At 39.4% G+C, this 71,822-nt stretch overlaps 5 protein-coding genes and 2 pseudogenes across 8 annotated transcripts in view; 2 read left to right on the top strand and 5 right to left on the bottom strand.

Annotated features, from left to right (window-relative positions):
* LOC128742592 (hepatoma-derived growth factor-related protein 2-like) overlaps positions 1–7,612 on the top strand; it is a 9,726-nt gene extending 2,114 nt beyond the window's left edge. Inside the window, exons 4-9 of one of the 2 annotated variants that reach the window (XM_053839003.1) lie at positions 5,547–5,615; positions 5,727–6,171; positions 6,244–6,381; positions 6,441–6,622; positions 6,722–6,848; positions 6,914–7,612. In XM_053839003.1, coding sequence (XP_053694978.1) covers positions 5,547–5,615; positions 5,727–6,171; positions 6,244–6,381; positions 6,441–6,622; positions 6,722–6,848; positions 6,914–7,041 — 1,089 coding nt within the window. In that variant the 3' untranslated portion in view covers positions 7,042–7,612. The remainder of the gene's footprint in view (positions 1–5,546; positions 5,616–5,726; positions 6,172–6,243; positions 6,382–6,440; positions 6,623–6,721; positions 6,849–6,913) is intronic. The other variant, XM_053839004.1, reaches the window with a different exon arrangement.
* Positions 7,613–11,183: 3,571 nt separating this feature from the next.
* LOC128740226 (uncharacterized) lies at positions 11,184–12,315 on the bottom strand. Its single transcript, XM_053835758.1, has 3 exons — positions 12,153–12,315; positions 11,755–12,085; positions 11,184–11,688 (listed from the first exon to the last, which is right to left on the bottom strand). The coding sequence occupies exons 1-3, from the start codon at positions 12,313–12,315 to the stop codon at positions 11,388–11,390; spliced, it is 795 nt and encodes a 264-aa protein (XP_053691733.1). The 3' UTR covers positions 11,184–11,387.
* LOC128744732 (transcription elongation factor SPT5) lies at positions 12,174–15,990 on the bottom strand. Its single transcript, XM_053841934.1, has 2 exons — positions 12,469–15,990; positions 12,174–12,284 (listed from the first exon to the last, which is right to left on the bottom strand). The coding sequence occupies exon 1, from the start codon at positions 15,884–15,886 to the stop codon at positions 12,617–12,619; it is 3,270 nt and encodes a 1,089-aa protein (XP_053697909.1). The 5' UTR covers positions 15,887–15,990; the 3' UTR covers positions 12,174–12,284; positions 12,469–12,616.
* A 16,852-nt stretch (positions 15,991–32,842) lies between these two features.
* LOC128741220 (WD repeat-containing protein 7) lies at positions 32,843–50,394 on the bottom strand. Of its 3 annotated transcripts, none has more exons than XM_053836863.1 (14): positions 50,033–50,394; positions 48,636–49,612; positions 48,333–48,578; positions 48,056–48,276; positions 47,772–47,991; positions 47,595–47,709; positions 47,375–47,535; positions 47,223–47,317; positions 47,097–47,163; positions 36,373–36,471; positions 35,843–35,997; positions 34,399–35,784; positions 34,081–34,207; positions 32,843–34,015 (listed from the first exon to the last, which is right to left on the bottom strand). In XM_053836863.1, exons 1-14 carry the CDS (start codon positions 50,167–50,169, stop codon positions 33,672–33,674), a joined length of 4,350 nt encoding a protein of 1,449 aa, XP_053692838.1. In that variant the 5' UTR covers positions 50,170–50,394; the 3' UTR covers positions 32,843–33,671. The 3 variants fall into 3 exon arrangements, with proteins under 3 accessions (XP_053692838.1, XP_053692839.1, XP_053692841.1); XM_053836864.1 differs by having other exon boundaries at positions 36,379–36,471; XM_053836866.1 differs by lacking the exon at positions 36,373–36,471.
* A 2,344-nt stretch (positions 50,395–52,738) lies between these two features.
* LOC128743151 (cyclin-K) lies at positions 52,739–54,043 on the bottom strand. Its single transcript, XM_053839675.1, has 2 exons — positions 53,136–54,043; positions 52,739–53,086 (listed from the first exon to the last, which is right to left on the bottom strand). Exons 1-2 carry the CDS (start codon positions 53,994–53,996, stop codon positions 52,775–52,777), a joined length of 1,173 nt encoding a protein of 390 aa, XP_053695650.1. The 5' UTR covers positions 53,997–54,043; the 3' UTR covers positions 52,739–52,774.
* Positions 54,044–54,162: 119 nt separating this feature from the next.
* Positions 54,163–56,309, top strand: LOC128740225 (probable ATP-dependent RNA helicase DHX35; annotated as a pseudogene).
* A 97-nt stretch (positions 56,310–56,406) lies between these two features.
* Positions 56,407–58,496, bottom strand: LOC128740224 (cytosolic Fe-S cluster assembly factor NUBP2 homolog; annotated as a pseudogene).
* Positions 58,497–71,822: the final 13,326 nt, after the last annotated feature.

Here is a 71,822-nt window from a genome sequence, read left to right as displayed (position 1 = left end):
TGTGTCTAAAACAGTTATCTTTAACAACTGCATCGCACCAGGAACAGGAGGGCTCAATGTGCAAGATGGCTCGACCTGGTCGAAAGTAATTTGCGACTTCTGAGACGACTAGAAAATGGACGATGATTGTCCCAAGATCGAGTTAAATGGAGACGACTGCTTGAAACAGCCTGGCCGGAGTGGCTACTACCCAAACCAAGACCCAAGACATTCCGTTGCTGCAACCTATGAAATATGAATAACTAAAATCAGTCAAGTAGGTTTTTGTAACTTAATATGGCTACGTGTACTACTCGGGTAGGCTGCTGACAGCTATTAACGACAACAACTACGCGTTTGCGATGCCTAATGAAAAAAATACATTTACGCAGTGGGAACATATACACTGAATTTTTTCCGGTTTTTAAATTCCAATGGGGAAAATTTCTAGAGGGGGTGCCAGATCAGACCTGGTCAATTTGAGGAGACCGGAAGGACCTAGTAAATTTTTGTGGATTGCATGTTTGTGGTGCACTTACTTCAGATGCCTTGTAGGTGCGATAGTGTATTCACAGTACAATTGAACCCCAATACGACAGTTGGCTATGACGACTTCGCTTTATCTGCCCATTTTTTATCCATTTGTCAGCATTTATGGCGAAGGGATAAAGTTGTTTCGCATCTTTCATAACCTCATCTTGCATTAATGGCAAAGCAAGCCAGCTGCAGTTGTTGGTATCATGGATGCACCTACCCAACCCTCAACGGCATTCGTGCCACTGCTGCCGGCGTTCTTAAGTCGCTCTGGTCTTACGTGTGGGTGTGGGGAACGGGGCTACCAAAACATTCTTCACGGCAAGTACATATTTGCTCCTTCATTTATTGGCCCGTACCATGCTTTTAATACTACGCAACTTGATGGTCCATTATCAGTCTCTATCGAGCGAAACCTTGCTAAAGATACACCGACTGTTGAACTTCGGATATACTACCAGAATGTTCGTGGACTTCAGACGACTTGTTTCAGATGGCCACCGAGTGTGACTACGACGTTGTTGTATTGACCGAAATCTGGGTGGACAGTTGTGTTAACTCCGTGCAGCCCTTTGGTAATCATTTTACCGTCTACCGTTGCGATGGAGATCATCGCAGCAGGACTATACTGATTCGACCCCAATTGCAATTTGTGATACACTTGAGCACTGCCGGTGGAAGCATAACTATTCTATGTTACATTTTGTCATTTTCGACATTTTGTTGTCTAACGTTATAATTATATATATTTTTTATAATATGAATAGAAAACATGGTGTTTATACTAGAAAAACTCCAAAAAATTTGAAGCCAATTTGTCCCACTGGAAAAATGGACGCATATTTGTTTCGCTGCATATAACTTTTCAAATAAAATGGTTTCAAGTTGTATATAAAATTTAGTGAAATTTTTCAACATTATCTCAAAGAGGGATGAATAATAACATGAAAACTAAGTAATTTTAGAAAAATCAGTTTTCCAACTTTGAGTGCGATTTTCTCATTTTCGTGTTTTTTAACATGGGACAGATATGCTTCCGGCGGAAGAGCAGCTATGGGATGAAATTTCAGCCGCTTCAGCAGCATTAGCTTAGGTGCCATCTACCTACCACCCGACCGTTCCGATTTTACCGCAATTGAAAATCATAATAATTTAATTGGCTCCATTGTTACACGCTTAGACCTAGACGGTAGTGACGGTAGAGTTCTGGAATCCAATATATCTGCAGTATGTTCCACGCTGCTGGATGAGTTCAGTTTACGCAACTTAATGCAAATTAATTATGTAACTAACCACAACGGTCTCCTGCTCGATTCGGCATTCGTTAATGACGCAGCTTTATGTTGAAGTATTTGAAGCGAGTGAACTACTGCTACCCATCGACTGTAACTACCCAGTGCTTGAGAGCATTTACGTCGGTCTAATAGGTACAATTCGTGGATATCTTAGACGTTCTGAGTTCGGCCATTTCTTAAACTGACTAGCATTTTCTGGAGTCCACCTCGCCTGGTAATGATGCCCTGGAATACTTCAACTCAGCTATTAACTCTGTAATCGCTCGTTTTGTTCCGTACCGACGACCAGCTAATAAGAAAGCGCTCCTCGGCTCTTCGAAAATACTAAAATATCCCATGACTCGCTACTTGCTATTGCCTCATTGCACCTTGAATACCACTGGAAGTAGTACATTGCCACGGTCATTCGTCTCCATCACTCGCAATGCCCTCAAACTCAAACGTCAACTGCAATGTCCAATTTCTAAAGAGCACTTCAATCGTAGAAGCAGTATCTACCGAAAATATAACCGACACATCTACAAGCAGTATATCTTCCAAATGCATTTTGGTTATTTTGGTCGTTCATAAATACCAAACGTACAAAAGCGGGGTTGCCATGTTCCTTGGTGATAGTCATGGCTAGTTCGCTAACTAAAAAGTGCACTCTGTTGAAAAGTTTTAACGTACATTCCATAACACTACTACCTCGAGTGCTGAATTTGATAGTGTTCTATGCAATTTAGCTAGTAATGTTATCAATTTCAACCTAGCTGAAATAACGAATCGTCATGTGGAAACTGCAATCAATAAACTAAAATCCTTTTCTGCTGGTCCCGATTTGATTCCATCGTGTGTGCTGAAAAGGTATGCTGCTGTATTCATCCGTCTGTTATGCCTATTATTTAATCTATCACTCCGGCAATACGTGTTTTCCATCAATTGGTAGCTTTCCGCTATGTTTCCAGTATCGATAAAAAGTTGATAAACGCGATGTGAGAAATACAGAGACATTACATAAACGTTATGCGCGTTCGAAATTTTTGATGAGGTATTAATAAGCTGCAAACACTACATCTCGTCAGAGCAACACGGGTTCTATCCTAAGCGTTCGACAAACACTAACTTGGAAGACTAAGTTCCTCAACGTGCTTGCTGAACATCAGTGCTGGTGCTCAAATTGATGTGGTATACACCGATCTGAAAGCGGCTTTTGACCGAATCGATCACGAAATAATTATTCTTTTAGCAAAACTTGAAAACCTATGAATCTCACCTGCTCTTGTCGAATGGTTCCGCCCTTCGTGTGAAAATCGAATTGCCACTTTCAGCACGGCTGACGAATATCTCAGGAGTACCGCATTAGGGGCACTTCTCTTTAAGTTGTTCATCAATGGTATATCGCTGCTACTTCCGGATTATTGCCGAAAGCTCTATACAGATGACGAAAAAATATTCAAAGTCGTTCGAAATAGCCTGGATTGCGGTGAGGTTCAGCAGCTCGATAATCGGCAAAGCAGGCGAATTGACTAGAAGTTCGTGCCCTGTGTGTTGATATCCGCTCGGTCCATAACACCTTGTAGCAATAACAGGCATGATAGACCATCACCTTGACGAAGCCCTCTGTGTGATTCGAATAAACTTGACAGTCCACACGAAATCCGAACACTGCACTGTTGCTGTGTGAAGATGTTCTCGTCCATGATTTTTCATAGCTCTTTTGGGAACTCTGTATTGGCGGCCCTTTTGGAAAATCTGCCGCAATGTAAATATTTGATCCGTTGTTGACCGTCCTTCAACGAAGCCGGCTTGATGAATTCCCATAAATCTGTTCGCAATTGGTGATAGATGGCGGAAAATGATTTGGGACAGCACTTTATAGGTGGGATTGAAAACGGTGATCGCCCGATAGTTCGCACAGTCCAATTTATCGTCTTTCTTGCACTCCTCCGGAAGCTGATACGGAGCATCCCAAATTCTAACAATTATCTGGTGCGTACAACTGGTCAGCTTTTCTGGTCCCATTTTAGTAAACTTCGTTTCGATGCCATCTTTCCCAGCCGATTTATTATTCTTTAGCTGCGTGCTGGCCTCCTTAACTTTGCCTATCGTTGGGGCTGGCACCTCTTCCCCGTTGGTTGCATCATCTAAATCGCTTTCCCCGGCGCAGTAGTTCTCCGCCTGTTCGCCATTCAGGTTTATTTGTTTATTTGTTAAAAAAAGTCGACAGATTTCTTGATCCTAATAACTAATGAAAACTACCAGCAAATGTTCTGAAGCGGGATTTCAGGGGCAGCACGTTGCAGCTGACGCCAAAATCAAAACAGGTTACGAAACGATCGGAGCGCAAAGCGAATGAACCTCCGCTATACTGTCTCAATCCGAGTGACGCCGTTTTGGTAATACAGGCTCCATATGGGTGCGCGTTATTCGAGATTGAAACGTACTAACGCACAGTAGAGCGATTTCAAGCAGTTTTTATCAGTGAAGTTTTTGACGATACGCACGATGAATCCCAAATTCCTGCAGGCCTTGTCGACAACGAAAGAAACGTAATGTTTGAAGGTCAGTTTGGATTTGAGTAGGTCCCCGAGATTTTTGACGCAATGTACACGTCGTAAAGGTATGCTTGATAGTCGGTATTCGAAGATTATCGGATTCAACTTTCTCGAGAACGTAATCACTTCGCATTTATCAGGGTTCAATATAAGACGATTGTTTTTTACACCATTCAGCAAATATCGACAGCTGCTCCTGGAGTGCGGGAGTATCTGGTGAGTCATTGACTTTTGGCTGGCGGGACTGACGGATTATCCTAAAAGGGCTGTAATGTGAGTAATTGAGGGATGCAAGGAAATTCTCAGGGCTGTCCGCAAGGTGCAGGTCAGACGTTGAAGTTGAACTCTTGATCGTCAACTGCGGTTGAGGGTCATTTAGAAAGTCAAGGCTGATCTAAGCATTACGGATTGTGCTTTTGCGGAAAAACTGAATGCTGACCACTGTACTGTACGGCGAATCCGTCTCGGTATGCATGTGTCTGACTGACGCGATGCATGAAATTTGATGAATAAGCTTCAGAAAAGGCCAATTTCAGCCAAATCCAGAGGTTGATTTCTTCACGCTCTAGTTCGCGGTAATCAGCGTTTCCCGGGTATGTGCCGGGAAAATCATCCAAATCCGGAACAGTTCCGCATAACCCGGGACGTCTGGTCAGCCTAAGCTATCCGCTACACTGCTAATGGTTGTTTTGATGATGTTCCATCAGTCCTCGAGAGGGGCTTCGTCCAGCTTGTCTTCTTCCGGAAGCTTAGGTTCGAATGAGTATACATAACTTGCGGCGACGTCTGGTTGCTTCAGCCGCGCGAGATTTAACCGAGGCTGGCGTCGGTATCGCATATTGTTCACAACGGAGCGGTTTGGACGTCTCCTTACCATCACTAGATAGTGGTTCGAGTCAACGTTAGCGCTACGACAGGATCTCACGTCAATGATGTCCGAGAAGTGCCGACAGTCGATCAAAACGTGGTCGATTTGTGATTCTGTTCAATTGCGCGTCCAAAAATCTATGCAATAATGCGAAGCGTCATTGCAGGGGGATTGATGAATCCGTACAATCCTTCGGGAAATTTAATGTGTGGTCGGGAAGAGCAATTAATCTAAATTTGGTTGAAGCCGTGGGCATGATGGATAAATGAGAATCTGAATGTTATTTTTGTTACAAGCAGAATGCAAAGTAAGCAGTTCTAAAACTATTTACAGCTCACTGGGCAACCTACGTCATCTTCAGTTAGTGAAATAAAAGCGGAAGATATCTTCAACGCGACCGAGGCAAGTAAAGCAAAAAGTGCCGTATAACCAATCTCAACTGATAGTTTTGCGGAATAGAAGCAGGACTAAACACGACAATTCAATAATTCCCAATTCCCTTGTTATTTTCAGACCACTTTTAATGCGTCTCGCATCTCAGCGAATTCGACCGTTGTTGATAATAAAACTGAAAAGGATGATAGTCCAAATGGCGAAGAATCCCTTAAAAATGCCAGCTCCGGTAGTAAGAAACAAATCAAGAAATCAGCATTAGCGGCATCCACCGCCACAGCTGATGATAGCGATCATTTCTGCGAAGCGTCTACCACACCTAAGAAAAGTGGTTCCGCACCAGTGGTTGAAGAGAAAGTTGGCAAAGAAATCCTTACTAGTCCTGCTAAAGATCAACCGGAAGTTGTGAGTCGTAGCGGTCGCAAAATTAAACCGAAGCGATTTTTAGATGGCGAAGATGAAGAAGCAGCTGCTGCACCACCGGCGAAGAAAAAAGCACTGCCATCAAGAGAGAAGCCGAACACTCCACCCGCTGCTGTTCCTTCGAAGAAGGCTAATCCATTCGGTAAGGATGTAAAAGAGTTTAATAGTACCTACCTGTAATATGTTTTGACACTTTGCGGATATTCTTTTTCAGATAAAATCGAAAGCGAACGTGTCTATTTTCTCAAACTTGAGCGCGAGTTGGTGGAATTAAACTTGGAAATTAAGTCCTGCGTTGGGTTGGCGAAAGCTGATCCTGAGAAGTGTGTCAGTTTAATGGAAAGATATCAGAGTATGTACTTAACTATTCTTATCTAACTTTGTTCACTGAAAGTACAACTTTTGTTACAGAATTGAAAGTTACTCCAACGATGCTGAAAAAGAATCCAAACTGCGTAGAAACAATGAAACGGCTTAGAAAATATGTTGGAAATGCTAAGGCATGGAATATGGCTGACGAAGAACGAATCAAGTTTGACTTTCAAGCTCAACAGATCCGATCCAAGGCAGAACAGATTTACAATCAATTTAAGGTACGATCCAGTCAAAAGTGGGGAATAATGAACCCAAATTCCGTTAGAAAATCGTTCAAACTATTTAAAATATCTGATGTAACTAATCTTTTATTACAGACAATGTTTCCGGTCCCCGAGGGTACTGTCCCGTTTTGGGAAGCTTTCTGTGAAGAAGTGAGCAAATTCGAAGAGGCTGCCAAGCATCTAAGCCAAGAGGAACTGTTCTTGCTCGTCGATGAAGCAGGTTTTTAGTCCCGTTAAATGATGATGGTCATTTGACTGGAAAATGAAGTTTTCCATTTTTTCCAGATCTTAAAAGCAACACCACAGATGAGGAGAAGAAGAATGGCAACAACACCGATGAAACGATGGACGATGAGGATCAGAACACGGACACCAGGAGTTTATCATTGAAAACATCCAATGATAGTACGTAAATCGCAACGGTTAAAGGCTAAATCAATGCGACACTATATAAACTACGTTCATATAGTTTAGTAGGTTCTAGGAAAATACTCGAAACGAGAGTATTGGATTAGTTTATGCAAACAAACAATTGTAAAAGTAGGTTTAAATTGCTTTTAAATCTGATGGAGATACATTGTTTTTTTTTCTTGTTTTACTTAAACATGAAGCCTGAAAGCTTTGCAATTAGCTCATTTTGCTTGAAATAGACCTCATTTTTTCAAAAGTTTCATCGTAATTAAAACAATACTTGATATTAATTTAAATATCAGTCAGAAATTTTTAGCCTTCAGAATTAGTTGCGACTGCAGTTCATATTGCGAACTACGAATGTGGATTCAAGATGCAACCGCAAATGAATTGATGATTAATACAGTATAACTTTTATTGTGTACATGAAAAAACAAGATAATTTAATAAAGCTAGCATTAGTTAATTTTGTCATTTTTAGTTGGCGCCTTCAGATAGCAAAGTAAAGTCTTGATGCTATGTTGCGACGAAATTTGGCCTGCCAATAAAATTGTCCGTGTCACTCGGCTCGCAGAATAAAGCCCACAAACTCCAGTTGAACCTGAGTTACTTATAGCGTTTTTGATTTTGCTTAGATCCAACCTAGGTTCGCCCTAGTTCCAATCGAACGGTTGTCAAAACGTTTGTTTTTTCACTCGGGTTGAACTTTTTAGACGTCAGGTTCGCTTTGGTTTTTTTTTCACAGTTTCAACCCCGCTGTAAGCAATACACTGACAACCCGAAAATATTTGTTTATTCAGTGGTCAAGTTGGAACTAACCCAGGTTCAAGAATCGCAAATTGTACTCTCACCTAAAACTTTTAGGTGAGGTGACAGTGAGAATAGGGCCCGAATTTCGACTTATGCATCTCTGGCCAAAATACCTGTACGACTCGGGTCAAAGTTAAAAATTTCAAAGCGCGCCAAACATCCCGGTAAACCTCTTGACGTTTTTACATCATCGACAGACTGGATCAACCATCAAAAGGGTAATCTTTTTCATCACCGTTCGCTGGTATCATCTCTTCTCTGTTATCAGTCAAATTTCGTCGGCTAACTAATCAGGGTAGCTCCCGTAGATTTCCAAATTTACCAAAGTCTTTGCTTACGAATTCTTCGACGGCAGAATTATTCTAGAATGTAACAAAATCCCCGTATTCCGTTTGTTTTCTTTGAGAGCTTTGAATAGTTTGATGTGATATCTGAACTATGAACTAATACGAATTGAAGCACAATCTATGTGCTACGTCTGGCTTATAAAATGAGCAAAATTAATAGCAAAGTTAGTGCAGAGTGCTTTAACAGGAAATTAGATCATTGACTTTTCGTCGGAGAGCCCAATTTCGGAAGCAGTTTTTGGGCCCAAAAGCGGGGTTCTGTTTGTAATAATGTAAAAACTTCTTGCATTCTTCTTGCCAATCTGACCACAGCGAATATATTTTTATAAACAGAATTTTTGTTTCAAACAAAAAAACTGCTTTTGAAATTGGCAGAATCGATGACGGCTAATTTCACCTTAAACAAGTTCAAAGGCTTCCATTATTTGATTGGCCGCTTCAATTGCAGGTTTTTGAACAGTTCTGTTAAATTAAAAAAATATCATTGGCGTTAATCCTTTCGTCTTTTTTTCTACCACATTCACACCACCGCGCATTCAAATTCACACCGTCTGTTTAATGGTGGAATACGAACGCTATGCATAACGCTACTAGCAGCTTGCTCAGTCATGCCTCCGTATTGAACGGTAGAACGAATGCATTTTAAACTTTTTTAACATCTTCGTTTCGATCAAGTTACCTTTACCGTTTGGAGCAGCGAATGACTGCAATCAAATGATTGGCAGTCACCAGGTCACCACGCTAACGAAAAGCAACCGCGCTATCGATATGATTCAATACTACAGAAAAACAACCACTACATGTGCATGGAAGTCGGTCGGACTTCGTCCAATACAAACGAACATTTTGCTTGCGTCGGATCGACTCCGGATGACAAACTATTACTGTGAGCAGCCGATTTGGAGACAAAAAGAGAAACGAAAAAATACGTCATCTTTTTGTAGAAGGGAAAATCAATCTTCATTGCTGGGTGGTTCAAATCGGAATGACAATATTATTTATTCCGTATTAGTTACAGGGAGTCAAGCATACCTATTACTATACAGTTTACTACGATCCTGCAATTCCTGCAACGTAATCACTGAACCGGGCCAGGAGGTAGATCGATCGAGAAAGGGCTTACCGAAGCAAGAGTATCGACTGAAGTTGACCTCTTCAACTTTAGTAATCGCAACCGCTCTACTACGCCCATGTAACCAATAAGCATTAGTATAAGCAGTAAATCAATCATTTATTAGCATCCCTGGCGTTTTATACTGCAGGTTGCTGTTTAAGAGCCTTTTGACTGCATAAATGTTGTAAACTAGCATCCACAATTCTATTTAAATTCTTCTTGTCAGTAACTAGCTGCAAATAAGCATTGTCAGCACTCTAATAGGGCTAGCAGTAAAGTAGACGCATATTTTGCCAAAATAGCATTTAAGTAGCATTTAAGGCAACTTAAATGCTTATTGGTTTGCATTTAAATTGCATTGGAAATGCTTATTGGTTACCTGGGCGACCATGGCTCATGAGATTTATTACTAAATCTCACTTTTCTTTAAGTCATTCGGCGTAGTCTCGCTATCTGCATTCCGGGTTCTAACGGATAGAGCAGGATTAGTTTGACCACTGACGAACTGACAGGACACATAGAAGAAAATCCATTAAAAACCTTTTTTGATTGGATGATGGAATTCACGCGAGTGTCTCGTCTGTTTGTCTCTGGTTTGACCGTCCATGAGGCCACAATCGCGGTGTTCGGTGAGGAAACCTCGAGCGCACGAAACGTTTGGTTTGAGGGGGATGCCAACAAGCGATGGAGAGGGAAAACTATCTAAGTATTGCTATGAGGAAGAATTCGGCCAAGAATCGACGAGCACGAAATGAGTCGACCACGATCCTGAGAAGGAAAAAGCGCCAGAAGGAGACCAGAGATCGTGGAGAACTAGAACAACTATTCCAGGTTAATGAGACGCGCAAGTTCTATGAGAAACCTGGTCACAAACGAGCGCGGGGTGGTCGACAGCTGGAAACAGTTCTTTGATGAGTAACTCAACGGCGATATAACAGAAGTGGACGGAGCGAAAGCTTACGGAGCGAACGACACAGCGTGCCGCCTCCTGATCTTGAAGAAATCCGGCGAGAAATCGGCCAACCGAAGAACAACAGACGGAAAGGACTGGCTGTCGGCAAAACTCTTCAAAAGCCTAGGACACTTAGCAACGGTATTTCATTGGATAATTTCAAGGAGTTGGGAGGTCGGAAGACTATCAGAGGAGTGGATGGAAGATGTGGTTTGTCCCATCTACAAAAAGTGCCATCGGCTAGGTTGCTGTAATTATCGCGGCATTGGTCAACGCCGGCTTCAAGGTGTTCTCCCAAATTTTGTTACGTAGTCTATCCCCAATAGCAAAAGAATTTGTAAGGCAGCACCAGACGAGCTTCATGAGAGCTCGTGCTACTACGAATCTAATCCTCCAGAAATGCCGGGAGTACAACGTGCCCACGTGTCATATTTTCGTGAATTTCAAAGCTACTCAGGAGTGTAAGTAATGTGTTACGTGCGTATTTTGAGGGCACTATCGGATCCCTTCGAATCACGCAGAGGGTTGTGGCAAGGGGATGAGCTGTCCCGTTGTTCGTCATCGCTATTGAAGGTGTGATCCGGCGAGCGGGCATCAAAACGCGAGGAACGATCAGCAGCAAGAGTAGCCAACTATTAGTCTTCGCAGGCGACCTCGAAATCAGTACTAGAAACCTTGGGACGATAAAGGCGGTCTGTTAGATGACTCGACTAAATTTAAGCCGATTTGCGTGTATCGAGACGCTCATCTAATTGGCGACGAGGACGATGATCGAGTAGAGTGAAGAGGAATTCTTGATGCGGCAAGAGTCACCCCGGCTCTATGCTATTAGAGGCAAGTAGCGACTGTAGAAAGTTCAGATAAGGTTAAGGAGAAATTTTGAATTTTTTAAGAAGTAAATAAGATATCTCTAACCGTGAGTTGTATGAACTATTTATTTAATCAGAAGAATAATCATGTTAATTATAAATGATATCACTAGCAGACCGTTCGTAACGATTAAGTGGCATCGCCCTAGAAGCTGAACATATCATTTATGTCAATAGTTGACCCAATGATATTGGATTAACTAATAATTTTAAAAGTTTATTAATTAATCGACCGGTGAAAATTAACATGTTGCTGCTATTCGATCTTGGAACTTTTACTTTCTTCACTTTTTTCAGTAGTCTTATCACTATCTTTGCTATCGCTCTGCTGTCCCGGCTTTAGTGTTTTGTTTACATCAAGTCCAAACCAGCTGGAAATCATGGCGATTCCTTCATCGGTCGATTCACTGACTGCTGCCAGAATATCGGCGGTTGAGAGTGTATCCAGAATTGAAAGAGGCGATGTTATGTTTAGTGTCGGCGCTGCCACTGGTTTTGGTTCCTCATCCTCTGCTTTCTTCTCACCGGTAGGAGGCTGTGGTGTAGTATCTGGTATGCTATTAAAACAGTTTTTGTAATATTTCAACCTAAATTTAAAAAAGATTTCGCGTATAATTGCCTACCTCTCTTGGGGGTGTTGTTCTTTGATTTCCTCTTCAGAGGATTTGATCAATTCTACGCCTTTGGGGCCCATTCGAAAACAACCAAGCGGCAGCTCGATTTGTACTTCTCCCAGCAGCATTGGTTCTAGTTGTAGACAACCACGAAGGCCATCATCTGTCGGTAGCAGCTCACTGAATCTAGCACACATCTGAGCTAGTCTGGCAAACATATTCAAACAGGTTGGTGCTGGATCTGGACCTTTAACTCGTTGACTATGCAGCACACTATCACCATACGAAACGTTCAGAGCGATTCCTTCTTCCACCGATAAATACTTCAATCGAACGCAGCCTATAGCGAAAAATTATGGGTCTGTTAGTACCGACATAGGTTTTAAATTTCAGTATTGTATGCATACCAGGACCACCGAGATCAATGTAGCTCATGTTAAATTCTATGCAGCAGATACAAGATGGGCCATTGCAAAGACAATTACTCGGTCCGATTTCCTCTTCTTTTGCTTCTACGTCAGTTGCGAGAGATAAATAATCTGCAAGTAAATCGTATGACACATTAAACATAGATATAGTACGAAATGCAACTTTTATTATTAGGATAGGATGGTTCTAATCAGTAACTATTTCTACCAATGATGAATAATAACAAGCATGATACCTGTAGTAAATTATTTATTTATTTATTTATGTTTAGAGGTTACAGAAAAAAGTAATTACCTTGTTTATATCGAAAAATTTGTCGATATGTTACGGCTTTCTAGGGATAATGCGGCAAAAATTTCACATATAATGATGTATGTACAAATCAAAATAATAAGAATGGTTTGCTAGTTTTCAAATAAAAATATTTCCACAAGTGGTCGTTTTAATCAACTTTTATTTTGCACAGATAGCTTAGCGGTAGCAACTTTTTCTTGCCGCTGATGGACACAACTGCTTCCTTGGCGCCTGACATGGATAAAAACTCGCCAATGGTTTCGCGCTCTTCGCCGAAAATAACCTTAAAGCGATCGCCGGGGCTTGGTACAACCGGTTCCAAATTATTACAGGGTACATTGACGACTCGATCCTCTTCTGGCAAGAATACGGAGCATGTACCACTGTTGACGGTTCGAATGAATCCAGTTTGGCCAGCCAAATCAGAGTCATCGTGATTACGGATTTCAACCTCGATTTCGGTAGTGCACCATTCACCGTACTGCGAATCGAGACTAGCGCCCGGTGTCTGTGGATTATAGGGCGACTGCGGAGCGCCTGGTGTGGCCGGGGAGTATGCGCTTGGTGAAGGAGTGCCCATGTAGTTTACTTGATAAGATGATGGACTGGGGCTTGGACTTGGTTGGTATGGACTGTACGATTCTGTGTTAAACATATTGCCAGGAGTATGTGGCGCGAATGGCGTGTTTATCTGATAACCAGGAGTACTCGGATTATAACCTGGACTTGGAGACGGTTCTTCCATATTGAAATCAAAATCATTCGAACGAGCTGGAGTGTTTGTCACTGCTGGATCCCAAGCTCCATGTCGGGGAGTCATGCTGCCATCGTGGGATGGGGTCATTGATCCATAAGGAGTACGATTTCCAATATCGTAAGAAGGAGTTTGTGATCCATGAAGCGGAGTTTTCGAACCCGAATAGACTGGTGTTTGAGCTCCATAGCTGCTGCCCGGAGTGCGGCTTGGTGTACGAATATAACTTGAAACGGACCCCTCTTTTGGAGTAGGTCCAACAACGGCAATATGATTTCTATCAACAGAAATTGTCTGGCAAGCGGAATGTAGCTCAACGCGAGCTGTACTTTCAGTCGCATCTTTAACAATTCCAACTGAACCCTTATATGGGCCTCCAGTAATTTTGATACTTTTGCCAAGAATTTCTCGATCTCGAGTAACACGATTAGCTCCACCGCGGCCGCCCATTCTTCCTCCACGGCCACCTCGGCCTCCTGACGGGTGCATCGGAGAATGTATGCGCGGTGACATAAAACCAAATTGGCCAAGAGGCATTAGTGCGTTGCCTTGAGATTTGTTTCCTCCAGCTAGCTGAAGATGTCGGGTTTTACACACAAATATACCTCCATTTTCGGTATACATTCGCGAATGCAAAAAGGCCAAGTTTCTATACAAATGCTTAATTTCTCCATCCCTACCAGCATGAGGACCTTCCATGACTTTAACTATATCTCGACGGCGTATCGGATTTTGCTCGGAATCCAGAGCGAGAGTATTACGATTTTCTCTGCGCTTTTGCAGGGCAGCTGGTTTGCACTCCATTACCTTACCGTGCATTCCCAAAACGTGGAAGTTTTCTCTCTCTAATCTGACGATTACACCGACTGTTTGGGCATCTAATTGTACCAAATCCCCCCACTGATACTGACCAAGTGAATCAACTCCAGTTGCCATATCGCTGCAAAGCTGCAAGTCTCGTGGCAGTACTTCCAACTCGTGCATGGTTAAATCAGATACCATCACGATTCTTTGCGGTTCAACACGCACTATTAAACCAGTTTCGCCTTCATATCGACCAGCCAGCACCTTAGCATGATCACCGGTTTTAAAATATTTACGCAATTCGGAAGCTTTGAAAATAAGCGGATCTTTGAGATCTTCGTGTTTTGGCATAACAGTAATAAGGGCCCCATCAATGGCAATAATTTTTGCTTGTAAATTCTCCAAATCACCCACGCATACTTCAACATTGTCTCCCATCGAAAACGAATGCGACGAGACTGGATCTTCCTTAGTCGAAACTGCCAGTTCAATATTAATTTCCTCTGGTTGCTCTTCGAAACGTTCCAGCTCAGCTAGAGTAGGCTTAACACCGTCGGCTAAAATCGCTGACATGGTAAAATTTTTATACAAAAAACCTTTTCGGGAATAACGATTGCCTTCAAAAATCAGAAAATCACCGTCGGATGTTACTTCTCCTCCAATCGCGCGAATGGCTTCCGGGTCAAATGGCTTTGCAGCAGGACGTCGCTTCTTTTTTCGTTTGTTTTCGTCATTATCAGCAGAGGTTGTACGCAATGCTCCTCTCAAACGTGTGTAATCGATGCGAGGAAGCAGTTTTAAATGTACTTGATTCTGTGCGAGATCTACGTAATCCACCTGGGCAATGTCATCTTTATAGATTCCTCGCTTCAACCGAACCCACTGCTTCGGCTTTAGACCTGTTTGTTCTTTAACAACTTTTAGAATATCAGTCATTTCTTTAATCGGAACCATCTCCTGCTTCCAAATACCCATTCGCAAATTGCCTACATTTGTAATAGCAGCCTTCACATGAGTTTGCTTGTAAGCTTCGATGTATACATACCCTTTGACTCCCTCCGGAGCAACAATTGTTTTGATCTGCAAGGGCTCGTCCGTATTTGAGTATGTGAGGAATTTCCTCATCAACAATAACACTGTAGCCTTTTCCTCGCCGATTCGGCATTTAACCATCCAAAGATTTGGATCTTTAATTCCGGGAAGTAATGTTTGCTGTGTGATTTCATCGGACATTTCCTCACCACCATCGCCAAAATGTCTTCGGGCAATCGATTCGTCGGCATATTTTTTACGCAAATATTCCTCAATCTCGTCCTCCTTTTGATTATCCCACAGATTCGTGCCACGACGTCTGTTTTCAATTTCTCTAGCCGTTTGTCCGAATTCCTCCACCTCATTCCCAACTATGCCAATTTCTTGTGCACCCTCCTCCCATTCTTCATCCTCGTCCACCTCATCATCCACTTCGGCTTCGTCGATAATAAATCCTCCGAAACGTTCCTTCTTTTTCTTTTTTCTGCTTCCGCGCCGGTCATCCTCATCATCATCCTCATATTCTTCCGAGTCCAAATCTTCTCCTTCGGGCTCTTGTTCATCCTCCACTTCTTCTTCATCGTCCGAGCCGCGATCATTAGAAATTTTACGTTTTTTCTTCAATCGTGGTTCCGCATCTGATCCAGATTGAGAACCAGCTGACGCTGACCGAGAACGAGACCGTGAAACTGAACGGGATCGAGATCTTGATCTTGAAACTGATCTAGAAGCTGATCGCGACATAGAACGGCTTCGGTTCGATACACCGCTTTTACGGGATCGGTTTGATACAACACTGTCGTTGTCAGAACCGCTGCTATCCGACATTGATACGTTGATAATTTTCACTAGTACAATATAGAAAATCTAAATCCGAAAGTCTTTCTTTTTTCTACTGTTGGACACGCAGATAAAATACCACTAAACTGAAGTGAACTAACAGCAACTGTCTGAGAACTGACTGACTGAGATTGAACACTGACGTTTTATAGACAGCCCCAATAAAAAATATATCACACAGCAATGCTTACCTACACACTACCAGAAAACTACCTACCGCTGCATAAAAAATAGGTAAAGTTGAATGTTTACATTGGGTGCTGTTCAAATATTACATAACGCAGCAGGGGGATGGGGGTATGATGAGTTTCTGTTACAAAATGTTACGCAATTTTTTGGGGGAGGGGGCTTTGAGCGATAATGTTACGCGTAACTTCATCAAAAAAGCTAACTAGAAAAAATATATAAAAATACCTAAAAACTAATTACCCGACATTTGTGAGCTAAATTGCAATAAACCATTCGCGACATTCGCTGCTTGTTTTCCTGATAGTTTATGACAACCTTTATTCAACATCAACTATAGTCCGCCGCTTGGCGAAAGCTTTTGACATTTTTTGGCTGTGAACCATTTCGCGAAATTTTTAACTTTTTGGTTAAAATTTGAAAAACATTTGAAAAGGGCGGATAAGCCAACTGTCAAACAGACCGAGCGAGAGTTATTCTTTTGCTGGAGCAGCATAGGAAAATGAACTCTCACTCGTTCTGTTTGACAGTTGGCTTATCCGCCCCTTTCAAATGTTGGTCGACAAATATGAAATGGTTCACATTCTGAACTGATTTTAACCACTCAAGGAGAAATAACCATCGAACTGTCAAATTTTAACCAAAAAGTTAAAAATTTCGCGAAATGGTTCACAGCCTTTGTTGTCACTGTGATGAAATAACGACCCTGTTGAAATCATCTTACGTGTCTTGTGCCTATTTCTTAACGTAACTTACGAACGTCATTATATAAACGCAAGTCTTTTAATAAAAAATTAAAACAATGCTTTTTAAAAAAACGAAGTCGTGGGCAATTTAAATGCAAAAATAAATTTTGTTATGTGTTCCTGGGAGTGTTCTTCATGGATAAATGTGTCTAAATGTGAAATTTCTCGTGCATTAAACAACCCAATTGGACCAATCTTCCTATAATCAGCAGTAAATTGCGTGAATCGCGAGGTATGTTCCGTGGAACTTCGCGAATTACGACGCATATTTTGCAAATTGAACAAGCCAATTGAATTTTTCAAAGCATTATTTGATATATCGAGGATAACTAATCCATATGTTGTTAGTAAATCAATAGTTTAAGTTTTAACATTTCAGGTAGACTACAAAACTTAGTCTTCCCTGCCTATACGAAACACAAGTTTGTTTACTTTGCTCATTAGGTGTCTCGATTTGACGGTTTCGATTGGTGTTTTATGCCACGCTCTTTGCACGACTGTAGATTATCTACCGTCTGTAGTCATGTCCTGTCCTAGACTGTGCGTATTTCTAGTTTTAACCTGCGCTTCAAACTGAATACTGTCAGTTTAACCGAGATACAATCTCGGTTAATATTTATGAACGCTTTGACAGCACTTCGATTAATAATGAGTGCTAATCGACCTGAGTCAGGTTAATTTATGAATTCGCTATAATTTTTCTACTATTAAATTTTGGTCACTTTGCACTATATGTTGAATTATTTGCAGTTGTATTTTTCGAAATAACCATCAAACGACTCCGAAACGTATCTATTTTCTCACTATTCTTCTGCATCAGCTGTTTGGTAATCAGCAATTTGACGGCTCGCAAAAGTTTGACATGAATCAATGACAGCTCGTTGCTGGGATTTTACTTGCATTTTGTTTGCAAGTTCCTTGTCTTTCGCGTTTTTGATGCAATTTGCAGTATTAAATTATTTAGAAATTTTTCGAGAGAGATTTTCGAATCTCTTCAGAATCCGCAATCAGCAGATTAGCAAGTAGCAAGGTATGAGGACGAAGTTTCTGAAGGAACAGGAAATATGAACCGAACTTTTGCGTTTGTCAAGGTTTATCATTCTAATAATGGGTTTCAAGAAACCGATAATTATTCAAAAGAAATGGCGGTTGACTGTGACCAGTGTTGCGAAGCCCGCACATGTGTGGGCTGATTTTGTCACACACGCGTACTCGTTCTAATGAACACAACGGCATAACCATTGCTTTCGGACTCCCGCTCTTGTTTATTCTGCACTGCAACGACTTTTACGAGTGTATATTTAGCTGACAGTCACGGTCGTCGCTCTCGCACGTCATTGCAGCCTGAGCAACTGATACCGATCATTCGCGAGGAAATCGAGGGCGTAAGATGAAGAAGAGAACAAAAAGTAATGCAACATCTGTATCGTAGTGTGCCGCTAGCTCTCACGGGCAGCTGGCTGCTCACGAGTTGTTTGCCTCATGGGTGGCTATCCAGCTTTTTACGAGCCATAATGGCGGACGTGTTCGTAATATTTAAACGGCATCTTTGACATTTCACTAATACATCGCACGTCTTATTTCCGCGCGTTCACGGTAAAACTAAAAGAATGTACGAAAAGAAAACGTGCGATGTATTAGGGAAATGTCAAAAATGCTGTTCAAATATTACGAACACGTCCGTCATTATGGCTCGTAAAAAGCTGGATACAGAAAGACGCTACGAGACTGAGCGTTTGCGAGTGTGTAGGTAGTAAAATGTCTGTACACAGCAGCGCCAGCTGTTTTTGTTTATTCTGGGGGCGTTATTTTGAGAGTTTGCGTGGAGCGACAAATTGGCTAGTTCCGGTCCTGAATGTTGCTGTTTTGTTTTGTCATAAGGGAGAGCCGTCTACATTGAGACATTTTCTTCCAAAAAATTTAAAACATTTTTGGTGATAGTTGCTACATCGTCGTAATTGCCTATTCCCGTCCTATCAAACACAAATTATTAAAAATATCAGCATTTTTATGACACACAATGAAAAACTAGTTATTCCCTAATATTTTAGTTTGTTGTCTATCATACGCGATCAATCAAAGTGAGCTGAAATCTATCAGAACAAGAATAAAACCAAATGTCGTACGTCGATTATTACAGTTTTCATCTGCAACAACAATAATTCCAACATCTATTCTGAGTCGATTGGTATCAAAACCATGAAAATACATTTATAATAGGTAGAGCTATTTGGTTAAAAATCTTTAATTTTTTCGTGACGCATTGCGCATTGTCAAAAACTGTTTCACACTTTTAAGCTTGAAATTTCACAGCCAACTGTTTAGAGTACAGGAAAATTTACGGAGCTGGTTGTATGATCCTCGTCGTCGTTAGTAGCTTAGGACCGGGGAGGTTCGGGCTGTTTTAAGCTCCATTTAACTCGATCTCGGGTCACTCATCGCCAATTTCCCAGGCCTATCTGAAGTTGCAGTTCTTTTATTAAAAAATAAAAAATGTCGCTTTAGACCTAATAGAGCCATCTCGCTCGTTGAGTCCCTCTGTTCTGGGTTCCGATTTAGTGTTTTGGTCCATTTTTCTTCCGACATGTCCGGTTCACCGGAGCTTACCGACTATCGCCAAATGTACATACCTCCCCAGCAGTGCCTGTTGTCATTGAATCATATATCACACCTCTGCCACTCTCCGCTTTTGCCAAATATCGTCCGCATGTCCTCCAAGAGTATTATCAAATCTATACAAACTATCGATCTAATAGCGAGTTTGTACATTGTCACCTACGTACGGCGACTTATGCCTCATAACCGTAGCGTTTTGCGAAGAGCAAAGTAGGCTCGATATCCCCCTTGAACACGCCGCTGGATCTCTTTATTTGTGTTGTTGTCCGCGACCACCAGCGATCTCACATACACAAACTAATCTACCACTTCGAGTTCGTCGCCGTCAACGATTACCGCCAGCGAGCCAGCGAAAGGAGCATGTTCATCTCATTTGAGCCTCTACTATTTATGTATTTCGTCTTTGACGCGTTTATATTAAGCCCAATAGGATACCATACGAACCGTTGCTTTTCAAGAGATGGTGCTTTTCTAGTGGTTGTAAAATCAATATTTCTCACTTATCTATGTTTACTTACCTGAAAAACAATCACTAATTTTCATGACTTCTGTCTAATTTTGATAAAAAACAAACTTTTCCTATACCTCTCCATAGCATCTTACTACCATTCATCCGAGAGTCCGGAAAAGTGATTTGATACCGTACGAGAGCCAAGAGCTGAATATGTTTGCGACATTTCAATTCGAAAAAAATATATTTCGCAACATGAACGCAATAAATAAAAATAATGTTTACCAACTATTTATTGGTTCAGGTGTCAAACGTTACATTGCGATTAGCAATAAACACAAAAGAAACTGAGACGCATGAGGGAGTAATGTTACTGCGTTCAGTAAATTTATTGTCGCGCAAAATGGAGCTATTTCCGAAATGTACAATATGCGTTACAAAGTAACGACATCTGTTGTATTCAACAGGGAAACATTGATAGTTACAAGCATACTCTCACGCATTATCAGCGGTGTCTTATTCTCCTACCCTTTACAATTTTTACAGTCTGCGCAGATGGGCTCCGCCGTGGCGTCACCTGCGTAGCCAAAAAGTTTGTCACCTTTACTGAAAATCAAACCGCGATGTTGAAAAGCATGCAGGATAAGCTGTCAGCTTGTCACGACTCTCACCGCGTCTCGAAGAGACTTCCCAAGTAACAAAAAGTCTTGACAAACGAACTCAAAAGTTCACAATTAGTTCATTTTCAGTTCCGTAGACCCTCTTTGCTGATTAGTAGTGTATATCAAGTGTACGTAGAACTAAATGCTTTAAGAAGTGCTGTAAGTACTTCATAGATACTTCAAAGCTTTTAGGATGCTACATGAAGTTTTGAAGTAACCTTAGTTGCTAACAAGTTCTGCTTGTATGCTTCTGGCCACGAAATGATTGTTATTATTTTTATGTTTACATTTTTAGTGATCAAACCAGCAAACATTTTCATTTCACTCCATCACTCAAATAAATTTAATCAGAGCACATGTCTAATCAGTAAATATAATAAATTAGAATGCAATGCTTTTCACTATTACTTGATTGCCTGACTCCGAACTTTAATGTTCTATAATTAACTCACGCCGCACAAAGCTGTTGAACGTTCTAAAACGTATTTATACTGGCAAAGTTCACATCACTTATATACGGCAAATATGACGCAGTGGATCGGGATAGGATTACAACGCGGAACGCCCGGGTTCAAACCCAACAGCAGGTGAATGCAACGAATATAGAAGTTAGGTAGAAGTATAAAAATAGAACATAGCAGTGCTGCTAAATATTAGCTTTTTCCTTATTTTTGACAGTTTATTTCGAAGCTGCTTAGTGTTCCATGCAGCGAACTCAAAACAACTTGAAAGTTCGGTTAATTACTTAAAAGTGAAGCTGCTTAACAAGTTATAGATCAATATACATAAAGCTGCTTAGCCCTCGTTAGACACCGTTATTCGAACTTTTGGTTACTTGGGTTGATCCTATGGACTTTCCCAGCCAGCCGTGAGATTCTATTCGATTTTTTGTCAAATGAGCAACTAATTCAATTTCAACCAAAATGGCTTTTAATTGGAAATACTTTCAGATTTCTATAGGAAGCTAACATACGCTTAAATTGTTCCTGTAAACTTTTGGAACCCACTAACGCTCAATTGCCTGCATTCGCACCTTCTTCGCCGTTAAAAGCCTTTTTGAGTTTGATGAACCGTTGTTCAAGTTTAGACATCAATTGAATAGTGAAAGATTTTTATGAACATAACTCCAAATATTCATTAGGACATTTTGTTAGTTGAATTTTTTAATTAAATTAATAAACAAATACCGTATGTTGGTTATAGTACGTTAGGTCAGGTAAGACAGTAGTGCGTGACGAGATTTTTTGTGGGATTTTCTTCAAAGACTTATATCTGTTTTTCTGTGTATCCTTTACCTTGAAAAACAACTGTTTAACTGCTGTAGGCTGCACTCGATGGTCGAGATGATTTTTAAATTGTTTATTCATTATTCTAATACGTTTTTATTACTACCCTTCATAAGTTTTAGAGTTCGAAACAAATATTGAAGAAGCCTGTACACACGGTATATAGTATAGAGCAACCTCGCAAAGGTCAGGCAAAGAATTATTTTTTATAAAGGTAGATTATTACAATCGACGAAGGGAACGGTAGAAGAAAGTAATGAAACAAAGGTGTTGATAGCATCCAAACAGAACGGGTTAAGGTGTGAGCGAAAAATTGGGTAAGGAAGGGTCATTGAAATAACGTTTAAGAAGTTGTGTACTATTCCCAGGAGCCATTTCTAATCGGATTCGAACCCACAAGGCTTAGAATGCGGAGCTTTAACACTCTGTTTGGATACTATCAATATCTTTGTTTCGTTACTTTCTTATACTGCCCCCTTCGTGGATTGTAAAATTATTCCTCCCAGTGAATTTTGGGCTACGACACTGTTCTCATAAATCAGGCGTCGCATGTTCAAATCTCGGAAGTTAGAATTTAGAGCAACTCTTAGAGTCAACGAGATTGTTCCACTACTTCCGCAATAGTCCTGTACTCTAACGGTTGGCTGTAAAGTATGCCGAATAAAAACAGGTCAACTTTCGATAACGGAATGTAGCAACTAGGTTTCGGCTTTTTTTATTGTGGTAAATAAGTGCTAGAACACTGACTTTATGAAACTGTAAGCACTCACAGCTAGAACATATGTTTTATATGCCTATTATCTTTTAAATTATAATCAAAATGTTATACAAATATTATTGTATGAGCTAATCTGAAATGAATAATATTTAAAGCCATTAAAAAAAGAAAGCGCAAACAGGAGTTCAAACACCGAACAACTCTTTCCTTTGTACTTACCTAGAATGCTGGCAGAGAGAGCCAACGATGTAAAATAGGTCAGTACGACTCCAAACACTATTTGCTTCATTATTCTGGTTTTCGGTCGCACTGTTGCTTAACTTATATTAATACTTTTCTGTATCTAAACGTATCACAGTTAATCTAATTTTATTTTAATTATTTAGTGATTGCTGGTTTGCTGTCACGTTTCAAACCAATAAAAACGAACCGTCTTACAAACCGTCGGAAGGAGGAATGATTTTGGCCGACTGAATGGGAATGACTCAACAACGGTGCCAAGTGAAATTTAAACCGTCGTGATTTTGTGCCCCAAAGAGAAAGAGAGCTATCCAATCTTGTTCCATCGTATATATTTTTTCCCTGGAGAAATGACTCTCCATTTGATACGTGCATTGATTAGCCTGTATGTTGCTATTGCAAGACGCGCGCGTCGCCGGTTGCCTTTTCCTTTATGGTGCACTGCAGGTGTTGATTGTGCTCTCTCTCTCTCTCCCTCTCTCTATGATTTTTTTTGAGATACGAATTATCTCAGTATGTTCAAGTTCAAGGGAGAATAGATTGGCCAGTCACAATACCTAGCCTTTTTTCTTTATTTTTGATTGCAGATACCAATTGGAACAAGAGGCCACCGAAAGTGACCCGCGTTTTCCACTCCAATTGCTCTGAACAGGTCGAACCGTGCATAATAGCAAAGAAAGACGACCCGGAAAATAAAATTGTTTAGAGTTAAAAAAGAATAAGGCAAAAAGCAACGTTCAGGTTGATTGCTTTAATTTTTCTCCTTTTTTTCAGATCAATGGTTCAAACGAAAGTGTTGCCCAGTATAGTAAGAGATTTACTCTTTTATAAACAGTTTGTTTAAAATATATCGCACATTTCATATAAATTATTAGAAGCAAAACCTAGGTGCTTCATTCTGTTCTTCGAAACTTGACCTTCAGTTTTTATTCAACAGACTTCGTAGCCAGGTGTTAAGTATACAGGACAACCGCCAAACATTTTATTTGAAGAGCAATTTATTCAACCATTATACAGCCAATATATACTAAACAAGCGTTTTATCAGCAACTATACAACAAAAATGTTTGTTGGGTAGTGCTACAACCCTAAATGCTTCATGTGACAAATGAACAATTAGATGAACTGTGATTTCGACTCTCACTTTCGTTTAGTTGATATGTTTAGTCAAGCCTTTACATTTGTTTAATAATAAGGCTAATCATTTAAGGTAACAGTCGTCATTGATATTGAAATAGATGTCACGTCGTGATCGAAATGCATATTAATCATTAGACAATAACATCGCAGTAGAATTAAATTGGGTTTTGTTTCCTTCCTCAGCTTAGGGATACTGGTTGAATGATATAGCGCAATGCATAAATTGAAAAGACTTATGTCGAATTTGTTTATTCAATCCGGGTTGAAACTGGATGAATTTTATCTGTCAGATAGGAGCAAATGAACACAAAAAGTTCATCCAGTTCCAATCCGGATTGAATAAACAAATTCAACATTAATTTCATTTTCGGATTCACTTAAGGTCTTATCAGGCATCTCATATGCATGAGGCCAGATTGCTCAAGCAGAAGAAAACTCACAATCGTCGAAAGTGCAGCATTCAAAGCAAAAGACTTCTATGCTGGCATAGGCTAAACCGGTTAATGGTGCAGTAGAACGCATAGAACCTCGTCGGCGTCGTAACACGAAGGAAACGAGATTTGCCTGATCTGTTTAGAATACGCTACAATTTTGACAATCGTATAATGACATATTTTATTTTTGAGTACTGAAACGTATTGATACCCAACCTACCCAACCCACTATTACTGGTACACCTACCCTAGAATACTCTTTGAAATCTATTTTGAAAAATTACAACTTTTTATCTGTTGACACTTGGTCACTCTGTCTGTAAAGGAACACTAGAATGTAGAATCATATGGATTTTAATCTTACTTTCGAATTTTCAACTCGTTTGATATACTCTTGTGAAGAAGGTCGATGTGTATATAATTAGGGGTAAAACGGGGTAAGACGGCCCACCTAAGCAAATAAACTAGTACAGCAAAGTTTCGTTAATTGGTGGTTCGTTAATTGGGCGGTTCGTTAATTGGGCGTTCGCTAATTGGGCTATGTGACAACTTGAATGTCAAAATTGTATGGAATTTTCGAGTTTAGAATTTTCTAACAACTGTCAGTCGGCCCAATTAGCGAATCAGCTGGAGTGCAGTCGTGGCCCAATTAACGAATTCAGGCTGTATAGCATAAAATGTGTATGGAAATTCGGCTTTTCTTATTCCTCACATGAATGAGCATTTATATTAAGGAATTGATTAGTCTATTTTACCAAGATTTATCATCAAGTTTTGAAAGGTCTAAAAATTTTCATACTCACAACCAGGCGGGGTAAGAAGGGCCATGGCGAAGTAAGGCAGATTGTGGCAGATTTGAAGGATTCCCGCATAAATGAAAACAATTGTGAAAATGGTCATAACCATATCACTATTATAATCTTTATAATCACTATAAGATCAAACGTTACAGTACATCCCAAAAGCAGTACTTTTCAACGACGCTACCATTTATATTATGGTTCAACCATTATCATTATGTTCATCATATCCTACACTTCAAAATTATGTATGGAAGATCGCTCGATTTGGTATGGTGAACATTCTTAACGACCCATTGTTTTAATGGTTACTTGACAAATAACCATAACTATTATACTTGATATTATACCAGACAACAGTTTGGATACGATGCCCAACCATTTTACAAATGGTTCTAGACTGGAAGATAGATGATAATATTTATGGTTAGAATATAGTTCCAATTAATGCGGGTTGTTAGCGTTTAAGCATCATTTCAATGATAATAACCAAATTGGAACAAGTTCTTAAGATGTTTTCAGATACATGCTAAAAGAAGCAACAGTTACACTTTACACTAGGTACGTGCTGAGAGAAAGAATAATTTAGCTAATAGTTTTATTTAGAAACTAAAAATAAACGTTATTTTACTCTACTGGTTGTTATTTATTCTTATCTTTACGTTATTTGCTATGACTTCTCAGTAGCACGTTTGATTTTCGTAATATTCTTCATTTTGGGAAGCGGTAGAACACAGGAAGGTAACACATAAAATTCACAATCACAATCAAGTGAATTGGAATTGACATTCTGTTAGATATAAATTTACATCGATTGTGTTATTCGAATAACACTTGTTGGCTTCTTTTGATGTGGGAGGCTCTGAGTCAGACAGGATAATCTCAGACTCAGGAATAGTTTTTAGTACGGGTGTACTCTATCTTGAAAAAGACGCGGATGAAGCCTGCAAGTCGTAGACGAAATGCATATTTGTCAGAATAATAAAATAACTAGTCGAATTTAACAGGAAAAAAGTTGGTCTGTTCATTCAATATTTTTAGAATCTATTAAGACAGTCAGCAAAGGATGTTTAGGCAATTATGAGCACTACAACGTATGGCGCTTTTACCCCGTGAAAAATGGCCCGTCTTACCCTTAGTTAACAATTTACATTATTTTGCTTTTTTCTCTCAAGGCGTGCTATTTTGTATACTTCTTCCGGCACACGAAGAACAAGATTTGCCCAATTGAAGTCAGTGATAAGGACAAATGACAAAATATATAGTTTTTTTTTGCTGAAACCCCTTGAATTTGTTGCTGCTGAAATTAGATCGCACGAAGACACAGCGAGCGAAAAATTGGTTTTGATTCTAATTTAGACGTTCGATACGGCCGAGTGCCACAGATTGTCTCGAAAGTGTTTAGATAGGCTAATAAACAAAGCATACTGGCGCATTTGTGAAAAATTTAAGGATTTCTAGCCGAAACCGATGTGGTCCTTCCTACCCCGCCGGGCCTTCTTACCCCTTGGTCCCTAATTAAATTTGATTAAAAAGGTTGGAAAGATCTTACCTGATTCCTGATTGCGTCTTTATAACATTTCGTTATAACGGAAACAAAGAATTATGCCCATCAAAATAACTCTTAGCGTTTTAACGTGCGATTACAGTTATAATTAATGGAATAATTTTAAGCGGGGATAATCAAAAAAGAAGCTAATTTGGAAAAACGACAAACAAAACGGATACTGATATAAAGATAATATAATATGTTTTTTTGGAAATTACACCCGTCAAAAGATCATTCAGGTAGCAAAAGCGTTTCCCTTCGATTTAACGTGAAATGAAATATTTCATATGGGAAACACGTTAAATAACCATGTTTTTCCAACAAACCTTCAATCAACATGGTAGTCACTGCTTTCGCACTGCAAATCCACGTGTTTTACCATTATGTCGTATCCTGTTGCAATCCACATGAAATTAAAGTGTAAGTTTTTGTAAATATTTCACTGGTTTTACACGTTTAAGGTGAACTCTTATGAAATGTCATTCTATTTGAAATTCACGTGGCTTTTATGTTGAGCTGATGTGAATATCAGGTCATCTCAAAGTATTTTACCCATGGTTTTACCATTGAATATGATTCATGTGTTATTCTTATGAAACTGTAGTGATTAGCACCGGGAGAAAATCTATGTGTTCTGCACATTGAACGCACGTGTATAGTTTTTTCGGTGTAGAAGTTAGGGCTACACGATAGGTGTGAAATCTATCCAGCTTTTTACGCGCTATAATGGTGGCCGCTATAAATTGTGTTCGTAATATGCGAACAATCTTTTTGACAACTCTGCATACATCAAATCTGGCACTCTTCTCTTGCAACACTGCCGTGCTCTTTCTTTCGTTTACGCCAAAGAAGGAGAGCAAAAATGTGCGAAATGTAAACAAAACTATTGCTCTCCTTCTTTTGCGTAAACAAAAGAAAGAGCAACACTGCTGTACAGAAGAATAGTGCCAGTTTTGATGGATGCAGAGTTGTCAAAAAGATTGTTTGCATATTACGAACACAATTTATAGCGTCCGCCATTATAGCGCGTAAAAAGCTGGATACCTATAAAAAAGGATTTCTGTCTGTCTGTCCCTATGTTCCTTTTAGAATCGAAAACTACTGAACCGATCGGCGTGAAAATTTGCATAAAGGGTTTTTGGGGCCAGGGAAGGTTCTTATGATAGTTAGAGACTCCACCTCACACTAAGACACTATGACGCTATAAAACCTTTTTTTAAAAAATAATATTGGGGGTACTTTTAAAGGAATGGACAAACGCGAATTGTTTTCTTTGTGGAAAAATACGCAAGGAAACTCCGTCGAAAAAATCCGAAAAGTATGTGATAAAGTTTTCAAAGCATACAGTGTCATAAAGAAGGACATGCCGGTGGAATCGAAAAAAATTGTTCGATTGTAAGGTATACATGCATTTTTCTTCAAGAAGAATTATTTGAAGTATAAACGAAGCACAACACACGTTTTTAAGTACAATGAGGAATATTTCAACGCGCCATTATAAATTCCTGGAGAAAGTTTTGAAAAATAATCCATAATATCCATTGATTATGATGTCCCGACTACTTCATCGATTGGTACCGCATCCTCATTAAACAAGTCTCATCGAGATACAAAAATTTGGCCGAGTTGAGTGCTGAGAGAATGCGTAAAATCTCTCGTTATCAAGCCGTAGAAGTAAGCAACTGTGAGCTTATTCCGCTAGAATTAGTCTGCAAGGCGGCAAAGCAAAATGGAAATGCTTGTCTATACAAAATAATCAAAAAAAATTATAGCAAATTCCAAAAACCTTGAAAACATTTTAGAATACCTCGAATTTATGTTAGTTATCTTTCTAAAAAGATCAGAATGTTTTTAAATAAGAAAACATACGCGATAGATCTACATGCTTAACGGCAAACTAGCAGTCATTAACTTTTCGTCGGAAAGCCCAATTCCAGAAGCAGTTTTTGGGCCCAAAAGCGGGATTCTGTTTACAAAAATGTAAATCCTGCGTTCTTTTTGCCAATCTGCACACCGAATATATTGAACAGAAATATAATATATTGAACAGAACAGAACAAAACACATGAACAGATTTTTTGTTTCAAACAAAAATACTGCTTTTGAAATTGGCAGAATCGATGACGACTAATTCCGCCTTAAACAAAACTACGCAAGCGCAACACTTCACCCCCCACATGCCAAATTTGGTTCCATTTGCTTGATTACTTTTCGAGTCATGAGGAAATTTGTATTTCATTTGTATAGGAGCCCCCCCCCCTCCTGAAGCGGGGAGAGGTTTCAATTCACCATAGAAAACATTCTTGTCTCCAAAAACACCAACATGTCATATTTTGTTCCATTTGCTTGATTAGTTCTCGAGTTATGAAAAAATTTGTATTTCATGTGTATGGAAGCCCCCCCCCCTCTTAAAAGGGAGAGGGGTCATTATTCCCCTCCTAAAGAGGGGATCAATTCACCATGGAAACAAAATCATTTCACCATAGAAACAAAATTGCCAACAAAAGCACCCACATGCTAAATTTGGTTCCATTTGCTTGATTAGTTCTCGAGTTATAAGGAAATTTGTATTTCATTTGTATAGGAGCCCCCCTCCTAAAGTGGGGAGGGGTCTCAATTCACCATAGAAATAGTTCTTGTCTCCAAAAACACTCACATGTAACATTTTGTTCCATTTGCTTGATTAATTCTCGAGTTATGCAGAAACTTGTGTTTCATTTGTATGGGAGCCCCCCCTCTTACACTATGGTCGAAAAAGCCAAAATTCCAGACAAAAATCAATATCTCGAAAACCATTGGCTCTACATATTTCATGTCTTCAGAAGATTTTGTTTATAAAAAAAGACCTATCTTAGGGTGGTCCACTTTTACTCGTTATAAAAATTTTAACTTTTTTGTCTTGCGATATAGAGCAATACTTTCTACTACAAAGTTGTAAACAATTTATTTTGCAGAAACTTTGCTGAAGAAACCAAATTTGTATCGCATCTATGTATCGCTATACAACGAATTTTCTAGATTAAGTCAGGGTGGATCTTGAAAAAGCAGTTTTTTTGCTCTAACTTTTTTATTTGAAAACCAATTTGAAAACTTTGTTCGGATGACTTTTAGAACGTAAAATGATGCATTTTTTAAAACTTCTAGATAGTTGCTATCTGTTGTCTGAAGGAAGATATAGAAGTTTTCGATTCAAAGATGTAGAAATACTCTTTTTTATAACGACTGTTTTTCATAACGGTAGTTTTTTTACAATAGATGGAGGGGACGGTAGAAGAAAGTAATGAAACAAACGTGTTTATAGTGTCTCCAGAACGAAAAAACAGGTAAGGGATGGCCCTTGAAGCAACGTTTACGGGTCCATGGAACAAAACAAGCTATAATGGGAGTCAATTATAACAGAATTCGAACCCAACTTTTCCCCAGGCCCTACGGATCGTAGATATTGGTGAACCGTTGGACCACAGCGGGCTGAATATGGAAAAATACTCACTTTTCAAATGCGTTTTTCTCAGAACAGGAGAAGTGTGGAAAAATGTCATTACATGAATTTTGTAGATCCAGGTACTTTTAGACCATTCATTCCGTTTTCGAAAATATGTGCCAACGGAAGTGTGAGACGCCGTGGAAAACTATAATATTTTGAATCGAAAACTTCTATATCTTCCTTCAGACAACAGATAGCAACTATCTAGAAGTTTTAAAAAATGCATCATTTTACGTTCTAAAAGTCATCCGAACAAAGTTTTCAAATTGGTTTTCAAATAAAAAAGTTAAAGCATAAAAACTGCTTTTTCAAGATCCACCCTGACTTAATCTAGAAAATTCGTTGTATAGCGATACACAGATGCGATACAAATTTGGTTTCTTCAGCAAAGTTTCTGCAAAATAAATTATTTACAACTTTGTAGTAGAAAGTATTGCTATATATCGCAAGACAAAAAAGTTAAAATTTTTATAACGAGTAAAAGTGGACCACCCTAATGACTAATTATATCAAAAGATAGGTCTTTTTTTATAAACAAAATCTTCTGAATACATGAAATATGTAGAGCCAATGGTTTTCGAGATATTGATTTTTGTCTGGAATTTTGGCTTTTTCGACCATAGTGTAAGAGGGGGGGCTCCCATACAAATGAAACACAAATTTCTGCATAACTCGAGAATTAATCAAGCAAATGGAACAAAATGTTACATGTGAGTGTTTTTGGAGACAAGAACTATTTCTATGGTGAATTGAGACCCCTCCCCACTTTAGGAGGGGGGGCTCCTATACAAATGAAATACAAATTTCCTTATAACTCGAGAACTAATCAAGCAAATGGAACCAAATTTAGCATGTGGGTGCTTTTGTTGGCAATTTTGTTTCTATGGTGAAATGATTTTGTTTCCATGGTGAATTGATCCCCTCTTTAGGAGGGGAATAATGACCCCTCTCCCTTTTAAGAGGGGGGGGGGGCTTCCATACACATGAAATACAAATTTTTTCATAACTCGAGAACTAATCAAGCAAATGGAACAAAATATGACATGTTGGTGTTTTTGGAGACAAGAATGTTTTCTATGTTGAATTGAAACCTCTCCCCGCTTCAGGAGGGGGGGGGGGCTCCTATACAAATGAAATACAAATTTCCTCATGACTCGAAAAGTAATCAAGCAAATGGAACCAAATTTGGCATGTGGGGGGTTTTGGAGGCAGACATTTTTTTAATGATGGTTTGAGACCCCTCACTCCTGTGGGGGATAAGGACTATCATACAAATAAAACAGAAATTTTTGCGTAACTCATGAACCAATCGAACTCGGGAAATTTTAGACTCTTTCATAAAACATTAATCAATAACAAGACCACCAAAAACTATCAATAGAAACATTAGATAATGCAGCGCGAGACGGCCACAGGCCGCGAATGTTGCCAGCGACCTGCCGTCGGAAGCGCCGGCCACTGCGATATGGTACTTTCTACGAAAAGATTTTCCGTGAAATGGTATATCCTGCGTAAGGTTTTTCGCGAAATGGTATTCTGAGAAATTCTATATTCCGCGTTATGGTCAACCAAGAATTGGTGTTCCGCAAAATGGTATTCGGCGAAATGGTTTGTAATGATGGCGAATATTTAAATGCTATCCGCTTTATTTTATCAGGTTAAGCAATGGGGGGAGTTGTTTTCTACTTTACTGTGCGGAAAATTTGTATATTAAAACACCCATGAACTCCCCAGAAACTTGCAAAACTCAAGATTGTGAGAAAGGTCATCCGAGATTCACGATTTATGTACAACACAGTTTAATTTGTGGCAATACGAAGTTTGTCGGGTCAGCTAGTCATTAATAAATGAGTCGTAAGTTGCCGGTCGACCGGCGATCAGGTGTAGTTTAATCTAGTTGTACACTCAAGTCGCTTTTTACGCTAAGAATACGTCCCGCGTAAATCAAACCCGCGTAAAAAAAAACCGCGTAAATTCCGAAAACCGCGTAAATTCCAAAATTCGCGTAAAAAAACCAAAATTTCGCGTAAAAAAACTTTGTGGATTTCAACACTACGCGAAAAAACAGACGTTTTGAGCACATCCGCGTAAATTCCGAAAATCGCGTAAAAAAACCGCGTAAATTCCGAAAACCGTGTAAAAAAACCGCGAAAAAGCGACTTCAGTGTACTTTTTTTTGGGTTTGATGAAGTCCGTGGGGTAGCACGGGCTACCCTACAACTGTTCGAGTTCTTGACATTTACTACTGGGAATTATAAAAGCGTGTCTGCTTTCCAGTCACCATTGCCGTATGCACTTGGTTCACTCGAGCTGAGCACTATAACCGATTTTTGTTGATCATTCGAGGTGAACTTATGTTATAAGCTTTGCTTTGTACAACATTTTAATAGTTCGATAAAAGTAAAATGCAGCTAGAAATTTTTTTAATCGTTTGCTGTCATTAACTCGTTTCTTGCGATTTTGCGGCTTGGTTCGGTCTGACTTAACACCGACGGGTAGTGTCCAAAATAGGTTGGTTACCCTACAGGAGGGGTAGAACGGGATGTTTAAATTTTAAAACCGTTGTTTCCAGTCATGAATTATATTGGATATCATCTGAAAATAACAATTGGTTTGACAGTAATGTGTAATATATGTTCTATATTTCAACAGCAAAGTTTACCACAATTAACAATTATAATCTTGAGCACACTATAGAATGTAAACATCGCAGGAATATGTTAGTATCAAGTAGGGTTTTTTTCTGCATAAGTGCATATCTCTATTTTATGATTGTATTCTTCCGTGCAATTGAAATCCAAACTTCTTCATTTGATCAACTAACGAATATAATAGGTGACTATTGCCCGGGAACTGCCAATTGAAAATTAAAAATAGGTCAAATCATAAATTGCTCATTTCCGCCCGTTTATTCGGTTGTCTTTTGCTTCTATATAAATTCTGACTGGCTGATCTTATTTAAAACGGATGGTATAAAAAACGTGAATACATCTCTAGGGACACATGCTGAGTTTGCATAATTATATAAGCAGCTCTCACACTAAGCATGAATCATTTATAATTATTCAACGCCACTTTGGAGCTGGTTTTTTGTGTCCCTTATGCGTGTTATTCTTAGTTTTTTATAAATGTGTCTTTCGCATCGCTATATACTACTCAAGTTGAAAATGATTGTTAAAGCAAAATACACCAAAGCATCTTCGATATGGGGCAGAGCCGGTACAATTTTCGAATAATTTATGATCTTGATCAGTTTACCGGAAATTGGCTATCCCTTCCGTTATATCAGGTTGAATATTGTTATGCATTTGCAAGTACATACATGCGAATTTGGGTGGAAGTGAAATAGTACGATAGCAATTACATCCTGCTGTCTAGTGGCGTCCTGAGGACATAACAAGTAATACATATTTGGACTATTAGGTATTTTAGACATCTCAATCAATTTGATTAACATAAACTTAAACGTTAAACCGTGTCTCGGAACCGTCAGCCAGCATAAGTGTAACAGTTCGGTTGTTTATCCAAATCAATTTAGCCAATCGCATTGGGTTCAACCTGGCTACGTCTGGGATTGGGGCTGTGGAATATCCTTTGATACATCGTGTTTGAGATTGCCCGAGACCGAACATTCCAGTACTGGTCTGCCAGAAAGAGAGACGATTTTCAGCACAAGAATAGCTCACTAAAAATTTACCATCCGGACTAAAAGCCAACGCAGTTACTGGTTTCGTGTGAGCAGGTATCATTTGGCATTTGTTTTGCCGCAGCTCATAAATAGCCAGATGACCGTTACTAGCGCCCACTATCATATAAAAAAATACATAAGTTAATAACGAGTCGGCACTCTACCCTACACCGAAAACTCACCCGCTATCCGTCTTGAAGCACTGCAGTGAGATACTTGATTGAATTTACACATTGACGGACTAACCTCAACAAGCCCTTTGTTTTTCAAATCACTCGAATCCACACAGTGTAGCGTAATGTCCATTACCTAGAGTTAAAATCAAAAGAAATTTATTCTGTACAAGTGGTCATCATCATCATTGATATCAAATCCTAAGATGACTGAAAGCGTCAGTAAGGTCATTCCATCCATCGACAAAAGTTATGACTTAACGAGTTATATATGTTAGAAATTTCGAAAATTCGATTTACCTTAAGTTTTAGCAGAATAGTACCTACCTCAACAAGCAGGTTCGCAATTTCCGTTTGCATTTTATCGATTAGCATTTCAACGCATTGTAAAATTTCTCTCTTAGCACGATGCAGTACCGATTGTGTAATGGGGACACTAATAGCCTGTGCATTCTGCTGCATCGTGTTATACCGAGCCACCTCTCGAGCCATAGTTGTGATGAAAGCAGCCGGCCGTGCAGTAGCTATCAATCTGAGAGCATGGCGCGCTGTGCGGCAAGCATCGGCTTGCGGTGTCAAAGGAAGTTTATAGTTCAAGCTGGGAATAAGTCGATTTGAATCGCAGCACATTTCCAGCAATCCCAGCAGGACTTTGCTTACATCAATGTACGGTTCCCATACCGTAAATCCGCGTCCTATTAAATCAATAGCAGCTCGTCGCAAAGGAGTATAGGCGGGAAGTTTAGGTGTGGCTGGGGCCAACAATAAATGTGTAAGGGCCATTGACGTTGACCGTGCAAGATTGTTATTACCAATACCGAAACCTTCTACCACTGAACTCTTTCTGCGATTTTCGTTATTTCGTTTACCATCAGAAGATGAAATATCTTGACCAAACTCTGCTCCAATTACACCTAGCAAAACAACCGCCGTTGTTTGCTTTCGCTTGAGTTCAGCAAGACTGGATGGTTTACGGACTACTTCTTCTTCCTCTTCCGACTCTTCTTCTTGAACGTCTAGAGGTCCAGGAGTAGAGGTGGGAGAGCCAGAGTTAGACTGTCCTGTAGATTGAACTTGCTGCACAATCGGTTCAGTATGAGTATACATCGGCAAATATTGGGCCCAGCTTTCTACTAGTTGCTTTCTACCCTTTTTACCCATACGACCTAGTTCACCGAGAAGAAGTTGTTGTGCGGCTTCACGAATCTCTAAACAATGATGTTGCCAACGCCGAGCCATCATTTCCACCTGAGGTCGTTTAAATGTGTTCGCATCTAGTGCGTCGATTTTCTCCGGAAGCAAAAAACAATGGTGAGTAGATAGAAGACTCCAACCTTGCTTAATCTGGGCTTGTTGTTGTGTATACAATTCTTCTTGCTCTTCGTCGTTGGTCCATGAAGCGCGTGTTGTCTGGCGATGTAATTTTCTGTTGCGCTCCTGTTCCGGAATGAATGTGGCCATATTCATAGACATTAGCGTATTGGACATTGATATTAAAGCCAGCAAGTGATTTGATGTAAGAGTGGTGCTAAGCTCCCAGTGAAGTCTAGCAGTAAACATGTTCGTTAATTGTGTCTGACGTAAGAGCTGCGGGGTTGAAACGGAAGAGTTCACTTCCTCGGTACTGATCTTGGGATCAACGTTGTTTTGCCATGTTGGAAGAAGCAGAGACATATAACCACCCTTTGAAAGTACTCCAAATGAAATTGGAATCTACAATCCAGATGAAATATATGAGACAGGATTTATAAAACGTACTAACAACACTGACCATAGGTTTTAATAAACCGAGCTGAGTCTCGCACACTTTATCTAAATTATGATCTAATCCCCATGAATGTAATAACGATAAAAGGAGCTGCGCCACTTCCATTACATGAGTTGCTTCCATGCGGGGTGCAATCTTCTTACTTATATCTGAGGAATCTGAAAAAATGGATACAATATATATTTGCGCAGGATAAATTCTGTCAACCAATTATGCTACAACGCACGAGCATTTTGTCCAGTTCAATAAAATGATTATTTTCGAATTTCAGCCATTTCAGAAATATTAAAGCAATGCCATATGTCATGACAATTGCAAGGTAAATAGAACGATTATGCTCAGTCTAATAGTATCCTTCAGCCGAGAATAGAAAACAGGATTGCCATGTTAGACTAAGTGTTGTAAACCGAAACCAAGCGGAAGGCTGCATTTCAGGAGCAACGTATAGCTAAAGCAAAACCATAAATAAGCAATCTAACAGAAAATTGTGCATTAAGAAGCTCTATGATATTAGGTGCGGTAACTTAACTTACCCTTACCCGTTTCCCCGACGTTCTTCACTACACTGTCCAGTTTGGCCTGCACTTTTGTCTGTACATTTTCTGCGCCTTCCTTCATTTTAGCCAGAATGCCTAAGCAAAATTTGATTATTAATCTATTTTACAGCAATTAGTGGTATTATTATAAGAACAAGCATCTACGCTAAAACTGAGGCAGCTAATTTATATAAGTTGACAGGCCCATTTAGCATAACGATAACTGGATTAAAACAGACATAGAAGGTATTTGGTAAATAAAATAAGAGGTGGGTTTTCTCAAATTAATATCTAAATATATACTAAATAATGCCCAACCGAGAAAAACAAGGTAGGAAGGTACTAAGGAGGTAGCTAGGTGTCCATAAAAGATCGCATGGTTGACATAGAATTACGAAAGCTTTAATTCTGTAACTTGTTATTTCAGTTTTTTACAAGTGCTCTATTCCACAACTTACATGGAACCTCTGAAGAAGCAATGAACGCCATATGAATACTTAGAGCATGTAGAATAGTATTTTCGGCACACTTCCAGTTATTTGGCACTGTTTTCTGTTTTGCAGACCTTAAAACCCAAATTAAAAGACGAATATGCAACCACAGCAAACAAAGCCTTGGGTTATAAATGTCTTTAGATAAGACTTGATCATTCCTTATCGGCGGACTTCGCAGTCGGTTATTACAGTACAGGACGATTACGGGGCTAGTGCAACGATCTTACTGGCTCTAGCAGTACCACCCAGCCGAGATTCGAACATACGACGACTGTCTTGTTAAACCAGCATAGTACCTCGAAGCTAACTGGGCGGTTGTGCAAACAAAGTAGTGTTTATTGACAAAAAATCCGAAAATTTATCTTCAGAATTTGGAGAGCATGGGGTGAGTCTACTTTGCCCTCCGCTAGACATTTCGCACGAACAGGATGACAGTGAGTGGCCAAGTACGCTTCCCTGTGGCCCACGTATGAAACGTATGAAAACAAAATATATCAATCAAATGTTGATTGTATTCAATGTGTGTGATGTATGTGTGTATATATGTATGTATGTATGTATGTATGTATGTATGTGTGTGTATGTATGTATGTATGTGTGTATGTGTGTATGTGATGACAATTTGCAATTTTTAAATTTGCATTGAAATTCAAGAGAAGTGAGAAACATACCAATTGTCTGAAGTTTTTGAAGCCTCTTAGTGGAATACGAACTCTGAATTTAAGGAAAAGATAAAACTTTTACCGACTAAATTCCACTATTTAATATTTATTCGCGACAGATACGTATACGCTTTGAGATAAGACACTGATGAAGCCTGCACGTCGTAAGCGAACTACGTATCTGTTGCAAATAAATATTAAATAGTATGATTCGATCGAAAAGTTTTTCTTTTCTTTGATTTCAGATTTCAATTGTCATTTTCTTCACTTGTTGTTACTCACAATAGTACAAGAAAAGCAAAAAGCGAAGAAAAGCAGTTAATTTAAGCATGTGGATTAAAAATACTAGTGAGTTGATTTTTCCAAATAAATTTATACAAATTTCAAACAAATTTTGCGCATCAATAGATGCTCTTTTTAATCATTAGATATTAGAGATTAGAAATGTTATTTGAAAAATAGGAAGTAAACGTTGCACGGTAGTAATTTTGTAAGATTTGTTTTCGTTAGTGACATTTTAAAGGACAGATGTCTTATGTCATGTATCATGTTTTAATAAATAAATCAAAAATGACAAGCACTGGACATCATATCTATCATCTTTCTCATTCTCAAGCATGTTTGTGGCGCAGCTTTTGCACTATTTTTCGACCTCGTCTTGTTTTCCTAACCCACTAACATTGTAAAAACGATGCGATCAAACTAATGACTATCTTTTCATGAAAGTACATTCAAAAGAAGCTTAAGCTTTGATTTTCATGCAAAAATAATTATCTGAAGGAGCGCCAGCTAAGAAAAAGCTCAATTTCTCTTTTTCATATCTAATGCATTTCTAATCTAATGCATATCTATTCAGTTATTTTTTCTAATTCAGATATATTGCAAAATTGAAGCGAAGCAAACTAATAGTAAAATTTTTAGATTAATCATTTTGTTGTCGATATCCTTTTGCTTCAAAAGTGAAGTATAATAATAATTTTTTCTGAACTATTGTTTTTCAAAGATGCTAACTTTGGTATTAATATCAAAATATCAAAAAATCTGATATGAACACATATCTCATATTGTCAATTCAAAACAAATTTCGCATGTGGCTCTGAAGCCCGAAAGTTAAGGTCGACCGATTATAAAACTAAGTTTTATGAATTTTGCTGGTAAATAAGGATTTTGAGGAATACGGAACGGATATTTAAAAATATAGTCAAGTTAATTATAGATGTTCCTGAGAAATTAAATAATGATTATTGTGGCAGTAGAAAGGCTAGGTCACGCCGCTAGGTGGATTAATTCAGGTTTTCGGTATGAAATCCGTCAGATTGGCTTTGCACCACGTCTGCACAAGATTTGCAGTGTCGGCTGGAGCTCCATCCTGTTGAAAGCAATAATATTCTTCACCTTACACCCCCCGAACGTAAGGCATTAAATTTTGTTCTAAGACCATTTCTAGATAATATTTTGCATTAACTTTCACATCCTTACCAATAAATACAAGAGGAAGTTTCCCTTTCTTTGAAATGCCTCCTCATACCATGACTGCTGATGAATTTTGGTATCGTGGTATATTCCGTTTGTTCTTTAGAACGTCGATGATCGAAACCGACCACAACTGATTATTTTAAGCATGATGCGGGGTTTAATGAATAAACAACTTCTCATCAGAAAAGATCACTTCGAAATTACCGTGCCGACGGAGCAGCAGTTTGCATTTTTCCTGCCGTTTTTATTTTGTTGCTTCCGTTAATCCATGAATTTCACATTTTTTGAATGCTTTCACATTCAGATCCATTTTTAAAATTCGACGAAGAGATCTCCTGTTGTTGAGCTTAACTGCCATTTTCCGTGACAACCGGTCGCAACTGCGACAAATTCGCTGTCGAGCAACCGCTTTAACGCTTCGTTTTTTGCGGTTTTCAACAGATCGCGTCTCGATAAATCTTTTTACTATATAGTATGCAAATCCTCTTTGTATGCCGAGATGTTTGAGGTCATGAAAAATAATGCTGCATGCAGCACCGTTTCGGAATTTACTTATTATCAACGACCATAACTTAAACATTGGTACGTGTACACCGCACGAGACACAATACGAAAATGAAACTACGTCAAGTAAGACTTAAGTCATGATGACACACGCACATGATATTAGTTTGATTATATTAATTGTATATGCCATTGCAAGCATAAAATGATTTTTATTCGAATATATATGTGTCACAAAAGCAAAGCCATGGGTTCATACCGTCATTAGACATTACCCTTCTTTATCGACAGACTTCGCAGCCGGCTGTTAAAGTACAGGAAAATTACGGGGCAGGTGCAACGATCCTACTGACTCTATCTAGCAAGCACCGCCTAGCCGAGATTCGAACATACGATGACTGGCTTGTTAGACCACCATCGTACCTCGAAGCTAACTGGGCGGTTAATATATGTGTCACACTGTACATTGTTATACGACGTTATGCCAGATGGGGCAGTCTGTACAAATCATTAACGAAAAGAAATAAGCTGTGTGAAAATCTAAATATGTTATATAGCAATAGAAAAGGAAAATTTATGCAAAGCATTGTGAAAAGCTAAATTTGTTCAACAAATCTCGTACACTCATGAATATTTTCACACATACGCTGGTGGAAACTACTAAGAATTGTCTTAAAGTGTACAAACTCCGATTTTTGTAGTTTTGAATTAAAAACGGGAACGAGACTTTTTTATTTGTGAAAAAATTATCGGACTCACGGTGGTGTTAATGATAATAAAATACAATACATGTCCTTCGGATAGTCAGTGGGAAAAAGCACTCGTGGACTGTATTAAAAAGGCTCTTTATTTCACGTCTGAGCTTCGCTAGAGATTGGTTATATATAACTGATGATTTCTGTTGCCAACATACGAAGGATTTCAATGCTCAGGTCGGTTAGGAGGAGGAATACAAACCGGTGATTGGAGGGTTCAGCGCACACCAGCTGATCAATGAAATGGACCTGAGACTTATCGGCTTTGCCGCCACCATGAACATGGCCTTTTTCCAGCACAGAATCCTACACAAATACACCAGGAGGTCACCAAATCAAACAGAGTCACATGTCGTTTTCGTTTTTGCGGTGTAGCTACACCGGTGTAGCTTTTTTGCACCAAAACTTCGTTTTCGATTTTTCTGCACCAGCTACACCAGAAAAAAAGAGAGTGTAGCTGGTGCAGATAGGAAACCACCAAGACACGAATACCACATCACTGCTGCTGTACCGCGAGCGTTTGTTTATCCAGCGAAAAGTGTAGCACCAAACGGTGTAGATACACCACAAAAATGAAAATGTCAACAGATAGACCACGTTTTGATCGACGGTCGACACTTCCTCAGACATTATCGATGCCAGATCCTGTCGAAGCGCTAACGTTGACTCGGACCACTACCTAGTGATGGTTAAGACGCGCCCAAGACTCTCCGTTGTGAACAACATTTTGTACTGGCACCAGTCACGGTTAGATCTCGCGTGGCTGTAGCAGCCAGACGTCACCGCAAACTACGCGCATTCACTCGAAGCTGCACTGCCGGAAGAGGATGAGCTGGACGAAGCCTCTCTCGAGGACTGTTGGAACAGCCATCAGCACTATAACGGAGAGCTCCATCGGACAAGAAGCAAAGCCTTGGGCTTAAACGTCTTTCTAAGACTTGACCCTTCCTTATCAAAAGACTTCACAGCCGGCTATTAGAGTACAACTTAGTTAGGGGGCTAGTGCAACGATCCTACTGACTCCACTGAGCTCCATCAGGCATGTGGTCCAGCGATTGATCATCAGCGGATCAATTGATTTGACGATGAATGTAGGAGGGTGACGGATGAGGAGAACGCAGCGCGGGCGGTCAATATACACAGAGTTAGATGTCAGAACGTGGAAAGACACAAACAGAAGAAGATGCAGCGAAGCCAAATCGTCCGGGAGAAACAGCGCTACCTGCAGGACCAGGAATATGCGGAGTTAAAGCGGCTGCATCGTTCTCAGGAAACGCGAAAGTTCTACCAGAAACTCAACGGATCCCGCAAAGGCTTTGTGCCTCAAAACCGAAATGTGTCGGAATAGGAATGGCAGTATTCTGACGGACGATCGTAAGGTGACCGATAGGTGGAAGCAGCACTTCGACGAACACCTGAATGGCGCCCAGGCGGGACCTCGAGGAGGATCTGCGAGTGCTCGTAGTTTTCGAACGGCGAGTGCTAATAACGATCTTCGGCGGCGTACGGAGAACGAAGTATGGAGGAGGAGGATGAACCATCCACGCGCACAGCTCTATGGCAAACCCAGTATCCAAAAGGTGGTTAAATCTGGAGGGATACGATGGGAAGGACATATTGCAAGAATGCCGGACAACTACCCTGCAAAGATCGTGTTCACCTCAAATCCGGTAGGAACAAGATGACCAGGAACGCAGCGAGCAAGATGGTTAAATCAGGTGAAGCGAGATCTGGGGGAGAGTACTCGGTGTCCGAGGAATTCAAGATCGCTAGCAAACAACCGAGTTAATTGGAGAAACCTTGTTCAACAGGCTTTGTCTTAGTACGGCAAGCCTCTTAAGTAAGTAAGTAAGTAAGGGTAACCAACCTATTTTGGACACCATTAGCAGCTATACATAATTTGAACACTTCCATTTGATTTTGCTGTAAGTGTCCAAATTATGTACAGCTACTGATGGGGTCCAAAATACGTTGGTTACCCTACAATTACATATGATCATCTACGAGAGAGTCGTCGTTGAAAGTAAACTTCGTTGAGCCGCATTGTCATAAATCGAATAGTCCAAGGTCATATAGTCTATAGTTTGCATTTCGTCCTTCTAAGTTCAGGAATTTCCTAATTCTGTGGTGCCGTTCGGGATATACATGTACATTTGGCTCAGAATGGCGGAGCAGTCAATATATCCTAAAATGATTCTAGCCAGGAACACGACTTGAGCGTTGGAACGTCATCTTCCCATCTTCATTCCATTTCTTTACATAGCATTCAACGCTTACACCGCACACGCAGGCGTAAAAGAAACAGCCGCCGTTGCTGTGTGCAGACATTATGCTACCTACACACTCGCGCCCGCACATCCTCACATTGTCTTCTCTGCATAACTTATTCGCGAGTCAAATAACTCCTGAGCAATCAGCTGCTTATGAGGCTAGTGGCGAGTGGGATATAAAGTTTGCATTACAGGGATACCTCGATATAAGACAACCTCGATATAAGACAACTTCATTATTATAAAATAATCCTAAAAATTGTACAAAACTAATAGCTCAAAGAATAATAAATAGTTCAAAAAACGTAAACGTACAAGACAGACCTAATTGGCGACCGCTAATGCAAAATTTGTTTGAAAAAATCATGTTTCGATATAACACAATAAGACATCTTTTTGAAATAATAAATTGTCTTATATCGAGGTATCCCTGTACTTTTTCTTTTCTTCTTTAACTTCGCCCTCGATTCTACTCACGGGCGGGCGTGTGAGCCATCGCGAGTAATCGGCATCAGCAGCTCGGGCTGCAGCGGCGAACGACGAGTGTAGCTGATAACTAAACACCGTCTCGCAAAAAATCGTTGCGGTGCATGAACAAATAAGAGTGGAAATGCGAAAAAATGCTTATGCCGGCGTGTTCGTTAGAATGAGTACGCGTGTGTGAGAAAATTAGACTACACGAGTGCGGGCTTCGCGACACTGGCTTAAAGCTATAGGCTCACTATTACGGTGAAAAGAGATGGTGAACCACTTTGAGATGCTGACGGTAAGCATGTTATTCGAGCACCAATCTTCGAATTGTTCCACTACGCGTAGCAGTCGGAATATATTTTGATTACTCTAAAGATTTCTACATCGTCGGCATAAAATGATCTACAGCCAGACCTATAGGTGGTAGGAGAGCTGATAGCTCATTTATGAAAAGTGAAAACAGCAGTCCAGTCAACTGTGCAATTTCCGCAGTTAGGCCGTCAAAATTAGTTCGGAGATGGCAAACTCAATCGAACATTACAAGCGTGACAATAGGTGCAGCCGCCTCGCCTCGGTTATCGAGCAAATTTATGGCGGGCTCATTGACAAGCATAAGATCTAACCGGGGATTAATCCTGTTTAACATTATATTAATTTGTGTCAAATCATGGAAACAGAAACCGTCTAAAAGTGTGGTACAAGCTGCGGAAGCGTAAGAGCGTTGGTAATTGATGCTAGGGCAGCCGTTTACAGGAACTGTTGGGTCATTCGGTGCTAACTGAGAATACACACTTCCAACTGATTCGATGTTTTCATTGATACTCCTAGCCTCGTCCTTACGGCTGGAGGATAAATAGATTACACCGGTGCTCAGAGAACAGTTGCTCAAGCGCTTTGTAAATTGGGGATGAGTCGATGGAGTAACTCAGCTTCGAATCCGAACGCGATCAACACACCACCGTCGCGGGATTTTCTACTCATTGCGATCACTTCTAAAGACGGAAAATGCGCTTCCGAAAAGCTGTTGCGAGTGAATTCTCTCGTCAAGCCAGGTTTCCGTTAATTATACGATTATATCGAAGTTCGCCTTTGGTCCAAATTTAGTCCGAATTCCGCGCACGTTTTGGTAGTAAGCGGCGGATTGGAGTTCTGCTACGGATCAGGCATAGAGCTGGATACGGAGACTGCGTCATCGGAAGTATTGTGGCGCTTGCCTTGGCTGGAATTCTGGGAGCCCCGTTCCGTACACTCACACGTAGGACCGGGACGACTGTTGTTCGCTGGAAGGAATGACTTGACTGCTATGGGGAGGTCGGTGGCTACTACAAAACCGAAATCTTTGCATCCCGGTATAGCCTCCAATGTCGGTAGCCTCCACTTGCGGTGACCTGCCTAGTGATATACTACGTCAAGCGGGCATTGATAGAGAGATCGACGTGTGAGGTGACGCTTCGGTCACTGGAAACGGACTGTGTATAAGCGATAGTGAGAAAATAACCTCACCGATACTTGCCAGGGTTTACGTTTTGGAGGCTTCGTTTCGTACAACTGTACACAGGGCTGGAATGACTGATGTGCGCTGGCAGAAAGAGCCTGACTGTGGCAGGTTTAATAATCTTCTTTTGTGATTATAACACGGTACGGGGATTTCGGAATACACACGCGATACAAAATAACCGGTAGCTATGGGTATCAGAATAGTTCTGACAGCCGAGTCCCGCTCAGCGCTATTTATTAGGTATCATTTAGAAATGTGTTGGTTAACAACACTGGAAAGGATCTCAGAGAGAGATGATTAGAGAGTGCATTGGCATTAGCCTTAGCTAAGCCTTTTCTGTCGTACATATCAGCAGGGAGAATTTTTCCTCCAAGATTCTAGAAAGGTTGCGTCCCAGCATTCGAACGACCGAGAGTGGAGATGGTGGTACTCGTAGAGTTAGAAACAACTACATTCCCGAAGATCCTGGAGCTTCAACTGGATCCTAAGTCGTCGCAGGAGTTAGTGTGATCCGTGGAGTGAAAGGCGATGAGAGGGCATTTGACGGTGTCCAAAAATTTTTTGAGACTACACCCTTAAACTCTCTAAAGAGTTGGCCTTGTGACCTGGTCCCCGTGTTTAGCGCAAAGTCTCACAGTTTTATATCCATCCCAATTTTGAACGAAATGAAGCTCAGAGCAGACAAGACTTTATCCTTTTTGATCAAGGTAATGACTTTGAAACATTTCTTTACCAGATCAGTTACAGCTTCCGCTTTGACGCTAGGGTGAATTCTGTACAGTAACAGCCAGAATAATTTCTTCGGAGGAAGAACAGTTATTACAGTTTCAGAAGTCGATGGGTTCGTACCTCCCAGGAACGACTTGACAACCCGGAAGCGCTCATTATGACGACGTTTCATCGCAGGTTTGCCACTGGCAATTCTCGGCCAATGACTTTCTCGGAAAGCTGTTCCATCTGCTTGCCGTTAACCAAGATAGCCTGCTTCAAAGCGCCAATGGCTTCACCATAGTTGGCAGACATTGAAGACACACGTTGGCTAACGGACTTATAAAGCTCGTCTGAAGCAAGTCATTTTCATGAATTCGACGCACTGGTTGCACATCCAACAGAAATTCTTTCGCTCATGGAGCACTTTCATAACAGACGAGTTCAATCGTACACATTTCGCATGAATGACTTGCTCGCAAAAGCCCATGCAGGTGATAGTCTCATCAGTCGCCGGTCAACTTTTAAATTTAAACAAAAACTGCATGCAAAAGTGCATTGAATGGGAGCGGAGGTGTTTAAAACGATTGAAATATGCAGTATGTAACATATGAATATTTGCTCAGAATTGCGTTTTATACGCATTGAATATGTGCACCAATGTACTGTGGTCCAGAAAGCCAAATTAGGTGGAATAAATTAGACCAAACTCGTCTTTGACCTTGAAATGCGGCCAGGCATTAATATTAATATTTCTAAAAAATATTAATGGAATAAATTGTTTACTCAGTAGTCGTTAATTTTAGACTATTTACGTGTTAGCAACAAAATCTTGATTTGGGATGCCGCTTTTTTGGCATGAGCTATTTTAGGGTGACCTTTAAATTAACAAAAATCCAGAAATTATCTTCAAAACGATACAAGATAGAGCGATATTCACTTTAGCAATTTTATAGCATGAAGTATTGGTTCTACAATTGATGGAGGACGGTAGGGGAAAGTAATGAAAATTATTTAGGAAAGGAGGGGAAAGAGTGGAAGTGGAAAGGAAGGCGGGGGGGTGGTAATAGGTAGCTACGCTTAACAAGTTGTCGTTGTGACTACTACCAATGTTCGAAGGTGCATGAGTCGAACCAACCTATAATCAGAGATTATAACCGGATTTAAACCCAAATACGAGTTTGGTCAGTTTAAGTATATAAAAGTAACGAGTTGTGCCATAACCCCGGAATGCCTTGACTGTTCTTCAGCAAACTTACAAGTAAATCAGCACAGGGGGTTGACAAAAACGGGGTGGTCGCTAAAAAGGGGGAGGGCATGTTGTTTACTCATCGACTGAGTAAACAATTTATTCCACCTAATTTGGCTTTCTGGACCATAGTGCAAAGGCTGCAATCGCTACGTCTTAGTACGACTTTTGATTAAATTACTCAGCATTTTTGAATAATTTGCATAGCTGACTATAGTGATTATTAATCAATATTTTAATATAGATATTTAAAAATAATAGTTCTAATGATATAAGATGATAGAAAGAAATAATACATGCATAAACCATCTACCACTACAAGCTATAAAAGTCTATTTTAAGCAGATTTAAAATCACTAAGAAACAAACCGTGTTTATCTTTTTCTTTTAGAATCTTTTCCATGTCTCCTGCTTTGTTCTTGACGCGACCGAAAAAATCTGTTATCGTAGTTTAAAATTTACAATTTATGCGAGATTATAAAGGTTTTAGTAATAGCGTGAAAGAAAAAAGTATCAAAGAAACTTCTATTAGTTGTCTTATTCGTCTGCAACATTTGCGTACAAATGATGCAGATTTTTTTTTTCTTTTTTCAATTAACTGTCGATTACAACATTTATTTACGTCACTACGTACCTGAAATCTTTTTACCGGCTTCCGACGAATGTGTTTCAGTTCCGACAGGAATAAGTAACCCTTCAGCCTGGTAAAATACACTCCGTTAGAACATATTGAACTATTTGTAAATTGTAAAACTGTTACCTCCAATGTACTAGGACTCATTGCAGCATACTCTTCAGCATGTAGTTCGAATATCAATCCTTCAATGTCAAAAAACAGTATGTGACTTTCAGCATCTAGAAAAACAATGATTTAATATTTCAACTCATATTGATTTGTGCATCTATTAAAACCTTTGGGATTAGTACGAAGTCCTTGAATTATCAATGGACTGCTTCTATTCTTCATAAGAAAATCTCCATGCTGATTATTATGAGCGTGCAGCTGCTGCAACTGATGAATGCCACGCTGAGTTGCGTGGCGAATAGCATTGAAGTTCCGATGTCGAAGACCTCTGAAAACAGTGAGTGAATTTGACAAAATAAATCTGCTCATGTTCCCAATATAACAAACCTAAAGAAATGTACAGCTGGATTCGCTAGACCCATATCGGATGTAGAGCCACTGCTGCTACCAGTGTCCCCAACATTTTCATCACATGCATTAAGAACCTCTTCAGCTAGAATTCCTAAAAATTATTTAAAAGCGATTAAGATTATTTCCTAATTTCAGCTGCTTTTAACAGCTTACCGTGCAGAACTCTATCAAGATGCCCTGTCTCCATTTGCCACACATAAACGGTACCATCCGAACAACCAACAATCAGAAAGTCATCTAATGGACGCCATTTGATAGATATAACTGGAAAGAGGTGTCGACTTGCTAACGTTACACATTTTCGTTCTTGTAAACTGAGCAGTGTAACTGAATGATCAGACGCAACCGAACAAATACATTTTAATATTCGTGGCTATAAAAATAGATGAAAACGGTGTGAGTCTATTCAAAAGCGAAGTGTTTTAGATATCACATACACTACAGGTTGGCGGTGGAACTAGAAGCTGTGTTATTTCTCCGGCATGGACGCAAAATCTATGAATCAGTTGACCACTGTATAGATCCCATAGACACACAGCGAAGTCCACTCCTCCAGAAACAAGATGTGATTTGTCGTAACGTGAATGCGCCAAAGATGGACAAAGCAAACAATTGACACGTCCACTGTGACCATTGAGGACTTGATGACAAGGCCAATCTAAAAAAAATGAATTAATAGATGCTATCCGAAAGACCTAAATAATACGTTCTTACCGCTGTATTCCTGATGTTGACCATATAACAAATGGAGCATCACTGTTTGGGTTGCAGGGACAATAATGATACTGCCATCTTCACGACCAACTACTAATCTACTTTGCTGGGGGAGGTAAATACTAGCTGTCAACTTAATCATTGGTTCACTCGTGTTTCTATACAACTGATCCAGAATTCCTACTGGTAGCGGATCCATTTTATTCCATGCTTCCTCCAAACTAGTGCAAATTGTTGACTCAAGTGCTGCAATGTATTCTTTACCTTATTTTCTATAATCTTTGATTTATCCAAAACACCTACCTGCCGGTAATTGTTTCTCGTTTTGAATCACTTTGATTTGTTCCATAGTTATATCGGGAACAGCCCAAATATTTATGAATCCTTCGGAGTCGCCGCGTAACAAATATTTTTGAATCTTGCCGCCTCTATTTGAAGTAACCAGCTTTATAGTCGGAGGACATGACAAGGGTTTCTCTCCAGTCTGCGACAAAACACAGTATAAGAACGGAGAATCCTTTCCCACCGATGGTCCATGAAAATCCTTATTATCTGGAATACTGTTGGCTGGTAAACGATACATGTATCCTTTTCCCTCGTCGGACCACAAAATTACACGGTCGTTTGCGAGAAAATCTCCACCCATCCACCTTTCCCCGGACGGAGAAATCACACTGCACAAGACGGTAAAATCTCCGGCGTCGTAAATCTGCCAGTATTTGGCGCAAACAATCAGCACTGTTCGCTGATTCTGAGAGCAGCAGTTCATAGTTATGGCATTCAAGCATCGAATCTGTTTCGATTCGTTTTCATAAATCGGTTCAGAATATTTATTTTCATTGCCAATTAAGGTCCACACTTTAACAGTACCGGTGGTCGTAATAGCTAATACAACGTCATCTTTACGTTTGGATGGTCTCAAAACATGCAACGCAGAGATCCAATCTGGATTTACTTTTGAACTCAAGCAGAACAGAACTTCCAAACTAAACGGGTCCATTACCATAATCTCTGCATAATATCCGTTGCAGAACAGACGAATATCGTCACAATTTGCCATATGGTATGCTTGAATATTGGTATGAACCTGTGGCATTTTGATACTTTCGGTACATTTTCCATCCACTAGATCCCAGGTGCACATTTCTCCATTTTCCGATGAACTAACTAAAAAATTATTGTCCTGCACAATTGACGCTCGCGTTAGGCAGAGCACCGGCGCTGTGTGTCCGACAAGCAAACAACGTGGCGTCATTTGCAATGAGTCCGGATCAACTTGCCTGAAATGACAAAGCATAGCGTAGCATAATTCGATCGCCTGTGTGTTGCATTTGCCCACGAATGATTAGTCGGGTGGTGTTAACAGAGGCTGAGAAAAACAATGAACCTCCCGCAAGTGGGACAGGAAGGAGTTAGTGCCAGTGGAAAAATATTGTTTTTAATCCACCGAGGTAGGTGGTGCGGTCATTATCATTCTATATCGCACAGGAAGTATAAACAGGGTTTGATTATTCAGTCATAACGAGATGATTAACGAGATTCAGATTTTTAATACCTTTATAGGTATAACTAAATAGCATCCACTAAGCTAAATAACATTCGGAGATTTATCCCTTAAAAACTTACTGCTGTCTTGGTCATAAATAAGCCATTGTTTTAGCATACATATACATCAACTATACATATATCACAACACTTACCACAAACAAATTTGACCATCATAACATCCAGTAGCAAGGATTTTCTGGTCCCGTGACAAGAAGACACTGGAAACACAGTGAGTAGGAGTGTTCGGACCCCAAAGCACGACCGGTACGACTAGATTAGTGTTCAACATTATTATCACACTTTTAATTCCCCTTTAAATTTTTCAGGTGTCAATTTATAGGTAGGTGAATCAAACTATTTGAAATTTGACTTGTTGTTCAATTTTTCATATTTGTTGGATAACCTATACTCCGATATACAACAATTAGGTTTTTTAGAGTCAAACACGAAAAAACTTAGATGCACACAAATTTTGTAAATACTCGAATATCTCAGTCGATTTTTTACGCAGCTCACTCACTGATAAGAACTTTTCTGACAGGCAAAATTATTATTCTTGCATGAGTTAGCAAAAGGGCGTAACGCGTCGTAAGGTCGTAACAGCTGTAACCACTGTAACAAAAAATATTTAACCAAAAACTATCATCTGCATGCATGAAAACTAAATCAAAATACTTCCTTCTCCTTTTTCTTCTCGCATAAAAACAAAACAAAAAAATACCTCCAGCCTATATACAATAAGTTGAATTATCGACAATAGGGCTTTTGCTACACACACATGCAAGACATCTGTTGGGCACACATTGCATATTTTCCTATTCGATGCAGCAAAATCGTGCTGGATAAAATTATCATTTTTTCTAAAATTATTCATCATTTTAAAGTAACTAATAGTCAAAATAATCGACAAATGTTCCCTGAAATATATGCTGACTTTTGGTAACTAGGGTTTCGGTGAATTCGCGTTAAATCGGTGTCCCAAATATACTGATTTTTGAAGCAGAATACGGCATAGGCCAAGTTGAAAGTAACGGAATATAAAATTGGTTTTAGCATAATAAATTGCTTTCTTAGCCGAAAGCAACTACTGGCTATTGATATTTGTTTAGTTTTATCCCGCTAACATAGGTCATAGTTACATTTTTGATCATTGCTACCGCGTCTTAGCTTATTTGTTGAAAATAATTTTTTTATTTAGTAAACAGATGTATTACCTTGCCATATGTATGAAGCAATTTGTAATTTCTGTTTTAAATAAAGAAAATAAATCATTTAAAAAATTTTGCTCTTCCCAGCCCGTGTGTTTTATATGGAGCTGTCACTTTTGCCTGCCCAACAGATCTCCAATACATATGCACTCTGCAAACACCCTATTCGCAGCTAAAGTTGTGCAACCACCCCATCGACATCTCTATATCGAGCTGCAGTGAACGTCAGCGACATGTCCTGTGGGCTCAAAATTTGACAGCGGGCCCAAATCAGACTGCTGGCAGTTGAGTGAAACGCAGTGCTGACATGCTATCTCATTTTCGCACACACGAGATGTTGGCGGCGAAAACATGGTTGCCTGCCGATGGGGTGTGTGCAGCAGAGCTGCCACATATACAGAGATTTGTGCATGCATCAATTTGGGACACATCAATTATTTCAGTTGCTGTGATTTCCGGCTCTTCTAATGTTGCTGAATTTAAAAGTACTCCATAAACTATTTGAAGATAGAATTAATAAAAGGGCGAATGTCGCAAGCATAAACAAACCGAGTGAGGGTTGATTTTCCTATGCTGGTCTAACAAAAAATAACTCTCACTCGTTTTGTTTACGTTTGGGACATTCGCCCTTTTGTTAATTCTATCTAGATTTATGTTATTTAAATGTTAGATCGAGAAAATAAAATATTCCGGAGAAAACGGTTGGGTCTAAAATTTATACATGCACAAATATCTGTATATATATGGCAGCTCTGTTGTGCAGTATCTTGTGTGCAAGATAACTCACCTTGAATACAAATGGACACACCAGCGGCGCCTATACTTTTCTATAGGGGTTATCTGATGAGAATCTGGACCTCTGGTAGCGAGTGGATGCAACCCGTCTGTGATTAAAAGCTTTCTGATGGAGACTATACCTTGTAATGTTGCCTGTTGAAGCTTTGGGTGAAGTTGCAAGGGTATTCCCAACTCGAGCTTGAGGAAATCGGACGATAATGCTTTTACCAAATAATGCCAACTTTTGTGCTTCGTGTAAGATACAAAATGCGTTTTGCAGAAGTAAAAATGTTTTTATATTGTCAATTGCAAGGAAAATTGTACCATCCAAAGTGCGATATCGCTCATAAAAGTGCTATTTTGCATTAACTCGTTTCGGTCTTTCCGGCGCACTTATTGCTTGGAATATAACGAAAAAGTGCGCCGAAAATACCGAAACGATTTAATGCAAAATAGCGATTTTATAAGCGATATCGCACTTTGGATGGTACAATTTTCCTTGCAATCAGCAATAAATTAATTAAGATGTGAGTTCGGTTTCTCTACTTCTTCGAAAATGCGATGTTGGATGTCAAGCCCTTTAAGACCAAAGAAAAATACAGGTACAAAACGTTATTGTCTAAACGCGCTAAAACTCATGAAAAATTATCATTTTTGAATTTTTTCATATACAGCCAAAAAGGCAAATTCTCATATCATTATAACAAATTGATAATATATCAAACGATAATATTGATTTTGGAGTTATGTGACACCAGAGTGTGTGCATAAAGATCTGCAATAAATTTACTTGGGAAAAATATGATAATTTGAAATCATTGAGGCAGGTGCCAAATATCTTAGGTTTACCAATTAAAACATGATTCAGTATAGCATATTTTATTTCCAATCCTTATGTATGCAGATAACTCATTGTTGCGGATAATAATTATTTCTGTTAGCGCCTGAACCAGATGGGTAGTAGTTGTTTGTATGTTGGTGAGAAAAAGGCTGCCACGATTGACCACCAGTTGGTTGAGGTGGACCAGGAGGAGGAACGCTTGAGTTATAACTACTTGAGGGACCACTCACATGCAATTGACCCGATGGTGGAGGTCCTTGATGGATCGGATAAATAGGGTAATTCCCGAAGCTACTATGCTGGGTATTATCCGTCGTGATATGTTTTGGAATAGGATTGGCTTCCATCTCTGTCACCACAGGAGGTACAGCAGGCGCCGTCTAAAAAACGTTTAGTTAACTAACAAATAAAAACTTTAAATCAGCCTACCTTCACGGGAGTGTTTCCTATCGTCGGCGAATTTTTATTCGCTATTGGTGAAATATTGGCTCGCTTAGCGGGTGGTGATGCTTTGCTAGGAGGTAACTGCGGTGGACTGTCGGGTGGACTTTCATTATTTGGCTGTTGATAGAGGTCTAATACTTGGTGACAAATATCTTCCAGTATTTCCATGGTGACGTCTTGGACAAACATGTCCCACCACTTCAAATGTTCCGGTTGCTTGCCAACCCAATCTAAGACGGTGAATTTGCTCAACTTACTCGCCAAGTATATAAGTGCAACAGCAATGATTTCCGGTTCCCACTGAAGGGATACTGTGGTGCTCAATGAATCGTTGACGAAGTTCCAAGCCATCTGAACCATTTTTTGAAGTTTAGTGCTATCACCTTTCAGACACTTAGCGTATTTGACAAGGAATGAATAAGGATGTTCTACTTGCAAATCAAATTTGATTGTCTGCAGAAGGATTCGTTCAAGTGTCATGACTTCTTCTTTAGGATCTTCGCCAAACGATACAAATTTCTGATCCGTAAGCAAGTCAAGTGAGCGAGCTGTTTTTATAATGTCCTTGCATTTTTTCGGTGTTTCCTCTACTTTACCGGCCAGAAACAAACAGCAGCAAGCCGTAACGTAACGTGGAAAAGTTTTAAATGAGTGAAACATGTAGAAACGATGAAAATAAACAACGCCGGTTGCGACAGTATTATGCCCTAATCCCATGGTTGTTCCAGTTTGCATAATAAATCGCGCACCTTCTTTCCGGTAGCGCCGTTCCGTGTCAAAATCAATTCCATCTTGAATAGACGGTGTATTACGAAGGTCCTTCTTTTCATAGTACCAGTTTGGCATTCTAAAATTCACTGAAAAACGTACAAAGTTTAACGTATTTTCTAAAACACTTTCATTACTTTCGACTTTTGACATGATCTCTCATAAAAACATTTACCTCAGATTGCTTTGACGTCTTTGACAGATCACCATGAATCTCCAAAGTAATTTGATAATAACAGGTATGATGTGTCTATTTTGGGGTGATGGTATCCAGCTTTCCACGAGCGTTAATGGCGGATATTGAGCACAAGTGGGCACAATCTTTTGACATTCATTGGAGGAGCGTCGAGTTCGCCCTGACGGAGTTACTATGGAAACATCCATGATTGTTTGTTGTTCGAGTGTAACAATGTAAACATTGTTTAATTTTGCAGATCAGCTGAAGTGGAACATAACTAAACGGATTCAAACTTTAATAGTGGTTTGCGGCCATAATTTGCTAAAGGCACTGGCTCAGTTTTTTTTTCATAATCGTGCGAATTAAACATTCGAAACATTACACATTAAGTACATGACCGATTGAATTCTACTGCGGTAAATGCTGGCCGATCCGTTGCTCACGCAGTACAGCGTCATTATCGTGGACGAAGCACACGAGAGAAGTGTTCTCACCGATACTGTGGTAGGGTTGCTGAAGAAAATCATTCGTAGAAGGAGTGCCCTGAAGGTCATCATTTCATCCTCTACGGTTGATGCGGAACTCTTCCAGGAATTTTTCAACTTGAAGAAAAAGAAAGACGAGAAGGACACCTCGGTCATACTTTCCGTGGAAGGTCGCATGTATCCCTACGAGGTGTCTTATTTGCTAGGTAAGGTTTTGTTCGTCAGGCTCAAAAAGATATAATAATTTGGACTACACTTTCAGAACCTTGTCCAGACTACGTGAAGGGAACAGTGGAAACGGTAATGAAAATCCATCGTAGTGAGAAACCGGGAGATATTCTTGCGTTCCTGACGGGGCTGGAAGAAGTGTTAAAAGCACTCGATCTTTTGCGTGAGCATAAGGAGGCTAGTGGGAAGGATGACTTGACAATACTTCCCATGTACGGAACGCTATCCAACACGGATCAGGTGAAAGTTTTTTCAACGCCCCTAAGGGAGTTCGGAAAGTTATTTTAGCTACAAATATTAGCGGAGACATCAGTGACAATTCCAGGAATTGTTTATGGTAAGCCGGCTTGTAACTTAACTGCTTGCTTGAAACTAAAGAAATTCTAATGTCAACTACTTTCAGTACAGTACAGTACAGAAATTCTAATGTCAACTACTTTTCAGCTACAGTTATTGATAGCGGATTTGTAAAGTTGAACTGGTATTCAGCCGAGAGCACCACTAACAGTTTGGTAATAGTACCGACTAGCAAAGCAGCCGCGGAACAACGAGCCGGCCGAGCCGGAAGGATTCGCAGCGGAAAAGTCTACCGTCTCTATACCGAAGAAGAGTAGGACAAACTACCCGATTATACTCCACCGGAAATGCGCCGAACCGATCTCTGCAGCACGGTTTTATTTCTAAAAGCATTGGAAATTGATAACATCTTGCGGGTCACGTTTCCTTCACCGCCACCGGCTAAGAATCTGCTGGCTTCACTGGAGACTTTGTTCGCTCTGGATGCACTCGACTCCGATGGAAACTTAACGTCCCCGGTTGGTTATTTCCTAGCAGAAATGCCTATAAATCCGATGTTGGCTAAAATGCTGTACAACGCCGGCGAGATGGGATGCTCAGAGGAAATTCTTATTATAATAGCCATGCTGCAAGCTCAATCAGTTTTCTCAAAACCAGTGAGCAGCAAGGCGTCTATACGAGCCCGTATTGCGAAGCGTAATTTTGAAGTTTCTGAGGGAGATCCGAGCACACTTTTGAATGTGTACACAGCCTTTGTTGAAAATGATCGCACGAAAGAATTCTGTGGACGAAATTTTTTGATTTATCGTAATTTGAAACGCGCACATGAAATCAAAACACAACTTTGCAGCATGCTGGAACGAGAATTAAACATACCAGTGGTATGATTGTGTATGATACCACTGCTTTCTTGTGGTGACTATGTGGAAACTATATGCCGCTGCATTGTGTCGGGATTTTTTCCATACGCTGCTTATTTGTATCATTTTGGGGTTTACAAAACGGTACGAGGTGACAGAGCTTTCGATTCATCCACTTTCGGCATTGTATACCGTAGAACAGCCACAATGGGTTGTATTTTGTGAACTTTTGCATACTACCAAATTGTTTATGAAGGATATTACCGTTATTAAACAAAAGTGGCTCACAGAACTGGCACCTCACTATTACCATAAAGTTACGGTCGTAAGAGATATTTTCTAAGCCTTAATATACTTGGAGTTTTAAAGCCAAATAATTTCTTGTATTTTAATTTGATGACCAGTTTGGATCGTGGAAGTTTCGAACGTAAAAATTTATTTCAAATTAAGCTTAAGTTTGATTGCTTTTCCACTGTTAAAACCTTAACAATATCTCTCAGCACTTGTGACGTGGTACAATCTGATAGTTCATTCACACATGCGTTTCTCGTACCCCCCAATCCACCAACATGTGGATCGATCGGTAACGTTCCCAAGTGGGGCACTTTTGCCAGTTCTGCCAACGCTAATCCACCTCCCGAAGAGAATATATTCGTACATTCGGCACAATTGGGACACACAAAGCCGCTCATATTCTCTACAATCCCAATGATCGGTATCCCAGTTTTCTTACAGAAAGTTACCTCCTTTCGGACGTCTTCCAAGGCCATTTCCTGAGGCGTTGTCACAATCTGCGTTTACTCCCTTCAAGTTTTCCATGACGGTGATGTGTTCGTCCGAAGTGCCCGATAATGAGATAATCCAACCCAAGTAACAACGGTAGCTGAATTGCAAGAGCAATGGCTGTTTACGGGTTGGTTTAAGGCGATCAAAGCTGCATAAAGTAAGCGCTCAAATGGTGTTTAAATAAGCGATGTGTAAGCTACTTTAAGTTTTTCAAACCAGTTCTCTCCCAAAAGCTGATAAAAAGCTTAATAGCGGATTTTTTTTGCTAAACAATCTGCTTCTAAACAGCCATAAATATCAAACCGTTTTACGGCTGCTTAAAGGTGTTAAAATGTAGAGTGGAAGCTTTCATTAGGCTCACAGCTTTCAAACTACTTTAAGGCTGCTTAAGGGTGTTAAAGTGGCTTTACAAACTTCTACCAAGTTTTTTTTCGGCTTACAGCACACATACTGTCAGAGCATAGAATTTTGCAATTCGGCTGACAGCAAAAGTTTGTCAGTTATCGATATTATCGACTGCTTCACGCTAGACGGGCTAGGCTTCAGGTGTAAAGATATTTTCACTGTCTCTTCTGCAGATGCAAATGGGGCAGATCATACGATGAGTGCTTATGGATCAAAAGATGCGGGTTCAATTCCCGAAAAAAGACATACATTTTTAATTAGCTAGTTTACTTGTACGAATTAAAGTTATCCGAAACTAAAAATATCGCGTTGACGGCGAAATAAAAATGACGCGTTCCATTTTTTTAAATTTAAAAATAGATTTTTTTGGCTGCACAAAGGTTGATGAAGCACTGATTAAGCGACTAGAAAAGTAGATTGCAAAACTATTTCTCGTTCTAAAAATAGGATTGACAGCATTGCGCAAATTGGCTATTTAAAAGTGCAAAAAAGTTTCTATTAAGCTTCATTGCAGCTTCGAAAGCAGCTATTAATTAGCCTGAAGCTTGATAAAATCACCAGATTTAGATGTTTAAGAGCTGAAAAAAGGTTTTCATTTCTAAACCTAAACCATAGATCAGCCACAGGTTGAATAAAATCAGCTATAAAAGCGTTTGATCAGCCTGAAATTGTTACTTGGGAACTCATCCCAAGCGACGTCCTCTAAAAACTGTTTGATCATTGCAGTCTTCTTGGGTCCTCGCCAAATAACAGCTTCGGTTCGGCTCTTCAACAGAAAACCAATCGACATAACGGCCAGTTTCTTTTCGGCACTGGTATAAACCGGTACCCATCCTTCTTCGCATTGGTGAACATCGTGATCCTCTAGTCCTAGCAAGAATGGAATGCTGGGACCGCACAGATCAATGTCTAATAAGCCAACCTAAACGAAAGTGTTGATTAAAAAACATGATTATATTTTGCCAATTCAAATGACTCACCTTATAACCGGATTCCGATAAGGTTAACGCAATCTGCAAAATTGAACAATGTTTACATTTTTACATTCGAACAACAAACAATCATGAATGTATCCATAGTAACTCCGTCAGGGCGAACTCGACGCTCCTCCAATGAATGTCAAAAGATTGTGCCCACTTGTGCTCAATATCCGCCATTATCGCTCGTGGAAAGCTGGATTGTTCTTTGTTCACAAAGGACGTCCGGCACTCTTTGATGTTTTAAACCCAAAGGGTTTCCAACAGCGATGATTACTACGCATCAGTGTTGGCATATGCTGAACCCAAGTTGAATCGAAGTCATTTTTCTTTGATTCACGTTCAACTCAAACTTGCCTCATCGCAGCGTTTAAAGTTTTTTGCGGACCGCATACTCCAGCGGGGTGCTATCCGTATCTTAACGAACGGTGTTTGACAGTCCACTTAACGAAGGGCGCTATTTCAAAAAATGCAAGAAATAGCGCCCGTCTGACAGGTAGATTTGCTGCCAACCTTTGTCGAGATGTGCTGAGATGTTGGCAACAAAAACATGGCACCCATCGCAAGCCCCTGGCATACTCTGATCAAATGGTTCACACTTTGGTACGAAACATTGGTAACATCATGCGATGTACTTCGACGATGCACGCGATGTACCTGCGATGAATTGAGGCGACGTGTTCAGCATGGATTGCTGATTTTGTGGGTGCACACAGCACAGCAAAGGTGAAAGAAACTGTGTCGATAATGTTCTTCTGACCGTTATGCTATTAGCAAATCTGATGTCAATGCGCTTTAATGAATATTTAAATTACGATTGGCGATTAAAATGTAATTTTAATTATTAAACACAATACGGCCATTAAATCATTCAAAAATATTTATTTTCGCGTAAAATTTTGTTTATTCACTTGTTTCTTTTTACTGCTTTGAAGCTTTTAAAAATTTTCCCGCTTGACTTTTGTTTAAAATTATATTATTCGGTTTATTTAGCCAAAACTAAAACGTTTTTTATACATAATAAACAAAATTTAATGTTTAAATGCTCGTTGAACTTATATATGATTTAATATATCAGAATATATTCTGTAATATATTCTGGACTTGGCATAACCTTGAGGAACGCTTAACTGCAGGGTTGATCTGTATCTTTAATTCTTTACACAAATGAAAGATGCATACTAGTGATGCCAAAAGTATGAAGTATTTTCAAATCAATTCAATGTAGCATAACTTTCAAAGATTTGACTTATGAATCATGATTTAAATTTTTCTATTGATTCAGGACTTTTAATTAGCGTTATTACAAGGATTTGGATTCCCCATCAAATGATTCTATTACAGAATTATAGCTCCAGTTGATATTTCTATCAAAGTTTGTTATAAATATGTTAGGAAAACTTGCGGTACATAAAATGTTTTACAAAGATTCTATCTCTTTCTGTTATTTATAACACGTTTTGTTACATTTTAGTTATAAAGCAGGGGCAGAATGCTGGTTTTTGATCTTGACATCTTGATATAAACTAGATCAAATAAAACCATAATTTGATATATTTGTGATATGCCTAGATCGGATTTTGTTACAATTTTTGTTATTTTAAACGAGCCTAAGTTTATAGCAAAATGCAAAGCAAATTTTGCTATAAAAAAAATCAGAGAGGTTGTGTATAAGACACGACCGCATATATAGGTGACGCAGGACTACGTAAGTGTCTTTGTAGTGATAGTAGCATGTATTCATGCTTGTTATCATTCGATTCTTCATGTATACATGCTACATGCGTTGTATGTAACGTTTATCAAAGTGGTAACACTGCATACCTTCAATTCTCAAAAGATTGTGAATTTGAAAACAATTTAACAAAATCAAGAACACAAACTATTACTTTCCTGCTACCTTACTGAAATTAAAGATTGTTTTTATTATCCATGGTTTCCCACGTTGAAAGGATTTTACCAATTCAATCCTATTTTATCAACAGCACATCTTTTCACTACACTTCTAATGCAACGGCAAGCGTATTCATACATAGTGGTATTATAACCGAACACTACAGCTGTAGCACATTTTTCCAACACAGATATCAAATTCGCCGAGCTTTAATCGTCTCACAGTAAAGAATTTGCGATCTGTTGGGACAACGAACTTGTTTCATTTTTTCTGGCACACTTCCCTAACACAGACATCAAATTGGACTAGGTTTTATCGCGTTCGTAAGAAATCTGTTGGCTCGAGGAGGCTTTGTCACTCTCTCTGGCGTACTTCCCAAGCAAGGACATCAAAATGGTCTAGGTTGAACCGCGGTGTTAAGAAATCTTGTTGAAATGAGGAAACTTTGTCACTTGTTTTGGCTTACTTCCCAAGCACAGATATCAAATTGGTATAGGTTTAGATCATCGTAAAGAAACTTCCAACCAATCACGAAGCGAGAATTCTGGTAAAACATAGGTTTATTATTTTCAATTTTTCAATAGTTCAACATCAAGACTCCATACTTTTCTTCATTTGGGTCAATTCTTAGAAGATTTTCCGATCGATTTGTATAAGAATATTGAAAATCGATCGGAAAACCGCTGAGTTATTAGCGCTCAAAACCTTTCATTTTTCGTGACGCTCGCATTTTTCGATTTTTTGGAATGACACCCTATCTCAAAACTTGCCGTAAGACGTAGTCCTACGTCAAAAAATGTTATTTAGAACTCATCCAGTTATAAATTTTTTATTTTCATTTGATTGGGTTGGCGTGTCCGAGTTGCAAGTTTTAACCACTTAGGGCAGCTGCCCTAGGGGTTGGTGTTTTCTCCCCTTATTCTTTCAGCTAGTTTTATTTGCCGACGGTCTGATAGAGCAATTGTCGATAATCTGGGACAACCTAAACCAGAAAAGAATCTCAATCCAGCTTTCCACGAGCGATAATGGCGGATATTGAGCACAAGTGGGCACAATTTTTTGACATGCATTGGAGGAGCGTCGAGTTCGCCCTGACGGAATTACTATGGATACATTTATAATTGTTTGTTGTTCGAGTGTAATAATGTAAACATTGTTTGATTTTGCAGATCAGCTGAAGTGGAACATAACTAAACGGATTCAAACTTTTATAGTGGTTTGCGGCCATAATTTACTGAAGGCACTGGCTCAGAATACTTTTTCACAATCGTGCGAATTAAACATTCGAAACATTACACATTAACGCAAACATTAACTTCATGTTGGTCGCGCCGTTGTCAAGTTTACTCTCGAACAGCGTCTCGACTTGATAAGAAACTTTCCGTTGCGTATTTGGACATTTTCCCCGAAATGTCCGAAAACTGCGAAGCCACAATCCATAAAACTTCTTGTCCGTACAATTATGTTCCTCTTTAGCTGATCTGCAAAATTGAACAATGTTTACATTTTTACATTCGAACAACAAACAATCATGAATGTATCCATAGTAACTCCGTCAGGGCGAACTCGACGCTCCTCCAATGCATGTCAAAAGATTGTGCCCACTTGTGCTCAATATCCGCCATTATCGCTCGTGGAAAGCTGGATTACAATAATAGGGTATTTTGCCTATCATTGAACGATTCCACCCGAGCAGGAGCGAAGAGCAAAATAATATCAAAATGTGTTATTGGAAATCTAATAACTCATATCAAAATTTGGTCTTGTTTTGGCTGACATAGTTGGTAAAATACCAAAAAATAATATCAAAATTTTGCTCCTTTATGGCCAAAAGAATAACTACTTGTGTTATTTGAATAACAAATCAATAACATGACTGTATCCAGAGTTTAGAATAACATATTTTAGTATTATTAAGGTATTGAATAACAAATATAGTAGCACATGACTTATTAAAAATTGTTTTATAAAATATTTATAATTTAAAATCCCTTTAATCAATAAAAAGTTTTTTATGAAATATATCGAATGTCATTTTAAGATCACAATAAGGTATGATAACAAAATCAGTTATTAAACTCATCTTACAATGTTTCAAATATCTACTCAATAACAAAATGTGTTATCAATGTATCTCAATGTCTACCCGATCAGGAGGGCATAACAAGATAACATCAAATTTATAACACATTCTGATATTTATAACACATTGTGTTACAAATCGGAAATAAACTGATCAGGAAGTGAAAACAAAAGTTTCAAGTTTGTAACAGATTCTGATAGTTATAACTCATTGAGTTATATAGGAGAATTAGGACTTTGGGCACTACTAAAAATGTTACATATCATCACTGGTGTGCCCGGGACACACAATGGGGAACGTGCCATACCTTTTCTATAAAATTTAACGCAAATTTTATGTGTAATTTCAAATCTGATTTCAAGCCAAATTTTATATGCAATACCAGCCTAACTTCAAGTAAAATTTCAAGTCAAATTTCATGTTTATTTTGAACTCAATTTGAATTCTACATTTAATTCGAATTTAATGTCCAATTTCAAGTTTAAATTTTGGTCCAATATCAAATCCAATACCATGTCCATTTGACATGCAATTTCAAATGAAATTCAAAGTGAAATTTCGTGTTTAATTTCAAGTGCAATTGCAAATTGCAATCTAAGTCCTATTTAGTTGTTCAGTTTCAGTGTTCAGTTTCAGTGCATCAGAACGAAATAACGATTACATGTAGCGAATATCTATCTTATATCTATCAATTTTGCATTAAGAAAATTTTCCCGCTCTAAACTAAACGGGGTCAACCCCATTCAATTCTATGGACTTCTTTACACAAAATAATTTGGTTTTTAAGTTTTGTTTTCTCAAAGCCTGGCTTGATTTAGTCCAAAAAGGGTAAAAGATGTTAAAAATAGGGGAAAATGAGCGAAATGGGGCACTCGCCGATGACAAACGGGAAAGCGGTGGGCAATACTCGATTCTCCGGAAAATTTTACATTAGATTACCTACATTTTATCAGCTTGTATCAGCCATATCGCGTTTTTTCGGCTCGTTTTTGCCCATAGTGCAATGGTATAAGATTAGGCCGTGTGTATAGGTTGCCAAATTTTGCATATACAGCAAAGTTTCGTTAATTGGTGGTTCGTTAATTGGGCGGTTCGTTAATTGGGTGTTCGCTAATTGGGCTGTGTGACAACTTGAATGTCAAACTTGTATGGAATTTTCGAGTTTAGAAATTTCTAACAACTGTCAGTCGGCCCAATTAGCGAATCAGCGGGAGTGCAGTCGTGGCCCAATTAACGAATTCAGGCTGTATTTATTGTAATGTGTAGAATACATTGGTTTTGTTATCTCGAGAGATAAAAAAAATTTATGTTGATCCAAAAGCCAAAAAGATTGTAACTAAAACCCTTCTAAGGATCAACCAGCATATGCTAATGCTAGCAACAAATGAACAAGCCAGCACTGGTTATTCCAAATTCGCCTGAAATTCGTTTCAGTTTCAATTTGTATTACCCAGGAATTTTGAATTATGTAGGACTATAGATTACCGAATTATAGATATACCGAAACAATACTACTATGAAATATTACATTAAAATTTATTTATTAATGATTTTGAACACAATACGCAGTATACACCCAAATTAGGGTAATATATGTATGTGAATGTACGTTTTACCAACAATCAGTTACATTTGAGTGTTGAAAAATAGTTTTCAACGTCACTCATAATTAGCGAACTTTCAATTTCAACACGTTGAAGTTTTATGTTTGAAGTTTATTCCAAAAAAAAACTTCGAGAGTTAAAAACAAATTATCTTCTATCGACCAACATACTTGAATAATATGCAATCATTAGATCATTAGAAAAGAAGATATGTACATGGTTGTTTCCCATTATTGAACAAAACTGAATCGTTTCCATCCGTTAAAAATTAAGCGAACTATCCAGCTTTTTACGCGCTATAATGGCGGACGCTATAAATTGTGTTCGTAATATGTGAACAATCTTTTTGGCTACTCTGCATACATCAAAACTGGGCACTCTTCTCCTGTACGGCAGTGTTGCTCTTTCTTTCGTTTACGCAAAAGAAGGAAGGCAATAGTTTTGTTTACATTTCGCACAGTTTTGCTTTCCTTCTTTGACGTAAACGAAAAAAAGAGCACGGTAGTGTTGCAAGAGAAGAGTGCCAGATTTGATGTATGCAGAGTTGTCAAAAAGATTGTTCGCATATTACGAACACAATTTATAGCGGCCACCATTATAGCGCGTAAAAAGCTGGATAGCTACAGTAATCATACCTAATCTATCCAGCTTTTTACGCGCTATAATGGCGGACGCTATAAATTGTGTTCGTAATATGTGAACAATCTTTTTGGCTACTCTGCATACATCAAAACTGGGCACTCTTCTCCTGTACGGCAGTGTTGCTCTTTCTTTCGTTTACGCAAAAGAAGGAAGGCAATAGTTTTGTTTACATTTCGCACAGTTTTGCTTTCCTTCTTTGACGTAAACGAAAAAAAGAGCACGGTAGTGTTGCAAGAGAAGAGTGCCAGATTTGATGTATGCAGAGTTGTCAAAAAGATTGTTCGCATATTACGAACACAATTTATAGCGGCCACCATTATAGCGCGTAAAAAGCTGGATAGAAACAAATATTCCTAGTAAATCATTTCTCAAGTGTACAGTAGGCAAGCAGGTTTTGCATTGCCTGCTGTTTCGATTTTCTCAGTGCGCATACAATCCGACCGTCAAACATCGCCTAATTCATCGCAAACATGTACTCAAGTACGAACCGAAGCACAGGATCCGCGCACAAAACTTACAAATGAGTTCGGGCACAGCCTGTTAGGTTTTGGCACAACCTCAGGATGATAGTTCAAGCAATATTGTAAACTTGCTTGGATGCGTGTGCAGAGTAGGATTGGGCAAAATTCTCGAAAGTATCGATAATTGAATATCAATATCAAATCAGCCGCTTTATCGATACCGTCGATATATCGCTCGTGAAGCATCGATATTAGATTTATCGATATTATTTAAGGCGGCATCCTGGGATTAGAAAATGCTACTCAAAAAAAGGGAATCATAAAAATTAATCAATAAAAAACAAGTTGAGCAAAGACAGTGCCCCCAAAACACGCACGCAACACATCACTCGCTCTAGTACATCTCTATTTCGGACACGTCGCTTCGTATGAAAAACCGCACCACAGCTGTTCACGCTCGACTGAATCGTACGCTGCCCCGGAATCCACAAAATATGATGGGTTGTACTCCCGACACATCTAGACGACATGCCGAAGAGTAAAAATTTGATCCGTAGTAGCACGGGCCTTCAAAAGCCAACCTGGTACTACCCTGCGAACTCTCCAGCCACCGGGGATAGACGACGTAACAAAATCTGTTGGTGGCTTTGACCAGCGTTATGCTGCGGTAATTACAGCAATCTATCCGATCGCCCTTTCTGTAGATGGGACAAACCACACCCTCAATCCACTCATCCGGCAGCTCTCTCCTAAACCCCTGAAACCATCCAGTGATGTGTCGTTTCTGGCGGTTCTTGGCCATTCCTGCAGAGTTCCGCCGGGAGTTGCTCCTTTCCGGTTCTAGCTCTGCTCGATCTCTGTCCCACCTCTGCCACTTTCACCGCTATTATGGCGCGTAAAAAGCTGGAAAGTCTTTGTTAATGCCTTCAACGCTCAATACTACTCTATGTGCTCTCTGGTCAGTTTTGAATTGCTGAAAATCGCATATCGTACGCACTTACTGTTCAATAAGCGTTAAACATGTAAGTGACATTGTTCAAGGTTTTGCATAAGAGTCAATTCCAAGGCGTCGGACATTCAGCACATTGTGCCGTGGCACTTCAAAGATATCAAACGGCACACCTCCGGTTCAATTTTACATATGAAATGGGAGCACCGCCATGTGTCAAAATCATCTCGCACGGTTGCCAGATCGATAAGATTATAACGAATTTAACAAATCTTCCAGTTCGGCACTTGTACCGAAATCGGCATAGTTCGGCTCGTTTCAAGTCGTCTAACCTAAAAACGGCTGTGCCGAGGTCATTTCCAATCAAGTAAATTTGAGAATTAAGCTTAGTAGCTACCTGAAAAGAAAACAGTGCGAGAAAAAACCCTAAAAAGATTGTTTTTTGAGCCTTTCCTGGCCTAGTTTTAGTCTATATTTTTTCAGCTGCATATCCCGCTTTATCAAAACAGTATCGGGATGAAATTATCGATTTAGCATAATATCGACGTCGTAAGTATCGATGAAATATATCGAAATATCGGCCTTCGAGTATCGATATCGCGGGTATCGATACGGTATCGCCCAATCCTAGTGCAGAGTCACACTTCCAACATTGCTACGCATACGCACCTTTGAAAAAAGTTACTTTCGATTATTTTACTGATTACCTCTGATTACCAGTAATCAATCTATTGTGATTACTATCCAGCTTTTTACGCGCTACCCAGATTTTTACGCGCTATCTAGCTTTTTACGCGCTATAATGGCGGACGCTATAAATTGTGTTTGTAATATGCGAACAATCTTTTTGACAACTCTGCATCCATCAAAACTGATGGACACTCTTCTCCTGTACGGCAGTGTTGCTCTTTGTTTCGTTTACGCAAAAGAAGGAGAGCAATAGTTTTGTTTACATTTCGCACATTTTTGCTCTCCTTCTTTGGCGTAAACGAAAGAAAGAACACGGTAATGTTGCAAGAGAAGAGTGCCAGATTTGATATATGCAGTGTAGAGTGACTATATACAGAGTGGCGACAATGTCAAAATTGGAATGATAATTATCTGTCAGTGTCATTCCAATCGAGCAGACAACCTATCCAACGCGTATGCAGGAAAGAGAAAGAAAAACCTAGGATAAACCGCATTCCATACATTTGGGATGACTTGGCGCCACTCTGTATATAGTCACTCTAATGCAGAGTTGTCAAAAAGATTGTTCGCATATTACGAACACAATTTATAGCGTCCGCCATTATAGCGCGTAAAAAGTTGGATAGGACTAAACTTCTCCGAAGACACCACCCTTGAAAAATTACGCATTTTTTACCCAATTGTATCCAGCTTTTTACGAGCCATAATGGCGGACGTGTTCGTAATATTTGAACAGCATTTTTGACAATTCCCTAATCCAGCTTTTTACGCGCTATAATGGCGGACGCTATAAATTGTGTTCGTAATATGTGAACAATCTTTTTGACAACTCTGCATACATCAAAACTGGGCACTCTTCTCCTGTACGGCAGTGTTGCTCTTTCTTTCGTTTACGCAAAAGAAGGAAGGCAATAGTTTTGTTTAATTTCGCACAGTTTTGCTTTCCTTCTTTGACGTAAACGAAAGAAAGAGCACGGTAGTGTTCCAAGAGAAGAGTGCCAGATTTGATGTATGCAGAGTTGTCAAAAAGATTGTTCGCATATTACGAACACAATTTATCCAGCTTTTTACGAGTCATAATGGCGAAAGTGTTCGTAATATTTAAACAGCATTTTTGACATTTCCCTAATACATCACACGTTTTCTTTCCGTACATTCCTTTAGTTTTACCGTGAACGCGCGGAAAGAAAACGTGCGATGTATTAGGGAAATGTTAAAAATACTGTTCAAATATTACGAACACGTCCGCCATTATGGCTTGTAAAAAGCTGGATAGCGGCCAACATTATAGCGCGTAAAAAGCTGGATACATCGCATGTTTTCTTTCCGCGCGTTCACGGTAAAACTAAAGGAATGTACGGAAAGAAAACGTGCGATGTATTAGGGAAATGTCAAAAATGCTGTTCAAATATTACGAACTCGTTCGCCATTATGGCTTGTAAAAAGCTGGATAATGTCCGCTTTTTTTCAAAATTTGACCACTGTGCGACGCGGTGGTTTATTTTTCTGAAAATGTTTTTTTTATTCAGTGGTCGGGTTGGAACTACCCTATCCAGCTTTTTACGCGCTACCCAAGTAACAACGGTAGCTGAATTGCAAGACCAATGGCTGTTTACGGGTTGGTTTAAAGCGATAAAAGCTGCATAAAGTAAGCACTTAAATGGTGTTTAAATAAGCGATGTTTAAGCTACTTCAAGTTTTTCAAACCAGTTCTTTCCCAAAAGCTGATAAACAAGCTTAATAGCGGATTTTTCTTCTAAAAAATCTGCTTCTAAACAGCCATAAACACCAAACCGTTTTACAGCTGCTTAAAAGTGTTAAAATGTAGAGTGGAAGCTTCCATTGGGCTCACAGCTTTCAAACTACTTTAAGGCTGCTCAAGGGTGTTAAAGTGGCTTTACAAACTTCTAACAAGTTTTCTTTCGGCTCACAGCACACATACTGTCAGATCATAGAATTTCGCAATTCGACTGACAGCAAAAGTTTGTCAATTATCGACATTATCGACTACTTCACGCTAGGCGGGCCAGGCTTCAGGTGTAAAGATATTCTCACTGTCTGTTCTGCAGATGCAAATAGGGCGGATCATACGGTGAGTGCTTCTGGATCAAAAGTTGGCGGGTTCAATTCCCGGAAAAAAGACATGCATTTTTAATTAGTTAGCTTACTTCGACGAATTATTGTGCTTCCCGAGAAAATCTTTCGTTTTTCAGCTTTATATTGTTGTGCGCAAAGGTAAATCATGTATTATTGACAGTGTAAGCACGAGTAAGTTTTCTATGTTTATGCTCTTATTCTTTGCTTAAGCCTAGTATCGACCTGAAAAGAAATGGGCAAAAAGATAGGCCAAGAAATGCTAAAGAAAAGATTTTCCGTTTGCGATTTCTTTACCAGTATGCACCTCACAAGAAATATTGTTTTACTTTCAGATGGCGCAGTTTTACATGCTACTGTTTTACCTGACTCACTGCGAATATGCGTATTATTGAAATAAAACGTAACCATACGTTTTATTCGTTTATAACGCATATTCAGTCAATATCGATAACAAACGATTTTTAATAAGTTGTGCTTTTGTTATTGCATTTAATTTGTAAAAAGTTGCATAAATAACAATTCAGTTTCACAATACAATTATTGCGTACTACTGGCACATGAAATATAATGTTTAAGTACGTTATTTTTAGTGATCAAAATTAACGATATTTTCGATACAAGGACGATATTTTTCGAAACCTTTCGAACCAACACGATCCCGCGAATAAAACGCATTTCGCAGTGAGTCAGGTAACACAGTAGTGAATTGAAACGTCACTTTTCCGTACGGAATAATATCCGGCGCAATTATTATCACAAGAAAAAATGACAGATAATTGCTTGCCTTGCAGTTGTCAAAATTTCTTCGGTAAATACCAGCATTTTTTCTTGAGCTGTTTTCTTTTCAGCTGGATACTAGGCTTTAGATAACATTCATTTTGTTCTATTACATACAGACTTACAAACAACACAGTCACATTGTTTTACGTTAACCGAAAATGATAAAATTTAAATGCTGATTGCGTTTGTAAAAATTTGTGCATGTTTGAACGGGCAAACACGAAGCAAGCTACCCTACCCGCTTAGGCGCGTCCGCCAGAAATCGAACAAAAATCTGGCAGCGAAAAACTTTTTCTGCCAGGCATTCTGTCGGATTTCTGGCCGCCGTCACCCGTGAAAACTAGCAGAAATGCAACAACCGATTCTGGCAGAAATTTCGCCTAACGGTTTTGTCTGCCAGATTCCTGTTCGATTTCTGTCAGCCATGTCGAACAGAACCGATACCGAAACCGATTCAACCGGTTTGTGTTTTTTGCGTAACTTTTTGGTTAAAAAAAGCTGTCATCGTAAACAAATACAATACATACATTTGCACATTTCACACTACTTTATTGTTCATTCTTACGTTCAGCTTATTTTTGTTAGTTTTCGGTGCATTTCAGAAGCTGAAACCAGATGAGCGGGACCTTTGGTCTGAAAACAAAAAGAATGCACGGAGCACGCACGTTATTGGAATCGACCATTTAAAATGTTTCGTGAGGCTTTAAAAACAAACTAAATCCCGCAGAAACAGGTTGAATATTATTTTCTTACCTGTAATGCAGAACTGCAACATTAGGCAGCATCGTGTGAAGCACGTATCTCCCGTTTTAAAATATCATTTTTGACATACAGAAAAGCGAGCGAAAAACGAAGAAGACGAACCGGTTCTGAATGTTAAATTTTGCCGGCGCCATATTGATTCTGTTCGATTTCTGCCGGGCATCCGAAATTTTCCTAAGCGGGTAGCATTCAGCTGATGAGCGAGGGAGAAATATTGTTGCTTTTCTCATCACTCTTGCGTTGACAGTTTCTTACGAAATTTCGTGTGAGTGTAAAAGAGATACTTTGACTGCGAGCAACCAGAACAGAGCTGCGCGCAACTGTTAGGCGCACAACTAAACCTACGAAAGAAAAATTTTAGATAATAATCGCAATAGTTTTCGAAATTAAAATAATCGCCTTCACGGCAAAATAAAAATGACGCGTCGTTCCCTGGCGCGTTCCACTTTTTTAAATTTAAAAATAGATTTTTTTGACTGCATAAAGGTTGATGAAGCGTTTATTAAACGAATGGAATATGGAAAAGCAGATTGCAAAGCTATTTCTCGTTCTAAAAATAGAATTGACAGCATTGCGCAAATTGGCTATTTAAAAGCGCAAAAAAATTTCTATCAAGCTTCATTGCAGCTTCGAAAGCAGCTATTATTTAGCCTGAAGCTTGATAAAATCACCAGATTTAGATGTTAAAAAGCTGAATAAAGGTTTTTATTTCTAAACCTAGACCATAGATCAGCCACAGGATGAATAAAATCAGTTATAAAAGCGTTTGATCAGCCTGAAATTGTTACTTGGGTATAATGGTGGACGCTATAAATTGCGTTCGTAATATGCGAACAATCTTTTTGACAACTCTGCATACGTCAAATCTGGCACTCTTCACTTGCAACACTACCGTGCTCTTTCTTTCGTTTACGCCAAAGAAGGAAAGCAAAAATGTTCGAAATGTGAACAAAACTATTGCTCTCCTTCTTTTGCGTAAACGAAAGAAAGAGCAACGCTGCCGTACAGGAGAAGAATGCCCAGTTTTGATGGATGCAGAGTTGTCAAAAAGATTGTTCGTATATTACGAACACTTATTATCCAGCTTTTTACGAGCCTCTTATGGGGTAGCTCTTATGGGGTAGTTCCTATCCAGCTTTTTATGCGCTATAATGGCGGACGCTATCCAGCTTTTTACGAGTCATAATGGCGGACGTGTTCGTAATATTTGAACAGCATTTTTGACATTTCCCTAATACATCGCACGTTTTCTTTCCGCGCGTTCACAGTAAAACTGAAGGAATGTACGGAAAGACAACGTGCGATGTATTAGGGAAATGTCAAACATGCTGTTCAAATATTACGAACACGTCCGCCATTATGACTCGTCAAAAGCTGGATAGCGTCCGCCATTATAGCGCGTAAAAAGCTGGATAGGAACTACCCCATAATATTGTCCGTTTCTTTGGTAACAAAACGCGCTGCTCACTTTTTTGATAGCTTGAAATCGTCGCAGAAAGAATCTGCTTGGCTGTATGTAAGTTATTAGTATATATTATGCTTGTCTAGCACGTAAGCCATTGATTTACTTGACAAAATAAACGATATTTGCCCCCGCGACGATTCCGGCGATGGTTTCGCCCGCGACGGTTATAATTCATCGCGTACGAAAGGGTGGGAAATTGATAATAATCACGAATAAATTCAAAAACCCCCCAAGTAACCAAGAGTTCGAATAATGGTGTCT

Source organism: Sabethes cyaneus, chromosome 3 (genome assembly GCF_943734655.1).
Source record: "Sabethes cyaneus chromosome 3, idSabCyanKW18_F2, whole genome shotgun sequence".
NCBI lineage: Eukaryota > Metazoa > Arthropoda > Insecta > Diptera > Culicidae > Sabethes > Sabethes cyaneus.
This window is presented reverse-complemented; position numbering and strand designations above follow the sequence as displayed.

Coding starts and splice junctions, on each gene's coding strand:
- LOC128740226 (XM_053835758.1), bottom strand. CDS start 12,315: ATGTTTAATGTGTCATACGATTTACTTGCAGATTATTTATCTCTCGCA. Junction 12,086..12,152: donor CATTGATCTCGGTGGTCCTG/GTATGCATACAA, acceptor TTTTCGCTATAG/GCTGCGTTCGATTGAAGTAT. Junction 11,689..11,754: donor GAACAACACCCCCAAGAGAG/GTAGGCAATTAT, acceptor CTGTTTTAATAG/CATACCAGATACTACACCAC.
- LOC128744732 (XM_053841934.1), bottom strand. CDS start 15,886: ATGTCGGATAGCAGCGGTTCTGACAACGACAGTGTTGTATCAAACCGA.
- LOC128741220 (XM_053836863.1), bottom strand. CDS start 50,169: ATGTTGAACACTAATCTAGTCGTACCGGTCGTGCTTTGGGGTCCGAAC. Junction 49,613..50,032: donor GATGGTCAAATTTGTTTGTG/GTAAGTGTTGTG, acceptor TTGTCATTTCAG/GCAAGTTGATCCGGACTCAT. Junction 34,016..34,080: donor TGCTTCAAGACGGATAGCGG/GTGAGTTTTCGG, acceptor TTTATATGATAG/TGGGCGCTAGTAACGGTCAT.
- LOC128743151 (XM_053839675.1), bottom strand. CDS start 53,996: ATGCCAAACTGGTACTATGAAAAGAAGGACCTTCGTAATACACCGTCT. Junction 53,087..53,135: donor TAGGAAACACTCCCGTGAAG/GTAGGCTGATTT, acceptor AACGTTTTTTAG/ACGGCGCCTGCTGTACCTCC.